Genomic DNA, 72,089 nt, shown 5'->3' with positions numbered 1-72,089 from the left:
AAATACCTCAGGGTTGAATTGCTGAGTCACAGGATAAATGTGGGTTTGGTTTATAAGAAACTGCCAAAGTGGCTGTGACATTTTACACTCCCACCAACACTGCATGAGAGTTTCCATTGCACCGCCTCCTTGCCAACATTTGGTGTTGTCAGTGGTTTTATTTTAGCCATTCTGTTGAGTGTACAGTGGTAGGTTAACGTAGTTTTAATTTTCATTTTCTTGATGATTAAAGTTGTTGAACATTTTTTCATATGCTTGTAGGGTTTTCTTAGTTTTACTGAATAGTTTTATATTTTATATCTAACTATATATCTGAAGTTATCTTGATTATAATTTGAGGTAAATCTCTAAATTAATTTTTTCTAAATAATCAATTCATCAAGCCCAATTTATTAAATAAAATTTTTATTTAAATCAAAAATTTATCACATAAGTTGTCATATGTAATATGGTCTCAAAATATCTATTCTGCGCCTTTGATTTGCATATTTGTGTTCTTGTTCTTTTATCAGTTCCACAGTTTTATTGACAGTGAATTTTAAAATGGTTTAATTGTTCATCATTATTTTTTTCTAAGGTCAATATACTCTTTTCTATTCATACCTGATTATTCTTTCATTGAACATTAAAGTGACTCTGTCAAATTCTGAAAAGAATCCTATTGGGATTTTTTATTAAAATCATGTTGATCATTCAAATTATTATGAAAAACACTGATATCACTGCCAAGAATTTATTATTCAAATCTTCATTTTCTAATAATGTTTTGCAGTTTTTATTATTTGGTTCCTTCACATTCTCATTAATGCAATTTCCAAGCATTTTATAGAGGTTTATTATGTCATTATTGTTGATTTTTTTACCGTAATTTGATCTTTTAAAATTTTTGTATTCTAGCTAGATAACATTTCTATATAAAAAAGTATAGAAAAAATTTTTTTGTAGAAAAGCTACTGCCTTTTATATCTTTTTATATTTAACAGTTTTCTTGAACTGTCATATCAATTCTAATAATTTTTAGTTGAATTGTTCTTTGAGTTTCCAGGAATATAATTAAATACCTCAAATAATTGCAAAATGTTTTCTCTTTTACAATATTTCTGCATCTTTTTTTTTTGTAGAAATATTGTAAAATTTTGATCAGAAGCTCCAGGTTGATAAATAAAAATGACAGTAAACTACATAACTTTTTTTTGTCCTTGATTTTAATAGTGTTGCCCTACTATTTCATTTTTAAGGATGTTTTTGATGCTTTCAAGTAAATACTTTTGCTGAGAAGTCTTAAATTTTAATTATTTTAAATAAATAATAGCAATTAAATGTTAATGTATTTTGCATCTATTGAGAATTTCATTGGGACTTTCTTTTTTAAGATATGATATGGATGTGATATACTGTTGAGTTTTTCAGATGTTAAAACATAATTTTTCTTTCCAAGTTAAACCCTACTTGGATCACGTTTTTGATACTCTGTTATCTGTGTTTGGATTTCCTTCTCTCTACTCATAATTTAGATAATAATTTCTCTTTTGAGTTGTCTTGTTCAGGGTGTGACATCAGGATTATCTCTTAAATCGAATTAGATAAGTGGCCATATCTTTCAATGTTTTGGAATAATTATTGAAATATGATAATTACCTATTCCTTAAAAGTTCAAATATTTTTCCCTAGACTCTATAAAGTTTTCTAGGCCTAAACACTTATTTTTTTTTTCCCCTGTAGGAAAATCTTTCCCTTTTTCTTTAAGTTTCTTTGGTTCTAATTGGAACATTTAGGTTTTATACTTCTAATTTTGAAAAGGCATATATTTCCAAAAGACTCTCCATTTCATCTGGGTTTTCAAATCTGTAACTCAGAACTTTCCAAAGTGTCATCTTACATTTACGATGTCTCCGTATCTTGTGCTGAATCTTTTATTTCTAATTTTATTATCCACGGGTTTTTTTTTTTTCTTATTTAGTTTCTCTAGTTTTTATTACTTATTTTAAAAGTAGCTCTTGAATTGATTTGGTACATTTTCTATATTCTAATTCATTTAGGTTTGGTTTTTGCCTCTTTTTCATTCTTTCTCCTGGTTTCTTAGGGATGTTGTTGTTGTTTTTGTAAACTTTGGGGTTGATTTCTTTCCTTTAAAATCATGAAAACATAGAATATAATTTCACTTTTCAGTACAGCTCTGAAAACTTTTTATGTGATGTCTTATTTTAATTACCTTTTAATGACTATGCCCTTGAATTTTAATTTTTGTTTTGTTTAACTTCATTATAACTTTATGCTTTGTTTTTGCTTTAATTTCTATTATTAAAAGCTACTTGCATTGCCATGTGACCCAAGAATTAAATTTATATAATTTCTGCATCTTAAAATATCTCCCTTTTTTTGGTTATATCCCCTCTTCCATAAATTCTCTCAATTTTTTTATAGTATCCTTTTTGTGCACAAGTTTTTTTTTATCTTAATGTAATCAAATATATGCTTCATATTTTATTGTTTGTATATTTGTGTCTCATGCAAGAAATGTTTCCCCATTTGACAATAACAAATGCATTTTCTTCTAAAAGTTGCAAAGTTTTGCTTTTTACATTTAGATCTTTAATCTTTATGGTTGATATATGAGTAGGAATCTTCTCCCACATGAATAACCATTGGTCGCAGACCCATAATTTTCCCTGTTGCTTTGTAGTGCTACTTCAGTTGTGTAGAGTTTCCTCCTGAGTATAAGGTATTTCTGGGCTTCTGATCTGTTCCATTCATCTGTGTGTTATCTCTGGTGCCAATGCCACGTCTTTTTTAATAAGTCTAAATATCTAACAAGACAAATACTGTCACCCTCTTTTTTTTTTTTCTTCAACATTGTCTTGGCTTTTCTTGACCCTATCATATGAATTTTACAATTAATTATCTTGTTATGAATCTCTCTCTCTCTCTGTGGCTGGTGTTGTGGCTCAGTAGTAGAGTGATTGCCAAGCATGTGCAAGGCTCTGGGTTTAATCCTCAGCACCACATAAAAATAAATAAATAGAGGTATTGTGTCCAACTACAATTAAAAAATAAAATATAAAATAAATAAATAAATAAATAAATAAGAATCTCTCTCTCTCTCTCTCTCTCTCTCTCTCTCTCTCTCTCTGGGGGCTAGGGTTGTGGCTCAGTGGTAGAGTGCTCACCTAGCACGTGTAAGGCCCTGGGTTTAATCCTTAGCACCACATAAAAATAAAAATAAAATAAAAGTATTGTGTTCAACTACAACTAAAAAGTGAACATTAAAAAAAAAAAAGAAGAAGAAGAATCTCTCTCTGAGGGCTGGGGCCATAGCTCAGTTGGTAGAGTGCTTGCCTTGCATGCACAAGGCCCTGGATTCAATCCCCAGCACCACCACCCCCCATCCCCCAGCAAAAAAAAAAAAAAGAATCTCTCTTTCTGTCTCTCTGTCTCTGTCTCTCTCATCATTTAGCAACTTTTAAAAACTAAAATTTCATCAAGTCTATAGATGAATATGGAGATAATTGACAGCTTTACTTTATTGGTTTCTCTAATCTATTTATTTATTCTTCCTTTATATTGTTCAATAATACTTTCATAGTTGAGAGGCCTTGAATATTTTTTAACCAATTTATTCCTAGGTATCACATAACTTGTTTCTGCTGTGAACAAGATTTTTTCCTACTGTGTTTTCTAGTTACGATGTTATGATATTTTGGTGTGATTTCAGTATGAAGCACCCTTGTTGAACACTTTCTAGTTCTCTCTGAATTTTCTTAAGTTCTTTATGTAGAAAATCACATTTTCAGGGCTGGGGTTGGAGCTCAAGTGGTAGCGTGCTTGCCTGGATGCTTGAGGCACTGGGTTCGATCCTCGGTACCACATAAAAATAAAATAAAGATATTGTGTCCACCTAAAACTAAAAAATAAATATAAAAAGAAAAGAAAGAAAATCACATTTTCTGCAAACAAGAATAGTTTACTTTCTCTTCTCTCTCTCCATTCTGGCATCAGTTAAGACCTTCAGTTTCGTGGTGAATAAATGCTTTTAACTGGTTTCTTAGGTAATATCTTTAAAATATCAGTTTGTCTAATATTGGCTTTCAGAGTTTTGATATATGGCTTTTCTAAGGTAATGAAATTGCCTTCTACATTTTTTTTTTTAAAGTCGTGAATGAATGTTGAATTCTGTCCAATGTCTTCTCTGAGTTTTGTGAGATGATAACTACAAAGATAAAAGGAAAAGGCTTTTCTTTTTTTGTTTTTAATTTGTTAATTTAAACAGGTTTTAGTATGTGTGTGTGTGTGTGTGTGTGTGTGTGTGTTTGTGTGTGTGTGTGTGTGTGTTGTGTTGGGGACTGAACCCAAGGTCTTGTGCATGCAAGACAAGCACTCTACAGACTGAGCTATATATATCCACAGCCTGTTTATAAATTTTTGAGTTATATATTCACTCGAGATTAAATCCTACTTGATCATGATACTTTCTCTAAGATTTTGTATCAACATGAAAAGTGGGATTAAATTATTTTCCTGAGGCTGGGGTTGTGGCTCAGCAGTATAGCCCTCACCTCGCTTGTGCAAGGCATTGGGTTCAATCTTCAGGACCACATAAAAATAAATTTATTTATAACATAAATAAATAAATAAATTTATAACATAAATAAATACATAAATAACATTGTTTCCAACTACAACTGAAAACAACAAAAAAAATTTTTTAAATTATTTTCCTTACTACCATTCCTTGTACCATCCTTGTCTGGCTTTAGTATCTCAAAAAATAAATTAGGCATTGTCCTTCCCCCTCCATTCTCTGAAACAGTTTTTTTTTTTTTTTTTTTAAGCACCTTTTATCTATATTTTAAAGAACTAGTAAAACCATTTAGGCCTACTATCTTTGAAGGTGGGAGAACTTTTGATTAAGAATTTAATTTCTTTAGTGGTACAGGCTTTATTCTGATTTCATCTAAATGAATCATCAAATATTTTTTATTGAAAATTATCCATTTCTTCTCTTTCCATAATTTTTTGGAATAAAGTTGTAATAGACTTTATTTATATATTTTAAAATCTCCATTCAATTTCTATCCCTTTTTATTCCTATTTTTGTGTTCATCTTTTTTCGGGGGGTGTTATTTATGCTCAGAGTTTATTTCTGTAAGTCATTTTAGAAAAACCAGTGTTTCATTTTATTCATCTTCCCTAAACATAACTTCTTTCCTATTCGATTGTATTATTATCTTCGTCTAATTTAGGCTTCTATGTTGTGCTTTGCCTACTTTCATAAATTGAACACTTTACTTATTAATCATCATCCTTTTGTTTGGTTTTTCATTTTATTTGTACTCAATATATTTTTTATTTTTAAAAATTTTTTTTTAGATATTGATGGACCTTTATTTTATTCATTTATTTATATGTGGTGCTGAGAATCGAACCCGGTGCCTTGCACATGCTAGGCAAGTGCTCTGCCACTGAGCCACAACTCCAGCCCCTCAATATATATTTTTAAAGCAGAACTTTCATTTTCCTGTAAACTACAACAGGACCCCAGCATTTTTGAGGTATAAGTTGAACCCTGTTCCCCATCTTATTTCTGTTCTGGAGTTGTAGTTTTACCCTTTCATTTTTAAAGATCTTTTAAAAAATCAATAGTTAATTATTTTTATCAAAGTATAATATATATTTATAAAGTATATGTGTATACATTTTGTGTTAAATATTTATATATTTAAATTTATTATAATTTTATGTATTTAATTTTATATTTTAAATGTATAAATTTGCATAATTTATATTTTATTATAATTTGATAAAAATAACTTGATTTTAAAAAACTTTAAAAATGTAATAACTATTTTTATCAAAATATAATAGTTTTTACTAGTTCATAAGTGACAGTTTGTGGTTGGCAGACTCTCCTGATTTTTGTATGTCTGAAACATCAGGTTATAGAAGTCTAGATTTACGAATAGTTTCCCTCTGTTCTTCAAACATGTTACTCTGTCTATCTTCTTGAATCTTCTATGAGAAGGCTAATGTAGACTAATTTTCATCTCTTTGTAGGTAATCCATCTTTTATTTCTGTTAACTTTATTAAAAAAATCTCTTTACCTTTGGCATTCTGCAATTTTGCTACAGTATGTCAGCTTTGAATTTATTCTTATTTCTATACCCAGCACTCAAATGTATATTTGACTTGAAGTCTTCATTCTGGAAAATTCTCAGCAATTATCTCTTTAAATATTGTTTTACTGTCATCCCCTCCTTTCTCCCTCTTTTTTTTTTTTTCAGAATTCCTATTAGAAGGTAGTAGAAATCTACCAATTGATCTTTTGGGTCTCTTAATACTTTCTCTTCTTTGCTTATATTTTGATTGTGTTCTAACCACCTTTTCTATATCAATCCTGTGAGCTTCAACTTCACCGAGGTCAGGAATTTTCCCATCTAATGTATTTTTCTTCTTCTTTTTAAATTTACATATACTTTTAAAAATATTTTATTTTGTTTATTCATTTTTATGTGGTGCTGAGGATCGAACCCAGTGTCTCATATGTGAGAGGCAAGCACTCTGCCACTGAGCCACAACCCAGCCCTTAAATTTACATATATTTTTTCTTTTCTCTTTTAATGCTGGAAAATGAACACAGGGCCTCATGCATTCTAAGAATACACTTCATTCACCACTGAGTTAGGACCCCAGCTAATGTATCTTTCATTTCAATGTTTATGTTATTAATTTCTGAGATATTTAGTTGACTCCTTTTTATACCACCTGGTATATTTTCCTACCTGTTTTGTAATTTAGATAATTTATTTTATCCATCCCTTTTGATACTCCAAATGTACTTATTCTAAATTCTTTGTTAGATTGTTCTATAAAATTAGTTCGAATCTGCAGTGTAACTCTGTCCTGATAACTGACTTTTTTGTCTACCTCTCTGAGCATTCCATTTCTGTGTGCATTTTGGAATTTGGTTTTCCGGCTCTTTTCAGATGGCGATCATGTTGGTTTTGGTTTTCTCTCCTTGCTCTGTGCTCACCCCTCTTTGTCCTTCCACCATTGCCGTCCACAGCAGCAATTTCTGGTGGCATTTCAGAATCAGTGCGGCAAAGCAACAATAAGGGCGCAGCAGACTTCTTTGGTCACCAGGGTATGTCTGTGTCCTCTGACACCCTGAGGCCTGCAACTTCTAGGAACTGGAACCTCAGGCAACTCTCTGGAGCAGTTTTTTCAGCCTCTATTCCCAAGCTTGAGGAACTCCATTCCATACACCTCCCCCATCATAAAACCATAAGCTCCACAAGGAGAGGAACTGTATATATTTTGATTGCCCCATATGGTATCCACAGTGCTTAAAATAGTGCCAACCAGCAAACTGAATGAATGAATGAATGTTTGCTAGCATGTCCTTGGACTGACTTTGGATTCTTAGTGGGCTTTACTCTTTTTTTTCAGGGTGGGGGAGTACTGGGGATTGAATTTAGGAACACTCGACCAGCAAACCACGTCCCCAGCCCAATTTTGTATTTTATTTAGAGACAGAGTCTCACTGAGTTGCTTAGCACTTCGCTTATTGCTGAGGCTACCTTTGAACTCATGATCCTCCTGCCTCAGCCTCCTAAACTGCTGGGATTACAGGCGTACCTCTCTGTGCCCAATTGGGCTTCAGTCTTATTCACACTATTTACTTTTCTTGGTGCATGTGGCTCTGGTGGATATCCTACCACCTTCCTACATAGAGTCCCCTCACTGCTTCCAAGAACACAGATTGACTGGCCAAAAAAAATTAATTTCAGTAGATATCTTTTTTTTTTTTTTTTTTTTTAGTGAATATCTAAGAAAAGTTCAGTAGTGCCCTGAATAAACTGCATGAGCCCCATAGCATCTATCATGGGTGTCAGGAATTGGGTTTTGTTATCATTACTGGTTTTGCCAATGAAAGCATGCTTTGTTGAATTTAAAAATGCAAAACTGCCAGCACACACCTGTAACCCAGCAACTCAAGAGGCTGAGGCAGGACAATCACAAGTTCGACACCAACCTCAGCAACTCAGCGAACCCTAAGCAATTTAGCAAGACCCTGTTTCAAAAAATAAAAACAGTCTGTGCAGTGGCCCATGCCTGTAATGCCAGAAGCTCCGGAAGCTGAGAAAAGAGGACTGGTTCAAAGCCAGCCTCAGCAAAGGCAAGGCAGTAAGCAACCTGTGAGACCCTGTCTCTTAATAAAATACAAAATATGACTGGGGATGTGGCTCAGCAGTTGAGTGCCCCTGAGTTCAATCCCTGGTAAACTCTCCCTACCCCCAAAATAAATAAATAAGTAAATAGGGCTGGGAATCTGGCTCAGGGTTTGAGCCTCCCTGGGTTAAATACCCAGTGCCCCCACCAAAAAAAATGCCGAAAATATTTGTGATCCCTTAGACACTGGCATGGCTACAAAAATTATATTTTATGATATAATTATTATTAATGGTTAGAAGAGAAGTAAACAGCATTGACAAAATACTGCCTATACTATAAAAATGTAAAAATTGAAAGTATGAAACTATTACTTAGAGGCATACTTAATTTTTGCACATATGAAATAGCTTATGTACACACTATAAAAGCTTGGCAGTGATTTGGTATCCGAAGTGGTTCAGATATATGGCTTCTAGGTAAAAGAATAATCACATATCCTTAATACAGTTTTATTATTTTCTGAAACATAGACATAAGAACTCAACTAATAGAATATTATTTAGATCCTTCTTTCAATTAACATAATAGAGCAATTTAGAAAAAGCACATTGGTTTCTGAGAAAAATTCAGCTTCTGAAATATATAAGATGTATTGCAAACAATATTCTCACAAACCAACGAAACATCCTCCCTTCCTCCCACCTGTAGGGCTATAAGCTTTAACAAATTCAAATAAACAATATCCAAGTAAATATGAATAAAAGAAAGAATTTGTTTTAAAAACAAACAATATTTTTGGATAAGTATATTCCAAATATTGCATGGGACAAACTTAAATTAAAACAATTATTTGTGGTTAATTAGAAATTCACATCTACCTGGGCTTCCTATAATTTTTTTTGGGGGGGGCGCAGGTACCAGGGATTGAATCCATCAGTGCTTAAGCACTGAGTCACATCCCCAGCCCTTTTTTATATTTTATTTAGAGACAGGGTCTTGCTGAGTTGGTTAGGGTCTCACTAATTACTGAGGCTGGCTTTGAATTTATAATTCCTCCTGCTCAGCTTCTGGAACCCTTAGGATTACAGGTGTGAGTCACCCATCCTGGGCTTTCTATATTTTGTCCAGGAATTCTACCATCTACTATATAAACCTAAAACTTGCATTATCCTTTAGAAATATGGCCAGCTTGTGCATAAAACACTATGAATTCTGTATTAGTAAGCTCATCTTAATGCATTTTTTTTGCTTATACTGATAAGAAACTGATAAAGAAACCAGAGGACTGGGGACACAGTTCAGTGATTGAGTACTTGCCTAGCACACGAGAGAGGCCCCAAGTTTGATCCCCAACACCAAGGAAACAAAAAAAGACTAGGTTCACCAGCTCTCAACCACTATATCCATGCAAAGCAATGCCATCTTTAGAACTTCTCCAAAGGGAGGGCTCTGTGGTTTCTCCCCACAAAGCCCTATTTTAGTCACAGTCATTAGCTCTGGTGCTGGAAACAAAGTATACTGGTCATGAGTTTCTCCTTTTACTATGTCACACCAGATTCCATAAAATTGAATGTCCAAAAGAAGGCTTAGGAGAAAAGATCCATTCCTTGAGCTGAGAACTTGGGAAGCTTCCTCTGAAAGGAGGCTTTTTTGTTTCTTTTTTTTCTTTTTTAAGCAGTCAAAACCCCTGACAACATATAGAGATTGAGCTGTGTTTTTAATCTGAGACTGAGTCGTTTCAGGAGGGATTCAGGCATTGCTATAAGACCTGAACCTGAGAAAGGGGAGTGAATGAATTAATAAATACAAGACTGTATAAATGTGAATTTGCCAGCTTGGCTGGTATTCCTGCCCAGAACTGCTTTGGAGAATGTGATGGGCCAAAGAACTTAATTGGGTGAGAGTTTAAAATTTCCACCACAAAGTCCTCTGCGGGTTACACATTAATTGACCCACAAGGAAATAAACAGGTGAAGTGCCCAGCTGGCAACATGCTCCCCTCACCTTTGAAATTTATGGGAAAGCAAAACATAACCATTAGTTACCTGTGTTGAGCCTTAAAAGATGTTAGTGCTGCAGGCTTAGGAATCCAAAAGTTAGTTGATGAAGACCTTATTTCCAGTTTCATTCTACTCATTGTGTGTCCCAAGGAAAGTACAAGGAGCAACTTCTCATAGTGAGCCTGAGAGGAGCCCTCAGGGTGCAACGCAGCCTATTCAAGGACTTTCTGCCTCTGACAAATGAATATTTCCTCTGATTAAGACGCAAACTTGGGCTAGGGCTGCAGCTCAGTGGCAAAGTGCTCACCTAGCATGTGCAGGGCCCTGGGTTCAATCCTCAGCACCACATAAAAATAAATAAATAAATAAAGTTATTGTGTACGACGACAACTAAAAAATAAATATTAAAACAATTTTTAAAAAAAGACACAAACTTTGGTTTTTTCTTTCAAGGTGGAGTGAGAGAGTTAGAGAGAAAGGAATTATGTTCGAAAAAGAAATGACTACTTGGAAATCAAAAAAAAAGAGAGAGAGAGAAGGAGAAACCAGGCGCCATGGTGCAAGCCTATAATCCCAGTGGCTCCAGAGACTGAGGCAGGAGGATTGCAAGTTCAAAGCCAGCCTCAGTAATTTAGCGAGGCCCTAAGCAACTCAGTGAGACCCTGTCTCTAAATAAAATACAAAAAAGGGCTGGGGATGTGGCTTAGTGGTTAAGCACCCTGGGTTCGATCCCTGGTACTAAAACCAAAACCAAACCCCAAAAAACAAACAAACAACAACAACAACAAAAACAGAAGCTAAAAATTGAGAAAAGTAATGTATTTAAAAGTTCATGTTTGATAGGATCTCATCATAATGTCATACCAAATTACACATAGTTGGTATTCAGCAAATGTTTGGGGATGAACATATTCATAAAGAAAGAATATTTGTACCCATGAGCTGTATCTTCACTAAATAGACTTTAAAAAACTGACCTGTGCAGGCAAGGGATATATCTCAGTTGGTAGAGTGCTTGCAGCTTACTTCACATGCACAAGGCCCTGGGTTCAATCCCCAGCACCAAAACAAACAAACAAACAAACAAAAATAAAAAATAAAAAATAAAACCTCTGAAGTAAAATATTCCTTTATTATAGTGTTTCTATGGGAAAATATCCAAACAAACAATTTGCAAGTGAATGTTTGCAGAAGTTGGGGTTGCTGTCGTGGGGATGGGTTGTATGACATAAACCACGGTCTCAAGCCTGAACCTCTTGTGACCAACCCACATGTTTAGAAGCCCACAGACTGGACTCAGGAATACAGCTACCAGCCAAGGGACAAAATATTGCTAATAGGGAAATGCTACAGAAGGTAAACTCACAACACAGGGTAGGAAATGGTAAATAAAATCCAGACTTTCCTGTAAACTCAGTTGCAATTTCAATTAAAATGAAGAATTAACCAATCATCCAGCCATTCATACACACATCTCTACTCCTCTCTTTCTTCCCTAGGTCCCTTGAAAACAACAGGGAAGGGATAAAAAATAGTACTAACAAATAAAGACAAAGCACCACGGGAAGATAGATAGCAGCAGATCAGAACTGTAAAAGCTGGAAAGTGTGAGATGGACACATATACTTAATTTAGCAAAGCAGAGAAGTGCAGGCAAGGAGCCTGCCAGGGGATGCAATCCCTCTGCAGACTGTGCTAGGCTCAGCATATGGGGTGCCAGTTGCTGCAGGAAGTGAATGAATGTGAGGGTGAGACTGAATCCCAGGAGACTCCTTATAAGTCCAAATCAAGAGGGGCGACTGCCTTAGTTTCCTCTCCCCACAGTAACCAGGTGGCTACTCCTCCCACCTGGAAAAGCTTCTTGTAAAAAGTGAAATTTGAGAGGCTTGGGTCTGGAAGATTCCAGGCAGGGTGTGGACTTGGATGAAAACGAATGGATGTGGTGAAACCACTCAGTTCTGAACTTGGGGACACTGAGATCCCTTCTCACAGACATGTTACTGCCAGTTCCTACCAGAAGGAGGTTAAAAAATTGGTCAGCCCAAGAGCAAAGATTTAAAGTTGCTAGCATTGAGATCCACCAAGGAAGAATCACATTTGCATTTAGTCTACACTGCCTCAAATTTTGTAGGATGAAAGTTTTATTTAGTTTACAGTTTTGGAGGTTCAAAGTCCAAGATCAGATTGTTAGGACAAGTGACGCACATATGACGAAGGTGGGGGACAGGAAGCAAACCTCAGATTAGCAAGCTTTTCTTTATTCAGTACTTAACGGCAGAGTCCATTGGTTTGGACCCTGGTGGGGCTCATTTTGGAGGCAGTAAATGGCTGAAGCGAGAGTCTGGGTTATACAGGCTTTGTTTAGAGTGGGGTCAGGAAGGCAATTCCAGGGGTTCGTTGTAATGTGGTCCCTCTGGTCCATTGGAGTGGGACAAGACTGTGAATAGTGAATTTCCTGGGGCTTATTGTATCGGGGTCAGGTGACCCATTAGGGTGGGGGGTCAGGTGTCAGTCAGGTGCGAGTTCCTTTTGTGTTCCTTCACTCTGGCTGAGGCCTGGGATTTTAAGTGACAAAAACTTCAAGAAAACAGTCCTTGGACTTATTTTTCATATCCTTCACCCAGAAAGCAATCACATCTTGAACCAGAACAGAAAGAAGAGAAAGAGGGGATGCTCTCTAATAACCTAAGGAGCACTCAGTAGACCCCATCTTTGAAGGTCCCCTGCACCTTCTAGGGGGGAACTCTGAGGATCAAGCCTTTACTTATGAACCTTGGGGGACATCCAATATAGAAACTATAGCAATAGGTCATCACCCTAAGACATTACCATCAGATGAGAAGACTCTTGTCCTACACAAAGAGCCCAGGTCAGTTGCTGGAATTTTGGTACTTGTCCCAATGCCAATCCAATAATAAAGACATGGGTTTGAAAAAAAGGAAAAAGAAGGTTTATTGCTTTGCTAGCAAAGGAGAAACACCAGGACTCCTGACCCAGAGGCTGTGATTCAACAGGAACAGGGAGCTTTTAAAGAGGCAATTAAAAGGCTTCATTTCACATGTTCTCTGTAGTAGTTGTAATTCACTAGTTAATTTGGGAGACAGTCATTTCTGAGACCTTCTGGTACCATCTTCAAAGTCTGGATGACTTCGTTCCAACGGTGGGTATGTGCTCAAGGGCAGATAACTCTGCCCAAAAAGGGGGGAAAAGGTGATCGAGGTTCCCCAGAGATTAGGGAGGGAGAGAGAGAGAAAGAAACCTGTGGGTTTTAAATAAGTTACAGTGGCAGAGCAGGAAGGGCTATATTTAAACCCTAAAATGGACCATTTACAATATTATTTAGAGTTAGGGAGCTCACTTGCTAAATAATAAGAGAGGCAGCTGAAGGTTGTGGCCTGTGGATGGTGGCAGGAGTGTGTGGTGGGCACTGTTAATTTTCTATATAAACACTTTATATCTGATTTATTTTCCTTTGTATATATATCACTTCACTTTTTAACATATTACAGAGGAAATGCATTTTAAAAGCACAACTTTAAAAGTTGAATTAATAGAGGAAAGGGACCAAGGGGGAGAGAGGAGGGATGGGAAAGGGAAGGAACTGCTATTGACCACACATGCTACCTGCATGTATGAATATATGACAACAAATTCCACTTTTATATATAACTATAAGACACTAATTAAAAATAAATAGAAGGAAGACCAATAAAGTAAAAAAGATCAGCAGGAAAGAGGAGGGGAGGAAAAAGGGAACTACTGGAACCTAAAATGGAGCAAATGATGTCACATGCATCTATGGGTATGTCAACAACAACCCCCATATTATGTATAACTATAATGCACTAATAAACATATTAAAAATAATACAAAATAAAAGTTGAATTTAATGCAAACAAGGGAGCCATAACTGCAGATGTTGATCTCACAATGGCAAATTGCACATTTCTCAGGCACTCCTTGAAGTGGTAATATAAGCTTAATGGGTCCCTTGGTGAAAGACTTACGAAGTTAGCATTGGATACAGGCAACATTAGAGGAGCAGGGGTAATGTATTTCATTGCTTTTACTGTTGGATATAAGGCAAGTGTGCCAACCACTTAGATAATGAGGAGACACTGCACAGAAGTGAGAAATATTCCCTTATGACGGACCTGGTTTCCTGTACTAAGGCCTGCTTTCAGTCTGGAATTTTATTTTGCTAGCTAAGTGGGTCTCTCTTGCTTTCCCTGGTCTTATCCACATCTGTAAAGCTGTTTAAAAGGGAAAATTGGAGGTGTAAGGTGAAACACGTGGTTTTGGACCCCATACCCAGATGTCCCAGGCTGTGCAGTGGATACGCATTTCCCTAGGAGCAGTGCACCTCCTTGCAAAGAATGTGGCCCTTGGGGGGCTCTGAATTTATTGAACAAATTAAATTCAGAGCAAGACATACAAGATCATTGACAATCTAACCCCGGCCAACATTCCCAGCTTCCTTTTCCTTCTGTGTCCCTGGGGTTACTCTCTCTTCTTGCTTCCATATTTTTGCATATTTGGATTCTTCTCCCTGGAGCTCTTTCTTTTTTTCTCCCTGGCCCCCTCCGTTTTCTTGGGGGTTGTCTTCAAGTCTCATTTTCTCCTTCTCCTCCTTCTCCCCCACTTTTTTTTTTTTTTTTTTTGGAACAGGGGATTGGACTCAGGGGCACTCTACCACTGAGCCACATCCCCCCAGCCCTACTTTGTGTTTTATTTAGAGACAGGGTCTCACTGAGTTGCTAGTGCCTTGGGATCTCCTGCTTCATCCTCCCAAGCTTCAGAGAAAGTCTCATCTTCTTTAAAGAAGTATTCTACTCTAAAGTCTCCCTAGGCTCCTTAGTAGGGGATAGGATCCCATCCACCTCCCAACCCCAAGTTCCAGCAGCCTACACCTCAGTATGGGTGCCTCAAATATATTAAACAATTGCTACCAGACACCCACTGCAAATAAAACAATCTACAATGATATCACGGCTTATACCTGTGGGAAAAATATAATCCATAAGTTCTTCAAACTGGTTGACAAGAGCATTGGGTGTTCCAGCAAAGGCGGGGGTCAGGATGTGGTTTTTAAAAAGTAAGCACACTTTGGAAACTAGTGACTTGTGGATGGGTCATGGAAGTGTTCTCTGTTGCCTTGCTCCCAAGTCCATTGTGCATGCTCTTCCATTGAGCTGGGCTCAGGTGTTGATGGACATATTTGTACCGTAGCCATTTATTCCCTCCTCCATAGTTAGCCATTTTGCGGTTAAAAACCTATTAATTATGGAGCTGGGCAAGATGGGCTTCCTTGTAATCCCAGAGGCTCTGGAGGCTGAGACAGGAGGATCATGAGTTCAAAGCAACTTAGCAAGACTCTAAGCAACTTAGTAAGACCCTGTCTCTAAATAAAATATATAAAAGGGCTGGGGATGTGGTTAAGGACCCCTGGGTTCAATCACCAGTACCAAAACGAACAAACTTATTAATTATGTTTGAAATATACACATAAAAATCTTCATGTATCCATAACCCAACTTTAAAAATTATTAGTATTTTATCAATTTTATTCATCTATTCCATAATCCATTTTTATGGGAGGAGTTAGATGGGAATATTTTACTGTGTGTGTGTATATGTGCACTGGGGATTGAACCTAGGGCCTTGTACATGCAAGGCAAATATTTACCAACTGAGCTACATCCCCAGCCCAGATGAGAATATTTTAAGCAAATCACAGTTATCTCAGGGTTTGCCTCTAACAGATAAGGACTTCTCTTAAAATTGTGGTTTATAGTACATAATATGAAATTTATCATTTAACCATTTTTAAGTGTATTATTTAGTGGCATTAGTACCTTCACATCTCCAGAACATTTGCATCATCTTACCTAATCTGAAACTCTGAACCCATTAAACTACCCATTTCTCCTTTAACCCAGCCACCAGTAACCACTATCTTAATTTTGTTTTTGAGTGTGACTAATCTAAATACCACATATGGGGGTGGGGCGGGGGGCAGACAATATCTGTTCTTTTGTATCCGAGTTGTTTCAATTAGTATAATGTTCTCAAGGATCATCCATATTGTAGCATGCGTTAGAATTTTATTCCTTTTTAAGACTGATCAGGGCTTCTCTCTCTCTCTCTCTCTCTCTCTCTCTCTCTCTTTTGGTACTCTCTCTCTTTTGGGGTTGAACTCAAGGGCACTCGACCACTGAGACACATCCCCAGCCCTATTTTGTATTTTATTTAGAGACAGGGTCTTGCTAAGTTAATTAGGGCTTTGATAAATTGCTGAGGCTGGCTTTGACCTCTCAGTCCTCCTGTCTCAGCCTCCTAAACCACTGGGATTACACGAGTGTGCCACCGTGCCCAGTTCTGATCAGGGCTTTTAAAATAATAATTAAAATATAACTAATACAATTAACAATAATTTCCTGATATCAAGTAATTAGCCAAGCCATGTTCAGGTTTCTGAAATTATCCCTTTAAATATCAACTTAGGGCTGGGGCTGTGGCTCAGTGGTAGAGTGCTTACCTCACACTTGTGAGGCACTGGGTTCAACTCTCAGCACCACATAAAAAAAAATAAAGGTATTGTGTCCAACTACAACTAAAAAAGTATTTTTAAAAATGCCAACTTTGGGGCTGGGGATGTGGCTCAAGCAGTAACGCGCTCGCCTGGCCTGCGCGGGGAGCTGGGTTCGATCCTCAGCACCACATAAAAATAAAATAAAGATGTTGTGTCCACTGAAAACTAAATAATAAATATTAAAAATAATTCTCTCTCTCTCTTTAAAAAAAATGCCAATTTAGTTAAGTTGATGGAATCAGGATCCAAACAAGGTATGCACAAAATATTTGGATGCTGTGTCTCTTATGCCTCATTTATTTGAGAATTCCTTCTTTTTTAAATGCTATGTTTTTGTTACAGAAATGGGGCAATTTGTCCTTTGGGATTTCCTTAATTTTATGTTTGGCTGATTGCATCTTCACAGGGTTGTTTAACCATTTTCTCTATCCCCTAAATTTCCTCAAAACCAATAGTTAGATATAGGGGTTTTATTAGGGTGAGGTTCAATTTCCTTGGGGGAGGGGCTATGCTCTTCCTGTTACATCTCAGAAAGAGGTCCAAGGTGTCTTGGTGGCCCCAGCTCTGTAGACATTAAGATGGATCAGTGGGATCAGGTACTGTCATCCACTGATTATATAAGCATTTAAAAATAAGTGTTTCCTTAAATCCTTAGTGAGTGTAAGCATGCTTGTTTGTGTCTCTCTGTATATGTATTTATATCAGTCACTGTTCTTACTCCTGGGGCTGTCCTGTGTTTTTCTGTGGGTCTTCATATCTCCAAAAGCCCTTGCTTAATCTATGATACTGAGTAGCCACTCCAAAAATGGTTGGGCCCTCAGATTTCACCCTAGAAGCTCCCTGTTTTTATTTTATTTTTTTTCTTTTTTGGTACTGAGGATTGAACTTAGGGCACCAGACTACTGAACCACATAAGTGCATTTTATTTAGAGACAGGGTCTCACTGAGATGCTTAGCACCTCGCTTTTGCTGACACTGGCTTTGAACTCACAACCCTCCTGCCTCAGCCTCCCCAGATGCCGTGATTACAGGTGTGTGCCACTGTGCCCAGCAAGGTTCATCATTTTAAAAAATTAAATATAGATGACTTGTTTTTAAACATAAATATTCAGAGAATATGAAAGAAAAAGAGAAGGAGAAGGAGAAGGGGAAGGAGGACAAAGAAAAACACCTGATAAATTTTAAAAGTTCAGAGCTGGTGTTGTGTTTATTTGTGCTATAAATTAGCAGATTCTAAAAGTAAGAGATATTTAAAAATCAATCTAACTCTTATACATTTTGCATTCCTAATCTGAAGGGTCAAAGAGAAAGAAGAGAGTGGATATAACAGACAGTAGGGCAGAAAAGTCTCCAATGAGCAAGCAGGAAAGAAGAGGGAGAACTTGAGTTTGTAGAATGGAAACAGAACCATAAGCCTGTATGTTTGTGCTCTAGGTCAGCCATTCAAAAGGAATAAAATATGAGCTATGAATGGGAGTTGTATGTATGATGTTTAATATCTCAATAGCCATATCATAAAGTCAAAATAAACAAGTAAAATTTAATAATACATTAAATTTTCAAAATGTCATTTCAACATGTAGTTCATGGAGAATTATTACTGTGATATTTTACATTATTATTTTTCATACTAAGTCTTTTAAATCCAGTGTGCATTTTACACTGACAGTGCATCTCAACTCGGATTAGCCACATTTTGAGAGTGCTTAATGGCTACATGTTTTTAGTGACTATGGAATTAGGAAACATCTCTCTAGCTAAATCTTGCTGAAACTGCTCCAACATGATCTCAATTTCCAGTCTATGAAATGGAAATTAACTTCCCTGACCTGATTTCTTTTTAGGACTGTGGGAGATGTATAGGAGCACCATGATGGGTGTAGATATGCATTTTTGGTGAAGCCATGAGCCCCTTACAGACCCCCATATCTCAAGGAGGAGGGTATTGGGGGTGTTGCTGGCACCTGTGAGCAGAATTGACCTATCAGTTGCTCACCAAGCCTGTGGATTTAACATGTATTGATCCTAATGAGGGTGGTAGGAGTTCACAGCCATCTCAATTTTACTGAGTAGTTAAATTTCACAAGCAGAATCAGAGTAATGGAGATGAGGTTGTCAACTCTTGTTTTTATCACCTACTCTCCCGATGAGTTCTATTTTTAAAGATGAAAGTATATTTCCCCTCCCAAGCAGGGAGCACAGTAAGATGGATAAAAATATGCTTGCCCCCAAGGAGCTAAAAGAATAGTGGGAAAACATATAAACACCAAACAGATGTGTATTATTACCTCAGATTCTTGCAAGCAAGAGTCAGAAAAACTGGTTCAAAATGGCTTAAACAAAAAGGATGGGCCGACCACAGTAGTGCAGGCCTGTAATCCCTGTGGCTCTGATGGCTGAGGCAGGAGGCTGGAGAGTTCAAAGCCAGCCTCAGCAAAAGCAGGGGCTAAGCAACTCAGTGAGCCCCTGTCTCTAAATCAAATACAAAACAGGTCTGGGGATGTGGCTCAGTGGTCGAGGGCTCCTGAGTTTAATCCCCCCCCACCCCATCCCCCCGCGCATGCGCGCGCGCGCGCGCGCGCGCGCGCGCGCACACACACACACACACACACACACACACACAAAGATTGAAGAGTAGCTTTACTGAAATATGTTATAGTAAATGAGGCTGCCAACCCAGGTTCATGCAGAGCCTCTCACCTCTAGTCTCTGCCCCTCTTCTCTGGCGACAATAGTGGCAACCCCACAGCTCAAAGCTCAGGGCTCCCTGCATTTCAGTTCAGCAGAAAAGAGGGTGAACAGCAGCCCCAACCCATGATCCCACAGCTTGTTGGCTCTGATTGGGCCCCAAGCCTCTTCTCAGACCCCTGGCATGGTTTGCTTTGACTGGTCACCCGATGAGCAAGGACCAGGCATGTGAGGGGCGTGGCTTTCCCATAGTTAAAATGGGAAACCCACCATTATCTAAATTTGAGCAAATAAATGCTGGACTGTTAGAAAACCATAATAGTCCCTAAGAATGATGGGAACACAGAAGAGAAGTGACCTCTGCAGTTTGGTCTTTAAAAGGTTCCACTCTTGGTTTAATCCTCTGCTGTCACCAGCTTGAAATTCTTATTCGTTTCTGACCAAGGGACTCTTCATTTTCATTTTGTAATGGGCTCCACAAAGGACATAGCTAATCCTGGATGTGGTTTGTTACATTACCTACAGGAGAAAATGACTTTGAAATTAGATTTTGAACCCGGACAAGGTAGGCATCTGTAATTCCAGCAGTTTGAGAGGCTGAGGCAGGAGGATCGCCAGTTTCAAAGTCAGCCTCAGCAACTTAGCAAGGCCCTGAGCAATAAGCAATTTAGTGAGACCCTGTCTTAAAATAAAACAGTAAAAAGACTGGGGGTGTGGCCTGGCGAGGTGGCACATGCGTGTAATCCCAGCGGCTTGGGAGGCTGAGACAGGAGGTTCCTTTGTTCAAAGCCAGCCCCAGCAAAACCGAGGCACTAAGCAAATCAGCGAGACCCTGTCTTTAAATAAAATACAAAATAGGGCTGGGGATGTGGCTCAGAAGTTAAGCGCCCCCGGGTTCAATTCCCAGCACACACACACACACACACACACACACACACAGATAGATTTTGGAAGAATAAATAAAAGTAGCTGATTTCCAGTTGGTAAGGATTGGGCAGTTAGAAGAAGGAAGAAATTCCAGGCAGAAGGAACAGCATAGGTAAAAAGGCCAGATGTGAAAGCCTGATGAGAAACAGGAGCCACTAGCGCCTCAAGTGGTTGGAGCTTGAAGAACCTGTGGGTGTGGCCTCGGCTGGGCAGGAAGGACAGGGGCAAATAAGCACTCAATAAATATTTCTTGAGTAAGTTAATCAAGTGAATTACGACATTAGGAAAAAGGGTTTATTTTTAAATCTAGATGACTCCAAACGACCACTATAAGGTAACCGCTCCATCTTCCCCCACACTTCCACTGTAGACAAAGGCTAATCTTCACTGTACTATTAGCTTCTCCTGATTCTTATCACCAGGCTGTTAGCCAAGTTAGCATTCCTCCTCAGTGAGTTCACCATCCAAATATTTATGAATCAGAGAGATGTTTCTAAGAATGTGTTTTGTGATTGTTTACTTTAGAGCAATAATAGTGTTCTTTAATTACAAAGATGACGTTTTAAAACTTAAATAGAGCAAGCCACAATTGTGTGGGAGTTCATTGCTTTGGTGATAAGGGAGAAACAAAGTGACTCAGGTGGAACATTTGTTTCATTTTCATTTTGTGTTCTACATGTCAGGACATGTTATGGAGCCAATGGAGAAGTGTGCTTTGTGGAATGTAAAAGTTACAGTTAAGGCTTTATGTGTCAGAAGGAAAGTACAGAGTCCTCTTTGACCCCACCCCTTCCTTTTCAAGGTAAACATGAAGCATGATAGAAAGATGCAGGCTTCCCTCCAGCACAGGAACTAGTCAATATTTTGTCCTTCAATTCTTGGAAGCAATGCTGATGAGATGACACTGTTCTTCTGAATTGAGAGTTTTTTTTTTTTTTTTTTTTTTTTTTTTTTTTTTTAGTTTCCTCTACAGATTTATTTCAATTCAAACATAAGAGGAGAAGTTAATGTGGGGATATCTGCTAAGTGCTAGGTATGGGTCTGTCTTGTTCATTCTTTAATTCCCTGCACCCTGAACAATGCCTGGCATGCAGGAGGCATGCCGTTAAAATTTGATGAATACGTGGATGAACTTATTCCTCACAGAAATCTTATGTAACTGTGGCAACTTTCCCAAGATAACAAAGTGTTGAAAATTTGAGGGAAAGAGTATGTCCACCAGGTCTGTCCAACATAGGCAGAGATAACCTGGGGCCACCTCAGTGACTAAGGGATTCTAGTTCAACGGAAAAGGATAACAAAAGAAAGGCTTCTTGAAGTCTAATGCCACCATTGTGATCACCTTCATCATCAACAACTGTAGACACAGCTTTAAAATGGTAGAATTTCAGAATTTATAATAACAGAAGCCCCATTTACTAATAATTCGCTATATATTCCAGGTACTGAATATGTGTGTGTGTGTGTGTGTGTGTGTGTGTGTGTGTGTGTATTCTGCAAAAGTCAGTCTTACTAGCTCTATTTTCGTTTTTTTTTAAGAATTTTTTTTTTTTAGTTGTAGTTGGACATAATACCTTTATTTTATTTATTTATTTTATGTGGTGCTGAGGATCGAACCCAGGGCCTCGCACACGCTAGGCAAGAGCTCTACCGCTGAGCCACAATCCCAGCCCACTAGCTCTATTTTCAATGTCTCAGGCCAACAGGTGGCAGAGGCTGGGACCCCTATTGCCCTTGGAGCCATCCCTTAGCACAGCCTCCTTGATAAATATAGGTGGAATCAGATCCTCAGAGAGGTCTCCAGGGTTATTCAGTTAGTGCAGAACCAGGATTTGAACCACAGTCACCCTGTGGTATTTCCAGTTACCACATTGTTCTCACTATAGATGGAACACTGGATTTCTTTTTCTATCATTGATGTCAGTCACTGCTAGGTTTGCAAGACATTTATCTAAGATTAACTCATTCCTCCCACCTTTGAAACTATTTTCTTCTTTCCCATATTCTATCTCAGCCCCAGGCACAATGCTGGACATTCAATAAGTACTTGGTACATTTAACCAAGTCAGGATTTGCTTTGGATGGGCTTAGTGTGGCTTCCCTTCCTTCCTTTCCCCCTCCCTCTTCTGAATCTTTCTATTGTTTTGATGTCCCCAACATGCTGATGTCCAGGGCCCATATACTTCTTGACATCCCACTGCTAAGCTCTCTGTCCTATAATGAAACTATTAGCATCCTCCCACCCCCAGTCAATACAACCCTCAATGAGCTTCCTTCTTACACCCGACTCTATGCTCCGGGACCCCTGAGGCAGGCACCTGTCTTAACACCAAGCTGGTGGCCAAATCCAAAGGTGTTTGCCTGGAAGGTTCCCCCAAGTCATTCCCGGCACAGGGACCACGAGCTAGTCCAGCCCGACCTAAGTTTAGGCAACACTGCTTCACTCTCAAGGCCAAAAAGTCACCTGCTTAAGACACTGGTAAAGTACAGGACCCCCCCAAAAGTGAGAGAGAAGCTCAATTTTAATGAAGGAATGCTGACTTTTGTAATGAAAAGACCCAGAAGGGGGGAAATTCATTTTGATTTCTATACACATAAAACATTGTGTTTTGTGGATAATTTATAATTTTTTTTTATTTTTGTAGTTTGGGTGATTAACCCCAGGGCTGTTCTATCACTAAGCTATATCCTCAGTCTTTTTTTTTTTTTTAAGAAGTTTATTGCTAATAGATGAGAAGGAAAACAGAACCAAGATGACACTGATTAGAGCAAAATACATTTCATAGCACACCTTTTTATTTTTTGAGATAGGATCTCATTAAGTTGCCCCAGCTAGCCTCAGATTTGCCATCTAGGATCACAGGTATGTGTCACCACTGTCGGCAGTGATTTTTATTCTGAATGAACATGTGAGACTGAAGATGTCACCACCTTCTCAGTTCTCCTAGCCTTGCTCGCCTCACCTGCCCATTGGGCAGCTTCTGTCCATTCTACCTTCTGCCCTGTGCCAACAATTGTCCCTAAGAACATCGGCTTGTTTGCATTTGCCACTGACAGATGCTGGGACACCCCCCACCTTTGTCCCTGGGGGTACAGTCCAAAAAGACTATCAAAGCTTTCAAGGCTTGTCACAGCTATTCCTCCCCCACTGGCCTCCCAACTCTACCTCCTTTGTGGGTACATTCCTGCTCAGCTGCTACAGATACGCTCCGGGTTTCCACAACTCTATTCTTTCTTTCTTTCTTTCGAGAGACAGAGTTTTTTTTTGTTGTTGTTGTTGTTTGTTTGTTTGTTTGTTTTAGTTTTCGGTGGACACAACATCTTTATTTTATTTGTATATGGTGCTGAGGATCGAACCCAGCGCCCCATACATGCCAGGCGAGCGCGCTGCCGCCTGAGTCACATCCCCAGTCTCAATTCTATGCTTTCATTCATTGAATGTATATTTACTGTGGGACTTGCATGTGCCTAGAACTGTGCAAGGAGTTGGGAATAAGGACAGAGACGAGCAGGACACAGCCCCTGTGTTCTGGCATGCACAGTCTCTACATACCCCTCTCTCTATGCCTGCAATGCCTTCCCTCCTATCCTGCCTAGAAAATGCTCAGCTTAATATCCAGCTCAAAGGTCACTTTGTCCATCAGCAGGCTGTCCTGGGCAGAGCCTTCCTGGACCACTTGAGCTCACATTACATCAAGGTGTCACTATCTGTTGTCTGTCTCCCCATGAGCTGTGAGCACCTAGATAGCTAGGACACATCACTGTGTAGCTGCAGCTTCTGGCACAGTGCCCAGCACACAGTAGGTGCTCATTAAAATATCTCCTGACTGAACGTATGTACATACATTTATTGAATACCTACTGTATGTTGGACAATGTTTCACATATATTAACTTGCTGCCTAAAGATTTTAAACTCCTCAAGGGCAAAGAATGTTCTTCTGTTGCCCTTGTAACCCTAAGGTGTCTAAGTATACTGCTGATTTCAGTGTCTGGCAGTAGGACATAATTTGATGAATTGACTGATAGGTATAAACTCACTGGAGTGACTCACTCTACCTTCAGCCACTCCAATTTCAAGTACAAGTTCATCATCAGATGATTTCAGTTCATCATATTTTGGGAAACAGAATAAAAGTCTAAAAAGCCCTACTCAGTTTACTCAGTCAATAGCAGGGCTTATGTTTGTGGTTAAAACAAATTATGGAATAATAGCAAATTTGGCAGAGAAGACAGTATCACAGAAGGCACAGAGATCTGGAATTTGTCAAGTGTGAATCTTCTGGGACTTCAGGAGTAAGAATTTTCTGGTAAAGTCAATTCTAGAAGCATCGATGCATTCAGCACGACTTTGGGTAAGGGAGGTGTACCTGTTTTCAACAAGGGCAGTGGGTCTAAAGAAAAATAAACACAGGGGAAGTTCTTTAAGATTTAGAGGACAATATAGCCCAAGTTTTGGAAGAAGTCAGACCTGCGTTTGAATCAATTACCTGTGAGCAATTTTCTTTTTCTTTTGGTGCTGAGGATTGAAACCAGGGGTGCTTGAACCACATTCCCAGCGCCCTCCTTTTTTTTTTTTTTTTTTTTTACATTTTACTTTAAGACAAGGTCTTGTTGAGTTGCTAATTGCTTCACTAAATTGCTGAACCTGGCTCTGAACTCACAATCCTCCTGCTTCAGCCTCCCAAGCTGCTGGGATTATAGGCATGCACCACCCCACCAGCCTGTGAGCAGTTTTCTTAGTCTTTCTGAGCTTTGGTTTCCTCATCTGTAATATTGTGAAGATGATACGCACCCCACAGGGTTAATATAAGGATGAAATAAGATACTGAATATTTTTAAAAGTACTTACCAATGTAAGTGCCTGGCATGTAGTATATGCTCAGTAAATAATAATTGTTAAATAAGACCTGACCACACATGTATTTTTTTTTTTTTAACATTTGTTTTCAAATCGGTAAATCAGCCTGGGAGATGGAACATCTCTGATATTTCAAGGGTCTACATGACTGTTAGTAGGGTAAGACATTTTCTTATCCTTGAAAAGGGGAAAATAGCATTTATTGAATGTCTCCTATTTAGAAATCTTTTTTTTTTTTTTTTTTTTTGTCGGGGGAATACCCGGGATTGAACTCAGGGGCACTCAGCCACTGAGCCACATCCCCAGCCCTATTTTGTATTTTATTGAGAGACAGGGTCTCACTGAGTTGCTTAGCACCTGGCTTTTGCTGAGGTTGGCTTTGAACTTGTGATCCTCCTATTTCAGCTTCCTGAGCCCTTGGGATTACAAGCATGTGCCACCATGCCTGGCCTATTTATAAAACTTAAGGGTTCATTGCTCTTTAATTCTTTTTTTAAATTTTTTTTTAGGTGTAATTGGACACAAATGCCTTTATTTTATTTATTTACTTTTATGTGGTGCTGAGGATTGAACCCAGGGCCTCACACGTGCCAGACGAGCACTCTATCACTGAGTTACAACCCCAGCCCTGCTCTTTAATTCTTAATATTTCCTTTTTAAGATTGATATTATTATCCTCATTTTACAGGAAACACTGAGGTTTTGGACCCCATCTGAAGCCAAATAGAAGGTAGCCAAACGGGGATTTGAACTCAGTGCTGAGTGTAGGTTCTTCTTGCCATCTCTGGTACCTACCCCTCGGTGAGACCTAAGGGTGGTATGTATACCTGGCTAGTTTCTGGTCAAGAATGCCCTGGAGGGGCTGGGATTGTGGCTCAGTGGTAGAGCACTCGCCTAGCATGGGCGGGACCTGGGATTCATCCTCAGCACCACATAAAAAAAAAATAAAGGCATTGTGTTGTGTCCATCTACACCTAAAAAAAAAAAAAAAAAAAAAAAAAAAAGAATGCAGAATGCCCTGGAAAAAATAGGGCCCTCATTTTACAGAGAACTTTTCTTCATCTTGGCCCTGGTCTTAGAAAATTGAGCATGTCCCTGAGCAGAGGGCAAAAGGGGCTAAAAAGGCTAAGAACTGCTAATTCTGAGACCATGGAGAGCCACTTCCTTCTCTGAATTCAGTTTCTTCATCCGTCAAATGAGGTCACTGAATGACATCAGAGCGTTCCACGTTTTCCCATGAGCACTTGCCAAGAGCCAGTACGTTGTGGGTAAACACCCAGATTCAGGAGCCAGGCTGCCTGGGTTTGCTTTCTCCTCTGCTGCTCACTAACTATATAATTTCTGACAAGTTATTTATCTTCCTCTGTTTCCTCGTCTATAAAATGGAAATGTTTGCAGTATTTACTTCCAAGGGTTGTAATGAGGATTAAAGGCATTCACTATATGTCTTAGTACGTAGCCTGGAACACAGAGGGTACTACATAATAGCATTTGTACTTAAATAATAATAGCATCTTACACTTAAAGGGTGAAGGAAAAGGCCAAATCCCGTAGGGTCCTAAAAGTATAACTTTCAGTAGTCTATTCCAAATCCAGAGTGTATTTGATATATTTTTTCTCCTTGAAAGTCTTTCTGTGATTTACACTCAAATTTAACATATCCATATTTGTTTAATGTAAAACAATATTTTATGCAGTTATTATTTAAGACCTCCTCCAGCAAGATCCCCCCTGCTGCACAACGGTGTATCCATTTGTGCCAACTTTGGGGAAAGATGGATGTGGATGACTTCTAGGGCCCTTTTGGCTCTAATGTCTTGTAGTTCTGAAAATCAGCACCACCAGACTCTTGTACCTGCCAGAGTGCAGACTGAGGTAGCTGCCTATCTGTTAGCTACCCTGCCACCAAACTGGCACAGAGATGGCAGGACCAAGACACTGCCTAAGCCACTCTGAGAATGTTTCCTGAAGACCTAGGCAGAAGCATCGTTATACTACTCCCCCATGCCGCAGACTGGATTTTTTTTTTCAAGGTTGACAAACAGAATATCGAGGGAGATGTGAAAGTGGAGGGAAGAAGGATTAAAGGAAGGAAAAGTGCCTGCAGGAGTTTTTTGTTTGGATGCTAGTAAACCAGGAAGATGCACAGGTATCACTGTCTTTGGGGGTCCTTCCATCTTCCACCATACCCTCCTCAGCACTTGAAGATGAAAATCAAGATCGCTCATTTCCATTTAAGCAACCGGAGCCATGGCCATATTTGATGCCTTTCCCCTAAAAAGAGTTAAATTTATATAATTCTCTAATGAAATATTGGACACACCCTACATTCTAAAAGTAGAAAGAGACTGAGTAAATTATGTAACACCCATGGGCTATTACAAACTATGGTAATAAGAGTCAGGAAAATGGGAGTTAACATTAAAATTGCTCTGAGAATTAAATGAGAAAATGAATGTGGAAGTGATTTGAAAACAATTAAAACATGTTTCTATAAATAGAAATATATTCTGAAGGAGGTAGAGGGAGGCAGATATGATCAGGAATGAGTGTATATGAACTTCTAAGTACTGAAAGTGATAATCTACTTCTTAATATGGGTGGTGGACTCTCAGTGTGTTTTATTATTAAAAAATATATTTACATGTTTATATTTCTATGTAATCATCTATATGTATGCTACATTTTACAATAAAGTGAAGATATTTTTAAGAAGAAAAATTATGGTAAAATGAAGATCAGATACGATTCAGAATAATAAGCAAAAGAATAAATTTCAAAGTTGCATTGCAATCTAAGATTCTAACTATATGTTTAGATCATATGCATGGGAAAAAACTGGAGAGAAATATAAAAATACTATAGTGTTGAGATTATGGGTTACTTTTTCTCTTGTCTGTTTCCCCAGTATTTGTAATGGCAAATATTTGTCATAAAAAAGTTCCCACAAAGGAATCTTTAAAAGTATGATTCTTTTAATTATTTTCAGATCATTGTCACATCTCTTATCTCATTTGATTCTTACAGCAATTCTTTGGGGAGTTAATGTTAAGTAATTCCATTTTGTAAAATGGAAAACTGATACAATATGTTTTTGATTTTCACTAAGTCACTGAGTTGGTGGAAGGTCAACCTGTGGGTGGCTCTCAGGTCTGAGTACTGCTAACCCTTTGGCTTCCAGGACTTCATCTCAGATTCTTGGGGCTGCAGAATCTATTCTCTTAAATGGATTTGACCCTATGGTCCAAGGTGGGTGTCTATGGTTCTCGATGATAGACACGTGAGATATCCCCAAAGATGTAATTCCTGCCTGGGGTGCTTTTCCACTCTCCTCTCTGGCAAAGCCCCAAGTCCATGTGGGTAAAGTTCTTGAAAATGTTGAAAGAAGGAGGGAGAAAGAAGGAAGGTTGTATTGGAGAATTAAACCTGCCATGGATCTTGTGCCATTCAATACCTTCTTCCTACAACTTCTCTCTCTCCCTCTCCAGCTCTCTTAGAAACAGGTTATGAGGGTCTTGCAGCATGATTTTGGCCAAAGTTCTCCATTCAGGACCCTCAGAGCTTAGCCCAGAGTTCCCCACTTTAGAAAATGTGGGAGGTTTAAAAGAGGGCAAACCTTGCTCAAGAATATCAAAGACAGAAGCAGAGAATTCAAATCCCCTGTTTCCAGCCCAAGGTGCTTTGCAGAGTAATCCACCTATCCCTGAGGAAGCCCCAGTGTGTCGTGGGTTTGCTGTGACTGGAGAATACCACCACTCTCATTGTTTTCTGCCAGAGGTCTCTTTGTTGTTCTGTACATTTCTTGACTTGACCTATGATATTTACTGGTGATGGTGGGGTGAGGGGACAGAGTAAGTTCTGGGAGAGACTCAGGGATCTCCCAGAAAACCCTCCCTGGTTCAGAATTAATGATACCATTACTGAGGACAGACTGTGTGCCGTGTCTTCAATGCACCTTATGTGTCAAGTGCCATGATTAGTGCCACTTTTCCTTTGAGGAAACAAACCTGGGGAATGAAATGACTTTCCTAAGGGGGACACAGCTGTTAAATGCTGAATCTAGAACTAGAGTACCTCCCACACTTTCGAGTCTACTGTGTGATGGTGCCTCACATCCTGAGGGTGCCAATTTTGGAGACTCTAAATTAGTAACCCCCACATTCAAGCTGACTTTGTAGGAAGTGTGGTCTTGGGAAAGCAGACCAAAGAAGAAAATACACCCACTCCCTTTCCTCAGTGGAGAAGTGGGTTGAACCAGGTAGACCAGGCTACTACTAGTGCCCTGATGCTTCCCTGGCTGGTTTTAATTTGTGTTGCTAGAGTTCCTTGAGCAAATATAATTTTGGGGTTTGGAGCACAGAGTAATGCAAGGAGAGGAATGTGGGAAGGGACTGTATGCTGAACTGCAAAAAAAAAAAAAATCTTTAAATATCTCTTGAACTTTTTCTTTTCTTTCTTTTTTTTTTTTTTTTTTTTTTTTTTTTTTGGCTCACAGCAATGTTTTTGTGTTTAGATTTGGTTGCCACGAGTAAACTGTTTTTAGCTGCCTAGTTCCTTCCCCTCTCCTTTTAATTTTTTCCCCTTCCTTTTGCACATGCCACAGCATGAAGTCTTCAATTCTTATCTCACTCAGCAAAACATACCAAGGCTGATTTGAATGTGGATTCCCCAGGCGGCACTCCACCATAAAACCTCAACCACATTCAAGTTTCTGCTTCACCCTCTTTTATTGAGGATTAACCCCAGTCAGGGCTTCCTTCTAAGGCAGGGCAATCATTCTTTGCATACAGGAGTGACTTTGGTGTGGGGAGATTTTCTTATCCCTCTCTGCATGGTACTGCCTGTGCATGTGGTGACAAGTGTGCACGCTGGACATTGGTCGCATTAACTTAAGCCAGGGTAAAATGAGAACCCACAGGACTCAGATAAGGATACTTTTCCTGTCTCGCAGACTTTGGGGGAATCTTCCTTTCCATTGCTCTTTCCTAGTCTCTCTTTAATTCAGTAGGCATTTTACAAATTCTTCTGGGGGCTGAGGAAGGAGACAGACAGAAATAATTTTTGTTTTCCTTGGATAAGAGTTTCATTCAAGTGGGGGTGGATCCATTTCTCCACCAAGATTCTTATCGCTTTTACGGCTTCAGGGGGAGAGAGGCAGAGAATACCAGACTCAGAGTTCTGTAAACAGCTGACAGCGTTTCTATCCAGGTGCGACTTGGAGATTCAAACTTCTAAGAATGATTAGAATGAAACAAGGTTAGGAAGAACTCGAAGCACAACTGTAATAAAAAACGAGCCGATAATGTGTTGGGGACATCTCCCGTTTTTATTATCCTTCTCTTACATTGTTTTGTGGATACGGGTCTGGCAGTGTTTACTCCACGCCCTAAATTGAATTTCCCCTTAAGGACTAAGTCAAACCTCTATAAATCTAACTTGGTTGGATTAATAGAATCATAATTTAATAGTAAGCTGGTTAAAGATTTCTGCAGGTGGTTCACAGCAGTGGGGGGGGGGGGAGCGAGAACCTTTGCATGTTCTCCCCCATCTCCTTGCTTCACTTTATAATGCTATTTTTATTTCGGTACGGTCTATAAGTAGATTCAAAACATAAACAGAAATCCCAAACGACTTTCACTTAAATGCACACTCTGCCATTTAAAGTCGTTTGGCATTCTCGGGGTTGTGCTTACACGCCCAGGATTTACCTGCCCGCAGGTCGGCTGGAGGGCGGGGTGTGAAGGTGTGGAGCCGGGTGTGGGCGTGGGAGACACAGGGTGGGGCGGGAAGAGCCGTTACCAAGGAGAAAAGTAAAGCAAAACACCCGCCCGTTTCCCGCGCAACCGCTGGAAATCCGGTCAGACTCAGGGCAGGATCTCCGGGGATCCCGCGGTGGAACCACCCCAGGCTTCCCTGGCCGATAGGGCGGGAGACTTCCGAGGACGCCCTACGCGTGGTTCTGGCCCAAGGCTGGAGCGGAGGGGGTTTGTTCTAGTGAGGCGCCAGTTTGGAGCCGAGAACCCAGTGCTGTGAACTCGGTTTTCCCTGAAGCTCTGAAAATGTTTGTCAGCCCCCAGGGGGTCGCCGATTCCCCAGTGTGTGTGTGTGTGTGTGTGTGTGTGTGTGTGAGAGAGAGAGAGAGAGAGAGAGAGAGAGAGAGAGAGACTGACCAACTGGCTGACAACCTGCGCGCGCTGGGACACACACTTAGCCGAACCCTATTTTACCACCTTAACCGCGAAGCTGCAGGTGCTGTGGGAGTGGCGACAGCGGGTGAGACCCGAGCTCAGAGACTTCTCTACTCTAGTTCTCACCCCAAATTACAACTATGACCTTCGATCGCCTTTGTCTCTCTTGTCAAGAGGCAGGTGGAAGGAGACGTCTCTGTCCTTGGCTGCGTCACCACACTACTCGGGCGCCCGCAGTTCCATTTCCCGGGCAGATGCGAAAGTCCCGGGTTACAATTCTGTTCATATCCAATCATCCAGGGGCAGTGGAGAAGGAAGTAGAGTTCAGGTCTGGCGGCTCTGAACTCAAACAGCTGGAGTCAGGGAAATTGTTTTTAAGAGTCAAAGTCAGTTCTGTTGAGGCCTCGGTTGGAAACGAGGGCCACAGGACCTGCTTTTCCCCCATCCAGGTTTGAGGGCAGAAGGAATTTCTGCAAGGGCCTCATGCAGCCTGTTATCAGTGCGTCCTCAGTCCGATCCGTGTGTCCCAGACCAATCCCATCTGGGTTCCACGAGAAAGCCGAAGATGGTTTCTCCTAAATAGTGCCTGAGACCCTGGGGACCCCCGCCTGGTCCCACGGGTATATTCTCTTTCTGGGTCTCCCGGGTCCCTCGGCTTCAGCCCCTTCTTAACCCTGCTCAGGGTTGCTTCTGATTTCTCTAGGTCTCTCTCCTCTTTCCACGCTCTAGGGGCTTTCAGTGAGGATAGCCTATTTTAAAAGCTGTGTGTGTGTGTGTGTGTGTGTGTGTGTGTGTGTTTTAACGGAACTGACAGGTCCGACCACTCGCCCTCACCGGCATCTGGGGTTCCTTCCCAGCGGGTTGGAGGCTCCTGCGTGTGCGTTCTGTGGAGTGCCAGCGCTGAGGGCTCAGGAGCAGGATGCCTGCCGCGTCTGAGTTAACCTTCTAGCTTCTCGAGGTCCCCATTGCGGAGGTCACACCAGCGTGGTAACCGAGGGAACTCACCCTAGGGCGACTTCGGGCGACTCTCCTACACCCTAAATCAGCGCTCTGCCCCTCCCCCTCCCCCTGCCTAAGAAAGAGGTGACTGCTGGTGGTGGTGGTGGAGTGGGTGGGGGCGTCTTCCTTGAAACTCCAGAAAATGACCATGCATTTTAGAGAAAGGTCGTGCCCGCTTCCCAGACTCACCTAGTCTGGGTTGCGGCCAGGATCCGCCTCCCCACCATTCCCCCAAAACTAGCGGAGGGAGAGATGCCAAAGCGGTGGAGTCATGCCGCTGGCTTGGGCACCATTGGCTCATGCCTGGAACACGCAGCCGCGAGTAGGCACATCTGGCGGCCCGCCCAGGCGGCTCCGGACCTGATATGGAGAAAGAGGGCGGGCGGGTGTGTGTCCCAGGCGTGAGAGGACCGGTGAACGCACAGCGGCAGGCTCCTCCCAGAGCTTGCATCACCAGTTTCACCCCCCCCCACCCCCGCCCTCCAGCCGTACTTCGCCCCGCCTTGGTCCCTCCTCTAGCCCTCCTCCTTTGCTCGGTTCTGCTGGTTCTCCCGGGAAGCTATTAATAGCATTACGTCAGCCTAGACTGGTAACCCTGAGTAGACCAACAAGCTGCCAGCGGGAGGGCTATAAAAGGGGTGATGCAACGCGCTCCAAGCCACAGTCGCACTCCGCGAAGCGCGCACTACACAACTCTCTCCCTGCGCCGCAGCCGGAGCCGACCCGCCAGCCCGCGCGCCGGCTGTGAGTCCTCGGTGCTCGACCGACCGCCGGACAGAAAAACAGCCGGACCCTGGCCGTCACGAGCGGAGACTGGAGGTGAGCGCTGGAAGCTGAGTGAATGAACGCGGCGAGGGTGGCTAGATTTCATTCCTTTCGCGCCCCTCTCGTAATCAATTGCCAGAAATCTGCGCCAATCCCTGACCCGCGTCCCTAGTTTTCGACTGCAAAAGTAACTGTGTTTGAATTTCACGGCTACTCCTCAGTGTTTCAGAAAGTTTCTCGAAAAGCGAAAGAACTTTCTCTTTTTGACTTGGGGCGCGAAAGATTTCGGGTGGAGGAGGAGATCAGGCGCCGGCTCCGCAACCGTCTTGGGAGCGCCTCTCCGCTCTCAGCTGTGAGAGGGCGAGGGGCGGGTGGGTTAGGGTTAGGGTTAGCGTTAGGGTTAGGTGGTGGTGTGCGGGGGTGACCCAGGCGATCTGGCTCGCCGTCCCGCTCCTTTCCTCGCTTCTTGTCGGAGCTCGGCTACTTGGAACTGATCTTTCCCAAGTCTACAGGGAAGTGCGATCGCTGAGGGCTCTCGGAAGCGCTGCCGCAGGCACAGAGAGGAATGAATGGGGTAGGGGTGGGTGAGCCAGGATAGTGGAAACGGCCGCTGGGGGTCATCCTGTGCATACCCAAGCCTTTGGAGGTAGGATCGCATAGGGAGCCCAGAGCGAAAGTTGGAATAAGTTTGGAGCTGGTGGGAGCCTCGGTGCTGCGCTGTCTTAGGGCGGAAGGCGGAGAGAACTCGGAACACCGATTGGTGTCGGGCTCCTGGGCCTGGGACTTCCTTTTCCAGTCTCATGGTCTTTTCTCTAGTACCTGTGATTCTCGCTCAAACTTTTCCTTTGAGTTTTCTGTTTTGCGCTCATGGAAATCCACCACTGGGGGAAGCGATAGTGTGGAGTCAGTTGTACAGACATTTAAGAGAATGCTTGTGATCTAGTGCCAGGACTGTTAGAGCTTATACTGCACTTTCTGTCCTTGAGCTTCCGTGTCCCGGGTCGGGAAATAATGAGCACATAGACACTACCGACCCTTCCTGCTGTTTAAGAACACGATGTGGTGATTGGATCAGATTATCTTCAAGGTCCTTCCTGGCTGAAGATTTTCAGATTTTAGAGTGGTGTAACTGAAAAAAAGGGGCCAGCGAAGGAACTTGAATGAGGAGGTCTATAACATCACTGGCTCGTCTCTGAGACCTTGAGAGAAAGGGGAGATTCTCTATGTGGCATCTCTGTCAGTCCCCAGCTTTATTCCCATTGGGTCTCCTTTGCCTCCACCCCCCATTTTCTTACCGGGATTGAACTCGGGGGCACTCAACCATTAAGCCACATCCTCAGTCCTACTTTGTATTTTATTTAGAGATAGGGTCTCACTGAGTTGCTTAGCACCTCACATTTGCTGAGTCTGCCTTTGAATTCATGATCCTCCCACCTCAGCCTCCCAATCGCTCCCGGCTCCTTATTTTCATCTCTCATTTACTTACTTCCTTTCCTCCTAACCATTTTTTCCCCCTTAGTTTCATTAAGTACAAAGATCACATCTACTTTTTTTTTTTTTTTTTTTTTGGACCAGGGGCATTCTACCGTTGAGCTATATCCTCAGTGCTTTTTTTTTTTTTTTTTTACATTTTTATTTTTATTTTTGAGACAGGGTCTTGCTAAATTGCAAAGGCTGACCTCCAACTTGTGACCCTCTTACCTCAGACTCCAGAGTGGCTGGAATCACAGGAGTGCACCACCATACCTGCCTCTATCACATATGCTTTCTTACAAATAAAGGAGTTGCCAAATCGTTGGGAGAGCCAGGAAAAGAATTGGCTAAATAATCTGAGTGTTCTCCAATATATCTATTTCAATGTGGATAATAATCACATCTTCTGTTTGGGAATCTTGTCTCCTCAACTTAAGATGAAGAGGAAATTGGTACTACTGCCCATTTAGTTTTGCATCTAACATTTGTTGTAGGATAGTGCTACAACATAGAAGCTCTTGCTTTGAGGGTATCCTCAGTGAGGTGGGAGTTGTAGTCAGTGCCTGGGTGGTTTCAGAGTCAGTAAAGGAAACAGGTGCCTAGGCCCCCAGTGTGGATGAAATACAGCACCCAGCACAGGTGGCAGCTACATCCTTCCTGTCATAGCCCCACCTCTCTCTTCCTCTCCCTCTTCATCCTTATCACTGCATAATTCCTCTCTTCTTTATGGTCTTTTCTTCTGTAATCCCTCCCTGTTTTAGTCCTGTCAAAGTCTCCTCTCTGGTACATGTTGATCCCTCATCTACCTAGCTACTGATTTTATTCTCTGGTTATCTCCCTGGTTTATCTAAGTGATGGATCCCTTTTCTGATGGAGCAAAATGAGTAGTGGGTGGGTGTCAGCAACTTGACATTGACTGGGCCAATCTCCAGCTTTATGACCTTCCTGAGTCTCAATTTACTTTAAATTACAAAATGAGGATCTCACCTACATGACTCTAATATTGGGTATTTTATGATTCCTGCTAGATACAGCCCTTGATTTCTAACTTTTAAAAATTGACTGGGCATGGAACAGGGTCAGTGTCTCCAAGTTTTGCCCAGCCAAGGGAGGAAGAAGGGTATAGCCAGGACACCACGGAAACTTTTCTAGGAACAAATGGTTTTGTGTGTGAAAATTGGTAATCTCTCAAGTATGTAACACCAGTGGAGAATGTTTGTGTCAGCAAATGGGGGTGGTGGTGGTGGAATTTACCTGGTGTCTTAGGAACCTGGGGGTTAATCAAAGTACACAAGAGGTTGTGGCTGACCTGCAGTTCTCAAGGGTTCCAGTTAATTCCTGACTGATAAATAGGGCTAACCTGAAATGGGACAATAGAGTCACAGTAATAATGTGTGTGCATGCAAGACAAGTACTCTACCAACTGAGCTATATCCCCAGCCCCTCGTGTGCTCTTCTTGACAGCCCTTTGAGAGAACTGGTGCAGGCAGACTTGATCTCATTTTATAGATGAGGAGACTGAGACCCAGAAAGCCTCAGTGGCTTGTTGGTATATAGGTACTCATCTTGTGAGTGGTAGAGAGAGTTTTGGAAACGTTGTCTCTGACCCTGAAGCTCAGCCTTACACCTTAAGCCTTCAAATAGGCTGGGAGAAAGACCAATATTGAAAGGTCAATATTGGCTTCTTACTACGGTAAGTTGGTTAGCAAGGAGTGCTTGGTGGAAAGAAATGAAAATTAAAAGTGAAAATTCACTGTGTAGCTACCAGGAAATAAAAATCTGGGAGCTGAATTTCCAGTTAAAGAAATACACGAGTGAAGTTTCACTTTCTTGAAAATGATGAAACTCGCAATGATATGACATGCTTTCTGATTGGAAACAAGTTCTTTTGTATCGGATCTAAGCAATTTTATCATCAATGTAGAAAGTTAACTCAGATCATCTAAAGTCCCCCAAACATAGTTTTTCTCTTCAATGAAGGGGAGGGATGTTAAAGGGCTTCAATTTTCTAAAAATCGTCTGAAGATTTAATTTCATTTTCTTTGTTGGGAATACAACCAGAGTCTAAGCTAAATCATACCACAAGAAACTGAGTGAAGGACAATCTAGAAAGTACCCCAAGAGGCTCAGCTTTAGTCTAGTGCAGAGAAAGCCTAAATCTTTACAAATTCTTTATGTTTAGAAAAGCTCAACATTTTTGCAACTCATTTCTGTTCCCAAGTCAGCCTGCCCAATGCTTTTCATAAAAACATTCCACACCACTGACCTTCAGTTTATTTCATTAGGACTGCTAAGAAAGAGAGAAAGTTTCAAACAGCAGACCCCCAAGCCCTGAGGGCTCATTAATAAACTTAGCTGGGTGGCAAGATAACACACACTCAACTGCAGTGGAATTCAAGCCTCCGTGGAGAAGGGATCCATCCGGTCCTCCAAACAAAGCCAGCCCAGTGGTAGCTCCAAATTCCATCCCTGAACTATTGGATTTTTAATGAAGTTGGAAAGGGAGAAGGAATGCATGGGAGAATCCTAAGCCTCTGGCTTCAGAAGCTTAGAGTCTGTCATCTGTCCAAGAAGTATCCTCCCAGCATTTTAAGATTATAGGATTAAGTAAGAGAAGAACTTCTGTTTTGAAGCTCTGGAGAAGAATTATATTCCCTGGGTTTCCTTGACTAGTCCATGGTAACATTCATTGGTCTGGAATTCTTGCCTTGTATCTCAGATCTCCAGTAGGAATTAGAGGTTGGGGTGTTTTAATCAGAAACCTTTCAGATAAAGATGGTGACCAGCCACCCTTCCACGTGTACCTCACAGAGTGCCAGTCTAAGAGCTGGCCTTGGGATAGAAAAACTCCTGGAAACCTGGTGAAAATGACTCGGATAATTGTTATTAGCTCCCTCTTACAGAGGAGAAAGCCATTAAGAGGTACAGTGGAGACATACTATGTGGTCTCACATCTTGATTTCCTGATCCCAGTCTGGAAATTTTGTGAACAGAAAAGCCCATTTAAATGTATGTAAGTTCTATAATTTAGGCAGCTGTTAAGTATGTACCCTGATAAATAAAGATCAGCAATGTATTCCTCCCTTCTCTTGTTTCAGTTCCAGGCCTGTCACCTGCCCTTTCCCACCCCAAATTTCTTTGGTTTTTGTTTGTTTGGGGGTACTGGGGATTGAACCCAGGGGTGCTTAACCACTGAGCCACATCCCCACCCCTTTTTATTTTGTATTCTGAGACGAGATCTCACTAAGTTGCTTAGGGCCTCACTAAGTTGCTGAGGCTGGCCTTGAACTTGGTGATCCTCCTGCCTCAGCCTTTCAAATTGCTGGGATTACAGGCATGTGCCACCACATCCAGTTTGTTTTTGCAATGTAAAATAATATGCATGTTTTTGCAACATAGAGCAATATTCGGTTTTGCAGTATATACATTGTGGGAATGGGTTCTAGGGCCAAACAAACCTAATTCCAAATTCTGACACTGCTCTATAATACCTCCACGACTTCAGGCAAATTAGTTGGTCTAAAACTCAGTTTATTCATGTATAATTTGGGGCTGAAACTAAACCCACTGGGTTCTCATAAGGACTAAATGACATAAGGCACATGAGGTCTGGAATGAAGGAGATACTCCTTCAGAGTTAGAGATTTGCCAAGGGGCTTCCTGTCTGGCTGGGCTGGATTGAGAGGGTTGCTCCATGGGACTGCCTGCCCAGATAGTCCTCATACTACTCATTGCTCTTGAGAACCAACTGCAGGGGAGTCCACAACAGGCAGGGACTTACAGGGGATTGGGATCATGGAACCATTGCTATTTCTACCCTTTATTTTCCTTTTGTCATCCCTTTGGGTTCCCTGACACAATATAGTATGACACAGGAGGATGGGACCATTTGATTTGACTACTCCATCCCCCTCTCATTTATTCAGTTGGACAGTGTCCATCCCATCAGGCACAACTGGACTAGACTAGGCTGTGGGATGGAGTAAACAGCAGACTCCTCCCAGCTCTGGAGGAGCTCTTGACCATTCACCAGATGAAGAGTTGAAGTGACTGACCCAAGTTACCTGTTCCTTAATGCTGGAGCCAATTCTAGGACCCCCTCCGCCCCCAGCCCAGGTCTTTCCCTATACCTCGGGGTTCAACGACACCTCCATACAAGTGTCCAGATCTCAGCTCCTGACTTTTCCTCACTCTGAGGTCTTTTGCTGACCTTAATATTAAGAAGGAGCTACTTGTTCCCTCGTGACTTGAATCCTGGCCATCGCCACCTGCTGCCAAGGACTGGAGCGAAGAAACACACCCAGCTATAGTTACCTTCCTCATTCCCATTACTTGGATCCAACTTCCTGGGGAAAAGTTTTAACCATAGATTTGCTAAATCTAGTGTCCCCCACTTCTTGCTTTTACTTCCACTCACTGGTAGATTCATATTGACTTCAGGTGCCTTCCAAGTTTCTTTTTGAAAAGAGACTGAACATGGGATTACAAAAATGGTCTGATTAAAAAAAAAAATGTTCTTCCTCTTTCAGGACTAAGGCTACGTTTGCATATGTGCACACCAGCCAAAACTAATAACTCTTGTAAGAATTCAGAATAGCTTGAAATGTCAACCCTTATAAACTTCAATTAGGCATTTTATCCATGTCACTGAGCTGTGTATTTTAAGAACCTGTTTTACTCAAAATGAGAATGGCATGAAATGAAAACAAAACAGAAGTCTGACGGCTAATGGGACTTTCCTCAGGGAGTGGGCCGGGCTCTGGTGTTGGGGGTCATAGGTGGGGAGAACTTGATCCCATGCCCCAGAACCCCTGAAGCAGTTTGGGTTTCAATGTGTCTTTCAGCAAAATGATGCTTCAACACCCAGGCCAGGTCTCTGCCTCGGAAGTCAGTGCCTCCGCCATCGTCCCCTGCCTGTCCCCTCCTGGGTCACTGGTATTTGAGGATTTTGCTAACCTGACACCCTTTGTCAAGGAAGAGCTGAGGTTTGCCATCCAGAACAAGCACCTCTGTCATCGGATGTCCTCTGCACTGGAGTCAGTCACCGTCAGCGACAGACCCCTGGAGATGTCAGTCACAAAAGCTGAGGTGGGTTCTACCACACGTGTTCATTCTTGCATATGTTTTGGGCACATTCACCACATGCTGCGCATTCTCTAGACAGGGGGCTAGAGTTGGGAATAAAGCAAAACTGCTGCTCCCAGGGAGCTTATCTTCTACTGTAGACCAATAATGTGAAATAGATCAATCAAATGCAGAGCATGAGACAGGTGCAAAGGGAAAAGCAGAAAAGGGATCGGGGGAGTGGGGAAGGATGGGGTTGTTGTTTTAAATTCTAAATTAGAAGGGCAGAGATGGAGGCACTAAGGTGGCCTTTGTGCAGGGACTTGAAGGGAAGATACTGTGACAATCTGGCAAAAGAGAGAAAGCACCAGTGAGGAGCATGGTCAGTGCCAGGTGGGCTGTGTGGCAGGGTGGAGTGGTGGGGGAGGGGAAATAGGGGCAGATCCTGTTGGGCCTTATAGACTGCTGTGTAGACATAGCCTTGTGCCCAGAGTGAAATGGGAAGCCATTGCACAGGTTTCTGGGCAGAGGAGTCACATATTCTGACATATTTTAAAAGATTTCCCTGGTTATTCTGTTGAGTGGGTGGTAAGGGCAAGGCGGGGTATGGAGCGGCAGCCTCCCAGGTCAGTGAAGGAGGGCCTGGGTCAGGAGGGAATGGTGCAGCTGCTGAGAAGTATTTGGATTCTGGGTCTGACTTGGGGATAAATTTGCTTTACTGATAGATTGGTTAGGGAGTGTGGGAGAAGGACGACTCAAGGGGGACTCTGAATGTTCTGGCCTGAACAGCTATAAAAATGGAATTTCCATTTGCTGCTGAAATTGGGGCTGCAGGAAGTCAGGGAAGGCAGGTGGTGCAAAAGCAGGAGTTGCCTTCTGTTTTGTTCGAACTGCAGTGAAGATATGGAGCAGACAGTTGCATACGTGGGCCTGGAGTCCTGAGGAGTATGGGGGTAGAGATATAGAGCTGGAAGGTGTCAGCATATGGGCATTGAAGTCCTGGGTTGGGAAGATGTCACCTTCTGTATCAAGTCTTTCTGAAGAAGTATGTAGCATGGTGATTTATTTTTTATCACTAACAGGACCTAAGGTTTCAGACAATGAATCAAGGACCAGGTAGCCAGCCCCACCCTTCCCTATAGCAATGCCTACAGCCTTGATACCAAGTGTATGCTTAAGTTCATGTCTGTTTCAGACCCTTGCATTGTTCTGTACTTGGCCACCTTTCATAAGATACCTGGAATAACAGACATAAGGAGACATGATTGCTGGGGATGCTGTGCTAGCTCAATGATGTCAGAACTGGGATCTTGCAATTTTGTTGGCCTTCCCATGATGATTGCAAGATGGGACTGTTGCAAGCTTACTTAACTGGCATGATTGCAAAGGGCAAGGGGCAGTGGAATCTGCCCCGACGAACTGAGTTTAAAAAAGGTTGGGACGAGGGTTGTAACTCAGTAGTAAAGTGCTTGCCCAGCAGAGAGCTTAGCTGATAGCATTCAATGAATGGTAGCTAGGACTATTTAAAATGCTGTGGCCATATAGCATCATTAGGGGCATTAGTTGTGTCCCCAGTTCGCCTCAGAGGGACCCAAACAACGTTTATCAGTGCTCGCTCAGTCTGATGACACTATCGTTGGGTTTTTCTTTCTTTTTTAAAAATTTTTAAAAAATTTTTAAATTTGTTTTAATTAGTTACACATGACAGTACAATGATCTTGACATATCATACGTTTGAATCAGATGGGATATAATTTCTCACTTTTCTGAGTGTACAGGTTGCAGAATTATATTGGTCATGCAGTGGGTTTTTCTTTCTTTCTTTTAACAATTTGAGATAACTGGATAAAATCGAACTAGTAGGAGAGAAAGGAAGAAAACTTGGAAGGAAATTTTGGGAGTTCTCTGATTCTGTATTTGCTTGACTTTGTGATCTTAGGTCAGTGTGACAAGTAGATTAACATATTGGAAAGAGAATGCACCAGCAGACATGGTTGAGTAGTAATTCCCATCTTCAAATAAGACACACACCCATCAAAACCATAGGCATCCTGTGTTTCTGTGCATCATGAGTCTGCTTCCCAGATCCCAGTCCTCTCTGGAAAGGTGACATGGTGAACAAGGCAGCTGTGACAGGAGGGAAGGGAATGGAATGCCTGGGTTTATGTTGTGTGTAGCTTACTGGTCTGGGGGTTGAGAGCCTCAAATGATTCCTGGGGCCTCCTGGGCACATTTCAACTGGCCACTCCGTGCCTCAGTTTCCTCATTAGTAAAACGAGGGAGCTGGACTGAATGGGCCATAGAGAGCCCTTCCATCCTGGACAGTTTGTGACTCTGTTTTCAAGAGCTTCCTCCTGAGCAAATGTGAATCCTCTTCCACCTGTCCAAAATGTCTACAGTGTTGCAAAATAAATATCTGTAGGGTTGCAATATCTTGAGGAAGATATTGACGGTGAAATTAATAACAGTAACTAAAGCTTATATAGCCCTTAGTATAAGCTAAGCCCCATGCAAAGCATTTCATATATATTAACTCATTTGATCCTCATCATGGTCATAGTAAGTACTATTATTGATCCATTTTACAAATGAGAAAACTGAGGCTCAGAAGAGTAACTTGCTCATGGTTACTAAGTGGTGACACTGGAGTTCAAAGCCAGTCTAGTCTACAGCCTAAGTATGTGCCTGTGTGGTTCTGGGACTCAGATGTCTACGGTAGACTTTCCTCTCCCCATAATTCTCCCTTGGGCTTTGCAAGGCCTTCTGCCCAAGCAGTCAGTGTTATTTAGATCTAAGGAATAGTTACAAGCCAGTCATGAGGTGAATATGGCATCCCAGACCTGCTAGGTCTGAGGTATAGCTCCTATAGCCTTTTCCTTTGTCCAAAGCAGGGACAAGTGACATGACAGGGTCTGGCATTGACAGCCTAAAGTGTCACCCATTTAGCTCACCATCTCAGCTGGACTTTGGTCTCTAAGCCAATTCAGTGACTGAATGATGCTGATTCCTCATCAGTCCATGGACAAATTCAGGGTCTGAGTGAACTTCCACAGAGGACCACATCCTAAAGCAGAATAGGGTGTTTTTCCTCCCAGGATACTGAGGGCTGGCTCAGGATGAGGCATAGGGGAGGAGGTGATGAGTGTTTGTTGGCTAAACCAATGGATGGGTCTAGCACCTAAGCTATGGGCTGATTCATGGCACTTTGGTTGAGAATGGGCTCTTTGTCTAGGAGCTCCACCAGCTGCTGATTTCAGAAAGGCAGTGCCTGCTACTCCAGCTGAGGATGGAGATGAATGAAACTGCCCTTGGGGACTGGGGATGTGGCTCAAGCGGTAGCTCGCCTGGCATGCCTGCAGCCCGGGTTCAATCCTCAGCACCACATACAAGCATAGATGTTGTGTCCGCCGAAAACTAAAAAATAAATATTAAAAAAAAAAAAAGAAAAAGAAAAAGAAACTGCCCTTGGGTCTTGAATCAAAGAACAGGCAACAGAAGAGGGTGGCTAGGGGATGATCCTGAGGTTGTTTCTGGTTCTAAGGGAAAGGATGTATTTCCCAAATAGACTGTCCTCCTTTAAATGATTAGTTAGTCTCATAGTTATGAATTTAAATATCAACATCTTCTTTCAAAACCCATAGATATTTTTAGAGTAGGTTAGATTTTAATTTCCTAATATTGCCAGTTTAATTCTATTTTACTACTTTGGTTTTCATTATTCATTCTCAAATGTGTGTGTGTGTGTGTGTGTGTGTGTGTGTGTGTGTGTAGTAGAAGGGTTTCAGGCTGAAGTCTAAGGCTTTATTTATGTATTTATTTATTTTTTCCTGAGTCCCATTGCATTAGGGCTGTTCCATTTTTCCAGATTTTTTTTTTTTTTTTTTTTTTTTGGTACCAGGGATTGAACCCAGAGATGCTTAACCACTGAGCCATACCCATTTTTTAATATTTTATTTAGAGGCAGGGTCTTGCTGAGTTGCTTAGGGCCTCAGCTAAGTTGCTGAGGCTGGCTTTGAACTCACAATCCTCCTGCCTCAGCCTCCAGGGGCACTGAGATCACAGGTGGGCGTCACTGCACCCGGAAGTTTGTCAGACTTTGCTGGCAGTAAAAGGCAGTGTATTTGAGGTGGGTGGCATTTCATGATGAGATTAAACATGTGTCTGTCTGTTGGATCTTATAGGTAGCTCCTGAGGAAGATGAAAGGAAAAAGAGGCGACGGGAAAGGAATAAGATTGCAGCCGCCAAGTGCCGAAACAAGAAAAAGGAGAAGACGGAGTGCCTGCAGAAAGTGAGTCCCTCCAGCTTTCCCCGCTCATTCACTCCGTCCCCCACCAGCCTCAGGTCACTGTCAGAAGAAGGGGCCTTCCTGGTAGCAGAAAGACCAGTTGCTGAATGAGTAGCAGAGCTGTTAAAACAATTGATAAGAGTTTGGATGCACAAAAAGCAGGTGTGTGAATTAAAAACTCCAGACTCCAGAGTCCTGGCTGGTCCATACATGCCCAGCAGCTCCCAGGCTGTGGGATATGCCAGCCCAGTTAAGGAGTCTTCACCTGCCCATTGTCTCAGAAAGGAAACTTGCCGCTCTCCTTTGGCTCACAATGAAAAGCCTTTAATTAATCTCTTCAAACAAGTTATTTCCTGAATCTGCAAGCATTGCTGCACTGGTTCTGAATTCTGCTGTCTTCCAGCCCATCCAGTGGTCTGAGCCAATTCTGCATGGGGCTGGCAACCTGGGGAAACACCAGGGGAGCAGCCTGTGTGGGCAGGTGGAACAGACCGTGGTGCCTACAGTCCTTTCATTGGCTATGTCTGCTCCCCCAAGTGTGGACTGGCCATGGAAGAGTCTTAACCCACAGGTCCCTAAGGGCTTTGCGGATGGCTCCAGGGTATTGGTGGAAATTAGGAAATTTTGTGTTGTCATTTTTTTTTTTTTCTGGGGAGATGAACTTGTCCATGAGATCAGTGACTTAACCAAAGACCAAGAACCATGAGTCTTGAATTTCTCCCTGCTTTTCAGGTCCAGATGCCCTTACATATGGGGCCAAGGACTCATGCATAGTTCGTCTCTGGATCATTGGTCCTATTGCAGTTTCAGCACTATAGCATTCAGCCTACCTTGGAGGCATCTCCAGGGCTTTTCTAAAGGGGTCCCTCAAGGTCAAAGGCTTCTCCAGGGTCTGTATTCTCCCATTCCTAGTGCCGCTCTTCCATTTTTGTCGGGGGATGTTTCCCTCTGCAGATTTCTTGCAGCTTCAGGAGCCTTGAGGTGCCCCAGCGGTCCCCCGCACTGCCACCCTGTTCTGGCTGGCCCTTCCTGGTCTCCCTTCCTAATGCCTCTTTTGTTTGTCCCCTAGGAGTCAGAGAAGCTGGAGAGTGTGAATGCCGAACTGAAGGCCCAAATTGAGGAGCTGAAGAATGAGAAGCAGCATTTGATATACATGCTCAACCTGCATCGGCCCACGTGTATTGTCCGGGCTCAGAATGGGCGGACTCCAGAAGATGAGAGAAACCTCTTTATCCAACAGATAAAAGAAGGAACACTGCAGAGCTAAGCAGCAACTGGGAGTCCTCATCGAATACTCCTTTTCCACCTAAAACCCTGAAGCCATTGGAAAGCCGACTTCCTGTGCACCTCTAGAATCCCAGCAGCCGAGAACCACTGAGGCAGGAGGGCCCATGGTGACTCAAGTGGGCCTTCCCACTCTGCTGCAGAGTGAACTTTGGACCAGGGCAAGAGCATCCTTTGCCTCAACTCCAGGATTTAGGCCTTGACGTACTGGCTGTTCTTAGATGTTCCAGATGGCCCCTGATTAGGGTCCTGCCTGCTTTCATGTGAGTTCTACAAGAACCAGGATGCCCATCATTAGGATTCAAGCAAAAGGGTCTGTACCTTGGATGGGTGGAGTGGCGCCATCTCCTCCACTACAGCTGCCGCTGTTGCTCATAGGGGACATGGAGTGAGAACAACATTTATTGAAGTTGTGCAATGGCCAGGGTTGTGCTTTCTAGAGAATATGCTGTTATGTCCTGGAATTACTGTGTGCAAGGCATTCGTTTCAAAACTAGGCATTATGCTCTTTTGATGTTTGTTTCGTACAACACTGGTGTGTGACTTTTCCGTGGTTTTCCTCAGATCTGGTTTCTGAGAGTCTGGAGGGTCCCTCGCCATGGGCAGTGTCTTACAAAAATGTTCGGGTGGCCAGAAGCGCTTGCCAGCCCCGGGAGAGCAGAATCGTCTTTTGGCCAGCAGAGCAGGTCTGGGTCAAAGAGGAGGCCTCCTTTTTCCCTTGGCACCCAGGTGTTAAGGGAAAATCCATGGGTGTGACAGTGGGTCCTCTGTTGCAGGCTCAGTTACAATGTCACAGGAAGAATGCAGAAAGAAAGTCTAATTTCCAGAGGGTTAGGACTATCCACTCAGTGACTTTGTCAGGAGTTATTTCTAGTGGAAGAGCCAAAGAATATTCCATTTTCCTTTCCTTGTGGTTAAAATCTGATCAGTGGAGACGCAGGTTTGAAGCCAGGGGATACCCAGGCTTTAGCATTATTGGATGTTAATGGCACTGTTTTGGTCATGTATCTGTTTTAAGAAATCTGGCCCAGAGCATTTGCAGCTGCGAGAGGTCACTCACACTGCCCACAAGGACTCTGGCTACTGTCTGATAAAATTCTGATGTTTCTGTGAAATCCTCAGAGTGTTTAACCCTTCTTAACAGTATCATTACAATTTTTTTCTGTAAGAGAAAATATTATTTATCCTAGTATCCTTAACCTGTCAATATAATAAATCTTGGAACCAAGATGTGGTCAACGTTAAGTGTTATACTTGTTTCTGTGGTTTTTTTTTTTTTTTAGATTCTTTGTTGTTGAAAAGGTTACCCCCACCCCAGCCACACATACCTCTCTTCTCCTCATTGTGGGAGATGATGAGTTTTGAATATTATCCAAGTGTCCTCTGTCTTTGGGCTCCAATAGGTAGGTTAGTTGACTTTCAGTCCTCTTCCTCAGATCTCTTATTGATAATCCTGGAACACAGCATCTAGTTTATCCTAGTTAACTGGTGCTAACATAGAAGTTAGATAGATTTAAAATCTTGAGTTATAAGTACCTCAACCATCAGTTTCTCTGAATGTACAAATGCATAAAACACATTTCTTATTCAACTTGAGCCTTTGAAAACTGACCTGCCACAGCATTCTTCTTAAAGTTAAGTATCCACTTGAATTATATCCGGTATAACATCCAAATGTGTGTCACATTGTGGCAACTATGTATTTTAAAGATCAGAAAAGAATGGGAAGGGGGATAGAGAGGAAGAAAGAATAAATTTGGACAAGATGGGTATGATAATTCAGAGAAAGGTATTCTACACCTCATTTTCTGGAACTGCCTGGACACATATAATACAGGCTAGAAATAAAAATCAGCCACTCTGCTACCTTCACTAGGCTCTTTTCCAAAGAGATGCTGACGTCATTAACTGTGACATTGGTCTACATGAATGGTAGCTCTGCTTCTTTGAACTATGTGTGGTCCCTTTAGACTATCACTTATGACAAAGGCATCTTAGTTTGGCTGCTTTAATGGCACATCAGGGGTGGTTCCTCATCTGTGGAGAACCATCTGAGGTTAGTACATTCGCCACTTCTTTCACTAGATAATTTATGCTTGCCTTGGTGGAGGGGAAAACTCCCCTGTGTTTACTCTCTGGTTATGGGTAAAGGTGCCACCACCAGCTGTTAGGAAACTCAAGATAATCTGCAAACTGCCATGAATAGCAATAGATTAGAAAGAAAGGGAGAGAGGGTAGCCATGGCAGGAGAAATTGATCTGAGAACCATACTGTGTGTGGTTAGTGAGATTGAAAATTCTTAACTAACGCATTAATAATAGTTTTGTTTTCTGTAGCCAAGTTTATGTTTTGATACTTTAATAAAGTCAAGGATATATATTATTTACCATCAGGTCATTTGGTTCATTTTATTTTGGGTACTGGGAATTGAGCCCAGAGGTGCTTTACCACTGAGCCACATCCCTGGCCTTTTTTTTTTTTTAAAGACAGGATATCTCATTAAGTTGCTTAGAGCCTTATTTATCAGACGCATAGTCTCTGATTTGATATCAAGGTCCTTGATCCTTATTAAACTGCAGAAGCAATTGTGGGTGGTGCTTCTGGCAGGGCCTAGAAATCCACCCTCCCCCTCCTGTTGTCTTCTTCCTGCCCCTTTACCTTGCCCTGAGGTCTGTCCTGCCATCTGTTTCAGGAGTAAAGGGTTTGAATGTGTTCTGATTCAGGACAGGAATGCTTTCACTTTCTGTCCAGAGGTAAAATGCTATTTCCCAACTCCAAATAAATCCTTGACATCCAAACCCACACCAGGCGTTCTCCTCTCTTCTGTCTCATGGTAACAGTCCAGATCTTCCCAAAATGAGGCCATATTTATCCTTTGAGCATCCTTCTGTGTCTTCATGGTAGAACTAACTCCAAGCTCTTCCAAGTCTCTTATAAAAAAAATGGCTCCCAGGAAGGAATTCACAGAGTTGCCAAGCACTGCTGAGGACTAATGCTAATTAATATTAGCTCAGTTATTGAATAGGGCACTATGCTAAATACTTCACAAGCATTATCCCATGCATTAGTCAGCTTTCTGTCACTATAACAAAATAATTGAGATAATCAATTTATAGAGAGAAGAGGTTTATTTTGGCTCAAATTTTGGAGATATTAGACTGATTAATTGGCCCTGTTGCTTTGGGCTTGTGGTAAGATAACACATCATGGAATGGAGCATGTGATGACCAGGAAGCAAAAAAATAGAAGAAGGGGGAAGGGTCCCACAATCTCCCTCAAAGGCTCACTTCCCAATGACCTAAGGACCTCCCACCAGGGCCCACCACCACCTGATAGTACCACATCAGAACCAAGCCACACACAAGGGCCTTGGTGGGTCATTTAAGATCCAAACCCTAGCATCCCATTTAATCCTCACAACAACTGTTAACCCCATTTCATGGAAGAAGTAACTACACATGGGTTGCTACTGAGCTCAGTAGGTTGCTTAAGGTCACAGCTGATTTTTTTTTTTTTTTTAATCACAATGGCTTCAAGCAAGAGTTCTGAGAGGGAAGGGAGATACGGGTATGTGTGTAAAGAAAATATACAACATACAATTTACCGTTTTAACTATTTTAAAGTGTGCAATTCAATAACACTCAGTACATTCACAATGCTATGTAATTACCACTATCCTGTACCCACCGAGCCGTCACTTTCTATCCTCACTCTAGCACTTGGCAACTACTACTAATCTGTTCTCTGTCTCTATGGACTTGCCTGTCCTGGGCATTTTATATAAATGGAACCATACAGTTTGTGTGACTGGCTTCTTTCACTTAGTCTGATATTGAGGTTCATCCATGTTGAAGCATACATCAGTATTCCATTCTGAATTATGGCTGAATAATATTATGTTTGCATGGTTACTCTGATTTTGTTTGTCCATCTATTTATTGATGGAGAGGTAAATGTATTTTAATGGAGAAATAGCTTTGTTGTTGTTGTTGTTGTTGTTGTTGCCTTGCTGGGGATCGAATCCATGCTAGGCTAGTGCTGTATCTAAACTATATTCCCATCCAGAGAGAAAGTATTAGTCTGCAAAGAAAGAATGAATGTCTAAGGTGGGATTTTCAAACATAACATCAAACTGGGAAAAGAGAGTCAGGAGGAGGAGGTCCTTCTGAGAGCTTTCATAAAACAATTTTGAAATCGTTGTTCTGTGACTAGCTATGTGGAATGGGGAGACATGGTGATCTCCATGGGAATATTCAGGGAATCACTGGGCTCCCACATACAGGGTGTTTCTACAAGCAAAATAGAGAAGAACTGAGACGACCCACTGGGTACTTCAATCCCTAACTCAATTCATTCCTTCTAAAATTGTTGTCTGGGGTTCTCCATCTCTCTCTCTCTCTCTCTCTCTCTCTCTCTCTCTCTCACACACACACACACACACACACACACACACATAGTTATGCAACTTCCTACAATGCACCAAACTGTTCTTCTTGAAGGCAATTAAATCATTCCAGTTTAAAACCATTTGACTGGCTGGTCATGGCAGAGCTCTGTAATGGTTTATTTTATTGCATTTTTTTGGAGGTTATAGCTTTTATTTGTTTACTTTAAGCCGGGCACAGTGGCACATGCCTATAATCTCAGCAACTCGGGAGGCTCAGGCAGGAGAATTTTGAGTTCAAACCCAGCCTCAGCAATTTAGTGAGGCCCTGAGGAACTCAGTGAGACCCTGTCTCTAATAAAATATTAAAAAGGGCTGGAGATGTGGCTCAGTGTTAGGCATCCCTGGGTTCAATCCCTGGTATTAAAAAAAAAGATATATGACATCTTCAGGGTTTTTAAGTGGATAAGGTTATTTTGCCGCCATTTTTTCTTACATTAATTACAGTGAAATGAACACATTCAAATTAATTCAATTCTATAATAATACTTGTTAAAAATATAGAGGAAAATTGCAATTTTTCTTAGCCACAGGGTCTTACATGCTTATTAACTAAATGTATTTTTAAATTGTATATAAAAACAACAACTTCACATTAACAGGTTACCATGCTCTGTTTCAGTATTGTATAAATTTTATAATGTACAGTTCACTTAAAACATATCTATCTAATCAAGGATTTATTTCCCTATGGTGAAAACATAAAAAATCGTTTATTCTAGCTCTTTGAAATATTCAGTGCACTTTTTCTGTCTAGTAGTAGTCACCTATCATTCACACCAGAACTTCTTGCTCCTTTTTTCCCCACACTTTTTATTGGTACAAGTTTTAGTCAGGTTTTTTTTTTTTTTCCACTGTAACTCAAGGCCCTACCAGAACAATTGTAGAGGAGGAAAAGTTTATTTGGGGGCTCATGGTTTCAGAGGTTGCAATCCACAGACAGCAGGTTCCATTCCTCAGGGCTTAAGGTGAGGCAGAACATCATGGTGGAAGAGTTGCATAGGTAAGCAGTTCCCATGATGATTAGGAGGCAGAGAGATTCCACTTCCACATTCAAATATATATTCCAAACCACACCCCCAATGTCCTACTCTTCCAGCCACAGCACGCCTGCCTTCAGTTACCACTCAGTTAATCCCATCAGGTGATTATTTCACTGATTGGGTTAAGGCTCTCATAACCCAATCAGTTCTTCTCTGAACCTTCTTGCATTGTCTCAAACGTGAGCTTTTGGGGGATTACCTCACATCCAAATCATAACAGTACCTTATAAGAGAACATAATGGTGGGATTTGTTGTTCTATACTCATATATGCACACAAAACAGCAATATAGTTTGGCCAATATCAGTCTCCTTTGTTCCCATCTTGACTGGAACTCAGTACCATTGTACCCATGGATTAAACTCCTCCCCTCCCCCACCTTCCCTCTACTCTCCCTCTCTCTGGTAACCACTGTTCTACTCCCAACTTTTATGAGGTCAACTTTTTAAGGTTCCACATATAAATAAGATCATGTGGTACTTGTCTTCCTGTGCCTGGCTTATTTCACTTAACATAATGATTTTTAGTTCCACTCATGTTCTCACAAGGAACAAAATTTCATTATTTTAATGGTTGAATAGTACTCTGTTGTGAAGATATAACACAGTATCTTTACTTTTTCATTGGCTGATCAGCACCTAAGTTGTTTAAACTTCTTGGCTATGGTAAATAGTGCTGCAATGATCACAAGACCACAGCTATCTCTTCGATACACTGATAATTTAACTTTGGAGAAATACCCAGTAGTACCAGAGTCTTTTAAATTCATACTATTCACGCTGTGTGAATGTTAAGTAAATTATTAACAAATACTTGTAGTTAATCTGTACATACTATTTGTTTTTGCTATTAGAATTTTAGAGATGTTTTCAGCAGGAAAAAAGTAATTTCTTCCTAATTTTTTTTAAAGAGCAAGAATTCACAAGAGTCCTATCTTGATATATTGTAATTAGTTTTAAAAAAAAAACTCATCCTTCAAACTGTGGAAAAGGAGCTGCCACATTGGGCCAGAAAAAGATGATTTTTGCCAGAATTGTTCCACTCCCATCTATTCCATCCATTGAGTTCCATATAAAATTATTGTATATGACACAAAAATGGATTCAGATGACTTAAAACAAAAGCTTGAAGAACAGTGTATAAGAGACCACTCAATTGTCACTGAGGATTGGCCAAGGGTAGGGCTTATCAGAGTTCCTGAAGAGAATGCTCATGCAGGTAGTAAATTGCTGTAGAATGAATTCTGGTCTCCCTCCAAAGTCCCCAATTCCCACATTTATATATTGAAGTCCTAATCCACTCTGATGGTATTACCATTGGAGTATTACAGATGGCGATAGAGTATTTTGTGAGTGTTTTAGTCAGCTTTTTTGTTACTACACAAGAGACCCGACAAGAACAATGTAGAGGAGGACAAGCTTATTTGGGACCCATGGTTTCAGAGGTATCAGCCCATAGATGTCTGACTTCATTGCTTTGGGTCTGAGATGAGGCAGAACATCATGGTGGGAGGACATGGTGGAGGAAAGCTGCTCAGGACATGGAAACAAAGTGGAGAGAGAGCTCTGCTCACCAAGGGCAAATATAAACCCCAAAGGAACCCCCCCAGTGACCCACCTCCCCCCAGCCACACCCTACTTGCCTACAGTTATCACCCAGATAATCCATATCAGTCACAACCGATCACATGTCAATCACAACTCCTATCAGTCACAACTCTTAATCTAATCACTTACCTCTGAAAATTATTTTTAAATATCTTTAATTAATTAATTATTAATTACCTTTAATTAATTAATTAATTATTTTTTATGTGGTGCTGATGATCGAACCCAGTGTGCTAGGCAAGTACTCTATCACTGAGTTATAATCCAAGCCCTGAAAATTCTTGCATTCTCTCTCACATGAACTTTTGGGGGACCCCTGCATATCCAAACTACAATATTCTGCCCCTGGTCCCCCAAAGCTCATGCTCATCTCCCAATTCAAAATATATTCAGTCCATTTTCAAGAGTCACCATAGTCTTAACAATTTCAGCATTACCCAAGTTTAAGTCCAAAGTCTCCTGAGACTCAAGGCAAATTCTCAGCATGAATCCCATAAAATTCAAAAGCAGGTTACATATATCCAATATATAATGGCACAGAGTAAACTTTTCCATACCACAAGGGAGAAATAAATGGCACAGAAAGGCGGAATGGGGCCAAAGCAAGACTGAAATCCAGGTGGGCAAACAAGTCTTGTAGCCCCATGTTCAGTGTCGTGGGTATATGACATCATGATGTTCTCTCTAACGAGCTTGTGTAGTTCCACCCCTATGACCTTGCTGGTTGCAACCCATATGGCCTCTATCTTGGTTTGTTTCTGCTTGAAAAATACAGCTTTCCTCAGCAGACATCCCATGGTACTGGCCTCTTCTTTTTCCTTTTCTTGCAGTGCTGGGGATTGAACCCAGGGCCTTGGGCATATGAGGCAAACACTCTACCAACTGAGCTATATCCCCAGCCACCTGGCCTCTCTTAATCTTGGGGTCTCCGTGGCAGCTTTGGCTCCCTTTTTACATCTCCACATATCACACTTTCAGGGGCTGCCCTCAGGGGATCCAACTACTACACCTTGTCTGGCCTCCCAGGCCTTCTTTTGAAATTTCAGTGGAAGCCTCCATGACCACCTAATTCCAAAATCCCGCAATCATGCAGAAACAGCACCATGTGGTTGCTGCCAGGGCCTGCCACCATCTTGAGCAGTAGAAAAGCCTCCTTGACCACAGCTGCAGCAGTCTCTTAGTGCTTGGGCAGCTGAGCATGGTGAGAAAACTTCCTAAGCCCCTCTGTATAAACAGGGTGTCCCCATAGTTTTGTTTTGTTTCGTTTTTTAAGAAAAAGGAAAAAGAAATTTTATTGCTTTTCTGGCAAAGGAGAAACACAGGGAACTCCTGTCCCAGAGGCAGTGATTCTGCCTGATCTGAGAGAACAGGAGTTTTTAAAGAAGTGATTCAAAAGCTATATTCCATGTGTTCTCTTTTGGAGTTGTAATACACTTGTTAATTTGGGAGAGAGTCATTTCTGAGATCTTCTGGTGCCATCCTCAGTCTGTATTAATTTATTTCTATGGTGGGTGTGCTCAAGGATAGATAACTCTCCCTAGGACAGGGAAGAAAGGTAAGTGTGTTTTCCCTGAGATTAGAGAGGGGGAAAGGTTAAGGAGGAGGGAGAGAGGAAGATAAAGAAGCATCTGTTTTAAGGTAAGTTGCAGTGGCAGAGCAACAAGGGCTATCTTCAAAGCATGAAGTGGACCACTGTAACATTTCCCCACTGTTAATTTTCTACATTTCATTTCTATGGAAAAGTAGGTGACAAAAAAAGTGGGTGACAATACCTCCAAGCTACTTCCTGTTGAGAAAGGGCAAAGTTGTCTGGGGAAGTGACCTGAAGTCCTTGTTTTCTATCAGGTGGGGCATGGACAGTTAAGGGTATTCATCATCAGGACAGTTCAGAGATCCATGGTGGCAGCTGGTGGGTAACTGGACAGCGCAGACATAGGGCAAGGATCTTGCTAAGATAATAAACAAGACAGCAAAGCATTACCTTTTTTGGCAAATGATTAGCCCAAAAGCAATTAGCATTTCAGCCAGTGTCTCAACATGAAGACAGTAACTCATAATTGTATTAGTAAAAAAAAAAATTGAATTTATCTATGTAGGAGGTTAGGAAGATTTGTAGGTCTATAAGACCAAGCTCAAGCTCAAGTTCACCCAAGACAAACATGTGATTCTAGAGTCCTTTATGATAGTTAATATTAGGCACTTCCACATAAGAACTCTTCCTTTTTTTTTTTTTTTTTTTTTTTGATGCTGGGGAATGAAGCCAGGGCAAGCACTCTACCAAGTGAGCTACAGCCCCAGCCCAAGCACCCTTCCTAAACAGCCTCTATTTTTATTTACTTTTGGTTAGACTGACACAAGTGTACATCTCAAGTTATCCTGAAAGAGCCATTTTCTCTCCTAAATATCTCTGTAGGTCTATGCTTTAGTTATACTCTCCTGCCAAGTGTCTAAGACCAAGATGATCAAACTTGACCTTGTTCCTATCTCCTACTTACTAAGAGTCAGCTGAGATTCCTCAATGATCTCTCTTGGGAACATGTAAGAGGCCTCTTGTTTCCTTTAACTTTTATCTACCAGTAGTGCCATCTGCCAGGCAAGTATTTTGCCAATCATACATTTTTGCTCTTGGAAGCATCAGGGACATTTTTCTCTCCAATGGTCCTCTTTTTTGCAGAATGTGCACTGGTTGGCTTTCTGTTCTCTAGGGTCCCCTTGATCCCCCTGATCAGCAGATCAGGTGATTCACCAGCTATAGGACCCAAAGAAGCGTCTTGTCATTCTCTGGTTCCTGGCTGAGCTTAGAGGGCAAGGGCCAAATAGTTGGCTGCTTATTTTTTGGCCCTTTTACTTCCTTGACTTTGGTCTCCAAGTTTTTGGTTTTAAACATCCAGCAGGCCAGTTTTACTAGTCTCAAAGTGGGAGCAATGGGTTATAACTTCACTATCTATAATTTTATTGTTTCCTTTATTTTAATTAAAGTCAGTATTAATGCAACAAGTCAGCATTATATTCTGTCTCTCCTATAGGTGATGGCTTATTGTCTCAAACTAATTCAGGTTGTTCTGTTAGAAGCAGCATTTCTGCAAAACATTAATAGGCAATGGTTATAAAGTTTTACAAGGAAAATTAAAAATGAACACTAATGAATCTTTTTTCATTTTCCTTTTTTTTTTTTTTTTTTTGTAGTGGTGCTGGAGATTGAACCCAGGGCCTTGTACATGCAAGGGCAAGCACTCTATCAACTGAACTATATCCCCAGCCAAATCTATCTTTGGGTCTATTTAGCTTCTATAAAGACCCCCATTATTTATCATCTCAATTACATACAATTTTTACTTTTTAAAAACTCTTTTACAAGCCCTAATACCTTTTACAATTTACCCAAACCTTTTCTCAAGTTTTGTATTATATCCACTGTTTACCTGGATATCACAATAACTATTAAAACAACATACAAAAAAAATCTATCTTTTTGAATACAGCTTTATCTCTCTCTCTCTCTCTCTCTTTTGGTACCAGGGATTGAACTCAGGGGTGCTTTACCACTGAGCTACATCCTCAACACTTTTTATGTTTAGTTTTTGAAACAGGGTCTTAAGTTGCTTAGGGCCTCACTAAGTTGCTGAGGTTGGCTTTAAACTTTCAATCCTCCAGACTCAGCCCCCTGAGCCTCTGGGATCACAGAAATGTGCCACCATGCCCAGATGAACACAACTTTAAATAAGCTTAGTTCTAGCTTACTTTGGAGCCATCCTAACATGGAGACATGGAGACTAATGAGCCACCAGAGCCTTTACTCAGGTGAGGCTGACCTCGTGACAAATCTTAAAAAGTGTTTTATTTCTGAATCTGATTTTTGCTCCTTTTAAAACTATCATTCTACAAAGTTCTCATGTATTATTTCATGAGTCTATCTGAATATTAGTTAACATAGGATGAATTACATCTGAAACATATCAGAGATGGCAAGAGAGCTCTTTTTTTTCTTTCTTTTCTTTTTTTTTTTTTGGTACTGGGGATTGAACTCAGGGCACTCAACCACTGAGCACTGAGCCACATCCCCAGCCCTATTTTGTATTTTATTTAGAGACAGGGTCTCACTGAGTTGCTTAGTGCCTCACTTTTGCTGGGGCTGACTTTGAACTAATGATCCTCCTGCCTTGCCTCCTGACAACTGGGACTACAGGTGTGTGACAACTGGGACTACAGAGACTATTCCCAGCTGCTAAGAGAGCTCTTACCTTCCTTTTTTGTAAAAAAAAAAAAAAAATGGTGGCAGAATATTTTCATCTTCTACATTGTCAATCTTTGAACAAAACAGGCTTTCCTTATTACCTTCCAAAAATACATTTAAATTTCCATCCCAGTGTAAAGAATAACACAAAATTTTATACATAACTTATTGACAACGGGTTACTTTTATTGAGTTATAAAGCAAATAACATAAATAAATACCAACCAAATTTGTTATTTCTATATAAATCTGAAGGAAACTATTGCTACAGACAGTTTTAGTTTGGAGAACACCAACTTGGTAAAATTCTCTCCTAAGTTTTACATTTAACTAAGTTTAATTTTTAAAGTAAAATTTACAAAACATACTGTGCAGTACAATAATCACAGATCTGAGTGGGTTAGCAGTACTAGCAAAAGTCAAAGGATAGCCTTACAACTTTTATACTTTTAGGAAAGAGATGTTAATGATCAGAAATCAACTTAGTCAAAGCAAACATATAAGACAGGTCTCTTCTTCAAATGGCAGTGTGGCTCTTCTATATCAGATACAATGTATAAAAGAGAACATTTATTGGTTATCTTGCTGGTAAACTTACATAAACTTTTATTTTATGAACTTTTACATAATGCTTAGAGACAAGACTTAGACAAATATAGTTCTCAGATGCATACATATATCTAGTCACATATATTTAGTGTGTCAACTATATTGTTATAACCTAAGTAACAGTTGTTTGTTTAACCAATTACTAAAGTAATCATTTTTTACTTTAAAACAGGTACAAATCCTAGTTCCTCTAACACTTATTTTCCCCAACTAATAAAACCTAACAAATACAAGAAAATTGTCTTGCTAGATAAGACCAGATCAATATTTCAGACTTTGCTTCCTATCGGTACATTAAATTTTGAAAAGCTTTGACTGACTCTGCTAATTATAGCCAATTTAATCACATATGAACTTTTTGAGATTAATGTTCCACAAACTTTCTGCAATTTAGACATTCTATAACTTGTTTACACTTTTAGTTTTGTCCTTTCTTCCATATCTTGAACTTTAGTACAAGAATATTACTTTATCATGCAAAATACTTTTCTCATCCAGAAACATTCCTTTTACCTTCTAATTTTCTAAAGTATATTTCCATCCATATAACTTTCTTATATCTCTTTTCTAGTTTCATGCCCTTTTAAAAATTTATATTCTGAAACAATTCTTATAAATGTTATCTATGAATTTAAATTACACAACAAATTTTATTCCAGGAGAGGGCCAGATTGCCAGGACTGTGTGGAAAGTATTTAAATTTTTTTTAAATCCTTTCTTCTGGTGTCCTATCCTTGCACATCAGAAGAAGTGACTTTTTGCATCCTTAACTCAGTTTCCGACTGTTCAGACTTCTTATCATGCAACTGTATGAGTGCTTATACATACAGAATCTCTTTCATAAACTTTACCTCTGACTTCAAATGCAAGATTGTATAATAATCCAGAAAATAATTTAAAGGCCAGGTTGTTGTATAGTAAAGCATCTTTCTCTTAGGCTTATACCTAAAGGTGACCCATTAAGCCAAGATCTTTCTTCTCAAGAGATTACCAATAGGATTAACACAGCATGACTGATGTTTTAAAGGGTCAGTATCAGATAAAGACAAAACACAGATAACCAGAGAGAATTCCCCCAAATCATAGCCAACACATGGGAACCTTTAAAACAGACAGACCTGCACATACAGAATTTTTCCCATTTATAATACCTCTGACAGACCAGTTCCAGCTGCAAGATTGTACAATAATTCAGAAAGACATTGAAAGGCAGGATCATTACAGTAAAATCATCATTTTTTTCTTGGACAGGCTTATACCTTTAGGTGGCCCTTTCTTCTACTTACTTTACCTCTAATAGACCCAACTCCAACTGCAAGATTGTACAAAAAGGAAACACAGAGACAGACAATCAGAAAGGATCCCCCAAACCGTGGCCAACTGATGGGAACCTTTGAAACTGACTAGCCAAGACCTTTCCCAAGAGATAATCTATAGGATCAGCACAATATTGCCCATGTCTTTAAAAAGGAAGAAATAGATGCAAACAAAAACACAGACAACCAGAGGGAATTTCCAAACCTAAGGCCAACAAACAGATGAGAACTTAGAATAGACCAGAAAGGAGTAAATATCCCTAGGTTCTCTAATCCTGCTTCACCATGGCTCCTACATCAGTGGTGCCAGAGCTGTCTCCACAAAGAGGGTTCAGATGTTCCCATGAAGAGAAACCAGATGTGTGGAAGCAAAGGTCTCAGCATGCACAGGGGGAGACTTGCTAGGTTGCCAAGGGTGTCACAACTTTACTGAGTTGTTTCCTTTTTCTCAAAGTGGACCAAGTTGGAGTGATCTGGTTCAGGGAGAGAAGGCAGGAGTTCCCTGCAGCAAAAGAAGCTTTAGAATCTGCTGGGATGGTCCCTAATTCCCTCCCTCATAGAAACAGCTCCTCCAGTTCCATCGAAGCAAATTCATCTATTTCCTAACTCCCCACCAGTGGTTTTCAACAAGTTCACCTTATATCTTCAGCATGGAGTAGGGTTGCTTGGAAAGCCAGGCCTGCCCAAGAAAAGTTAGAGCAGGGTCTGCTCTCAGGTCCCATCTGGATTGCCAAATTTGATACCAAAATCTTGGTCCTTGTCCCTGATGTCAATCTAGTAATGAGGACATGGATTTGAGAAAAAGAAGTTTTATTGCTTTGCTAGCAAAGGAGAAACACAGGCAACTACTGTCTCACAGGCTGTGATTCTTCCATGGTCTCTTCTCAAAGGAAATTTTTCCTTTTACACCCTTGAGCCTGAGATGGGTGTGGTGCTGCCAATCCCTAAGATGCCCCCAAGCCATCTTTCCCATTATCACTGTGCAAAGTACTTAGCATTTCTTCAGTGGTTGAAATGTCTTTAACTACCACAACTTTCTTGGCAGTTTTCTGGCCAAACAGCAAAGTGTTTGTTGATGTTTGTTTTTGTAGCAGGGATTGAACCAAGGGGTGTTTAACCACTGAGCCACTTCACCAGCCCTCTGTCGGTCTGCATACACACACACACACACACACACACACAGGTGGAGGTGCATGTAATCCATGATTGAACTCGGGGGAACTGGGCCCCTAAGCCACATCCCCAGCCCTATTTTGTATTTTATTTAGAGACAAGGTCTCACTGAGTTGCTTAGCACCTCACCTTTGCTGAGGCTGGCTTTCAACTTGCAATTCTCCTGTCCTAGCCTACTGAGCTGCTGGGATTACAGGCATGCACCACCATGCCTGACCTAAATATCAAGTTTTTCAAATATTTCTGTTTCCTGTTCCTGTTTATCATGGTTAACTTGGCTTAAAGTGCCAGCAATATCCATGCCACCCCAATGCTGTACTTTCTCGACATTTCCTCCACCAGATTAATTCACCTTAAATTCAGCTTTACAGAAAGTTTCAGAATATGGACAAAAAGTAGACAACTTCTTTGCCTCAGTGTAATGCAAGTGGCCTCTAGTTCAATTTCCGATAGAGTCCTCCTTCTCTGAAACCTCATAAGCCCAATCTTTACACTCCATAGTCCTATCAGTTCTCTTCCCAATCACCCATTAAGCTCCATTTACAACAAATTAAGACTTCTCCAGCTTGCATATTTAAACTTTTCAAAATTCCTTCCACAAATTCCAAAAAGCTCCAAAAGTTTCTAAACCACATGGTCAGGTTAGTCACATCAACAACCCCACTTCCTGGTACCAATTTCTGTTTTATTCAGCCTTCTTTTTTTGGGGGGAGGGTCACTGTGACCAAAAGACATGGCAAGAACAATGTAGAGAAGGATAAGTTTATTTGGGGGCTCACAGTTTCAGAGACCTTTTTGGTCCATAGATGGCCTACTCCATTGCTCTGGGCCCGAAGTGAGGCAGAACATCACAGTGGAAGGCATGATGGAGGAGTGTCTCTCAGGATATGGCAACAGGAAGCAGAGTCTCTGTAGTGTTTAGAATGAAGATTTTAGAGTCAGTCAGACCTGGATTTAAATAATATTAGTTTATGAAAATGTGGGTACGTGATACAACCTTTTTTAATTGTTTTAAAAATCTGTAAAATGAGTATAGTAACAATAATATCAAACTCGATGGGTTCTTAAAATAGCATGCAAAACATGTACTATAGTTCTTAGGAGAAGAAACCTTTCATTATTAAGTTATGTTAATTATTAAAGGTCATAGTGTTTACAATTATCATTGTCAACATCTACTGCAATTTTATGGAAGGACAGGCTAAGGACCAAGGCTACCAAAATTCTAAATTACTCAATAAAATTAAACCATGAACTCAGATGGTTCACATTTCTCCCATCCTCTTGCAGCCTCATAGACCCTTTCCTGTCTTTTGAATTTGGGGTTGGGAAGGAAGCACCCATACGAAATTGTTCCATTTGAAAAATCTTTATTTTTTGCACATACCTGAGTCCCTGGCAGGGTGGACCTGTCCTCTGTAGGGGCAACTGGGGTATGAAAACAAAGGGGTATGTGACAGTGACAGGTCACAAAGGGCAGCAGAGGATAAATATGGCTGTGCAGGGGGTTGAGGCCAAGAGGGTGGTCACTTCTCCCACTAGGACTGCAGTTTGTTGACTCTCAGCGAAGTAAAAAATCACAGGTGGAGGTGAGGGGGTTAGACCCAGAAGACAATCTCTTGGAACCCACCCTGCATCTCTTCAATCTTTAAAGAGATTCAGTTTGGGATCCAGGCACACTGCAGTGCCCCCTTGTCTATCATTTGTGCTCCCACCCCAAGCCTGGCCTCTGGGAGGCTCTGAGGCAAAGGTGGAGGGGTTTGTGGGGTGGGGTGGTTTGGTGTTGAGAGACCTGCTGTGGCACCACTTCTGTGACCCAGGAGCACCGCTTCTGCTCCCTCATCTGCCCAGGAGGCTAAGAAAGATTCGGACCAGCCTTGCCAGCGCTCTTATGATAAAAGATGACCGCGAACAGTGAGTGTCTGTTACCATACTACACTGCCCAAAGTGGCTCTGGGGTGGGCATGTTCAATACCACCATGGGGAAGCTGCAGCGGCAGCTGTACAAGGGAGAATATGACATATTCAAATATGCACCGATATTTGAAAGCGACTTCATCCAGATCACCAAAAGAGGAGAAGTGATTGATGTGCACAACCGAGTCCGGATGGTGACCGTCGGCATCGCTTGCACTAGCCCCATTCTCCCACTCCCTGATGTCATGCTGCTGGCCCGGCCAGCTGCTGGACATGAGGGGCTCGCTGGACGCACCAAGGGAAAAGGTCGTAAGTCTGCAAAGACCCTGGAGCTCACCAGACTCCTTCCCTTGAAGTTTGTAAGGATCTCTGTTCATGACCGTGACAAACAACAGCTGCGCCTGAAATTTGCCACTGGCCGGTCGTGCTACCTGCAGCTGTGCCCTCCTCTGGATGCCCGGGAAGACCTCTTTGCCTATTGGGAAAAACTAATTTACCTCTTGCGACCACCAGTGGACAGTAACAGCAGTACGTACGCCATCCCGGCCGAGGAGATGATCTGCATGCCTGCGTTTGAGGAAGAGGACAAGACAAGTTTGGGGGCTGGGGATTTACATGCTAAAGGGGATCAAGACCAGGTTAGCATCAGGAGCCTCCACATGGTTTCTGAGGTGTGTGGGGCCACCTCTGCTGCTTACGTTGGGGGGGAGGGAATCCAGCACGGCTCCCACAAATCCACATCCAAGACTAATATAGCCATCCCAAGAACAAAATCTAAAGAGCATGTCAAAGAGTCAGCAACAGAGGGAGCAGCAGGCTCTGGACAGGCAGGCGGAGACAAAGCTGATGCGACCCTCACTGGTGCAAGAGGAAGCAAAACCCACGTGGCCACTACAGGCTCTGCCAAGGGGTCCCCTAAGAGCCTTAAGGTAGGCTTGGCTGCAAACAAGCCCTTGGAAGGTATTTCCAGCACATCCTCCAGCTTCTCCCCAGAGGGCGCCGGGAATATTGGGGTAGAACCTGCTGCTGGGAAAACTGCTGGAGAACCAGATAAGAATTCAGCAGCAGGATCTTTCACCCCAACCCACCTGAGTGACAAGGGTGGCCAGGCAAAACGGCAGCAAAGCTCCCACATCAAAACAGAAGTCCACAAGGAGAGGAGGGAAAGAAGGGAGAGGAGAGAAAAGGACAGAACTGTGAGTAGGAGTACCCATCACCGCAGGGGTGAAGGTCGCCACAAGACAGGGGACAAGATCTCCCGGAAGTCAGCTGGCCGCCGAACTGTTAGAGAGGATAAAAAGGGGAAAAGTCGCAGCAGCCCCGGAGGCAGCAAGCACAGCAGTACCCACAAAGGCATCAGTCGCTCCCCCATCACCAAGGAGTCCAGGAGCTCCCACAAGTCTGGGAGGAGCTTCTCAACAACCAGCTCCGGTTCAGCCAACAAGAGACTGGGCAGGATCAGCTCTTTCTTGAAGACGGTCAAAGCCAACCTTACCACTAAAGGGGTGGCCTCAGTGCGCGGCAGAGATATGGATGTCACGGCTAAGAGAGAAGAGAGGACCACCATGGAGGCCATCATGGAGACAGCCGAGAGTGGCCAGGGTCTGGACCTCACTGGTTCTGTGACATCCGAGGTCATGGAGACGATGACCTTTGAAGCCCATGAAATACAACCCAGAGCCAGAAGTTAAGAGGGGCCCAGGGATCAGGGGACTATCCCAAAAGAGCCTATTCCAGCTTCCTTTACTGCAGATTAAATAAAGAACCATTCAACCTGAGAAGGGTCTGCTGAGTTGTGTCTGAATTTCCATGTTCCACAGCTCAGCAGTGACATCACAGTGGATTCTGGGACGTCAGCTGTGCTGCAGCTTGAGACCCCTCCCTGCCCCATCTCACACTCATGCTCAGTTGTATCAATAGGAATGCTCCCTCTTTGGGTGACCCAGGGTGATGGCTGACAGTCACAGACCGTGGGCTGGGAACTCTACCATCTCCCTACTCTTGATAGTTTTTCTTCCCCATGAAGATCCATAGATTGAGAACATGGAGGTCCTCCTCTTGAGGTGGGGGAAGGGGAGCAGCAACATTTGCTGGCAATCAGAACAGGGAGGACCACTGTCTAGATTTAGCAATTCCCTGCCTAGGCATACACCCCAGAGAAACAATCACACATTTTCTAGGAGATGGCCATGAGAATGTTGATAGCAAAATAATATTAAGCACTGGAAGTAGACCAAATTTCCATCAACACAATTGATATGACAATGGGATATGGATTGAAATATTTGAAAGTGACAATCAGTGTAGATAAATTTTGCTCAGTTATATTTTTAAAAATGCAAAACACAGAATAGAATATGATTTACTTATAAAAGAGTTAAAAGGGCTTGGATTGTGGCTCAGCGGTAGAGCACTCGCCTAGCACGGGTGGGAACCGGGTTCAATCCTCAGCACCACATAAAAATAAAGGCATTGTGTTGTGTCCATCTACACCTAAAAAAAGAGTTAAAAAGCAAGATCAAATAATGTATTTCATACATGTTTGGTAAAAATGTAGAATGAACCTGGATGATAGTTTTCTCTATGGTGGCAAAGCAAGAGAAGTGAACAAGGAGGCAGGCATAAGACTTACCAGGAATTGAACCTGGAATGCTTAACCACTGAGCCACATCCCCAGCCCTTTTGGTTTTTTATTTTGAGACAGGGTTTCATTAAGTTGCTAGGGCCTTGCTATGTTGCTGAGGCTGCCCTCAAACTTGCGATCCTCCTGTCTTAGCCTCCAGAGCTGCTGGAATTAAAGACATGAGCCACCACAACCCACTGAGAATTGTATATCTTTAGCGAGGGGGTATAGTTGAGCGTTTATTGTTTATTGCTATTTATCAGCCCTAAAATCACGGTGGCAGATGTAATACAGTTGTTATTGCCCCAGATATGTCTTAATTCCTTTCCTTGGTGCTTTCACTTTTCTGTGATATGTCCCAAAGTGGCATGGGAGCCTCTTTTGTTAAGATTCATATTTTAAATGATATGTATAAGGACTGTTGGCCATTAGGAAAAGGAATGATGTCCCTATTTTACAAATGAGAACACTGTTGCCTCAAGAAGGTAGCTTGCTTTGTCACTCAGTAGGACATTTGCAGAACAGTGTTTCCCTAACCCACTTTTTTATGCAGCGAGTCATGGGGTGCAGGCAAAATGAATAAGTCCCTTGGGGCTGGGGATGTGTCAAGTGGCATGCGTGTGGCCCAGGTTCGATCTTCAGCACCACGTACAAAGAAAGATGTTGTGTCCGCTGATAACTAAAAAATAAATATTAAAAAATTCTCTCTCTTTAAAAAAAAAATGAATAAGTCCCAAGAGACAGGGGCACCACAAGAATCTGAGACTTGCCAAAACTCTACAGAGGTGAGCATGGAATTTACTGGATTAAGAGGAGGAAGGGCTGGGGGCTGGGGAGACTCCTGGTTGTGAGCAACTGTGAGTTGGTGTTTGAACTTTAGTGAGCTCACAGCCCCTAGATGGCCTTATCTAAAGAGTGTCCAGACCACCCTTAAGCTGTGTCTGGCTCACAGACCTCTATCCCCAGCCTTGGCTGCCCTGACTACAGCTGTAAACAGACCTCCCGCCTGGAATTCCAGGCCTTGCTCTCCACCAGGGACCACTCCTGCCTGGAGCTATGGCTCCATGCAGCCCAGTCCCTGCCCCCATCCCTCCCACCCCACCCCCACCCCCACCCCCGAAAGTAACTCTTGAAAGTCAGGACCAGAATTCTTTCTCCTGGAATTCCAAAAACAAATCCTCAAACTTCACAGGAAGGAAGTTGTGAGTTAGGCCACAATTGCTAGAATTTCCACAGCTAATTCCTAAAGCTACTTCTGAGGGTAGTTGCAGACTTCAACTTTTTGGTGGGGAGAGGTCTTTTTGGTCCTTATAGGGAATAGTGGACATGGAGTGGAGGACCCTGTCAAGAAGGGAAGACAATTCAAGACTATTCACATCCACCATTTCCTCCTTCAAAACAAGGTTCCTGACCCCAGGCTGAGGAATTATTGAAGTGAGTCAAGTTATTCTTAAGAAAGCAGGGAACATGCCAAAGATTAGATACTAATTGGCCCTGTGAAGAAAACAACATTGGAATCATTAACCCAGAGCTCCAGAGAAGACTGGGGGCCTGCAAGGGAGGCGAATTAATGGTTTACTCCTAACCAGCTTTTCCTTTGACTGGAAAGGTGGAGAAATTACAAAAAAGATCACATCTCATTCCTTTAATCTGAGGATTTCCACACAGGCAAGTGTAGGTAAACACTAGTCTGGAAGACAAAAATGCAACAAAAACATTCACATAGCACTTAGTCATTTATAAAGTTATTTAATATACGTGCTGACTTCTGATTCTCATATCACTCCATCTGGCAGAGCAGCCACTGGGGTTCAGAGCATTTAAAGGACTTGGTCAAGGTTAAGAGATGAAGTCACTCCAATGCAACTCCTTTCACGCAGCACCTACCACATACTGGGTCCCACACAACTGTAAAGAACCGGTGAAAGAGACAGGGCAAGGGGTTGGGGATTTAGCTCAGTGGCAGACACTTGTCTAGCATGCGCAAGACCGTCAGTTCAGTCCTCAGTCCTGGAAATAAAAGAGGGGGGAGGCAGGCATGTGAGTCACTATTTTAATGATTGACAGATACAATGAGAGACAGGTATAATGAAAGATCCATTCATCCGAGGGATTCTGGGGATTGAGATGGAGTTATAGGTCAGGAAAGGCTTCACAGAGGAACTGGAAGTGTTGAAGAATGAATGGGGCTCTGCCAGGTAAGAAATAAAGAGCAAGGGTAAGGGTGGAGGAGGTATCAGGGGAGGGGTGGGGCGAGATCATCAGTCCATAGAAAAGAATGTGTGCAAAGTACAAAGGCTTGAAACATCACGATAGTTGTGGCAATTACAAATATTTCAGCCTTTCTGGATGGAGGGCAAGGAGAGAGGAAAGATAAAAGGCTGGAGAATCAGGCAGTGGGTCTTGGGGGCCCTGGGCCATGTAAATGTCCAGAATTTTGGGAACCACTAAAGGCTGCCTGATGGGAGTGAGATCTCTGTGGCTCCAGGGTGGACTGTTGACGGGCAAAGGATTATCTGGAGGCAGAGGATGATTCAGGAATCCTGTCTAGAGACAGGAAGCCCAGAAACCAGGAGACCAGGGGGCAGAGTCAGGAGTGTAGAGAGATGAAACAGTACAACTGTCCTTGCCATGTCTAAAAAAACAGGTTGCTCCTGGTGTAGGCATGTGCTCTTCTAAAGGAGACAGAACTAACACAAGTACAGGTGTCTTCCTCCTAGGATGATTGTTGGTCTTGGGGACAGCAAGAAAAGAGGGGCAGGGGAAAGTGAGGTGAAATGTGCTAGGGTATAAAACAATAGCTTCCAGACAGGTAAGAGGTAAAACATAAAGATTAAGCAGACTCAGCAGGGTGAGGGTCTGTGGAGCTTTAGCATTAGAGATCTCTGAGAGGAGAGACCCAGGGAGTGGGTTTCCTTGTCCATGTGCCAAGAGCTGTCCTGAAGCTCTCCCACCTGGCCCTTCTCTGCTGAGCATGATTTGCTCAGTAGAGCCCCTTGTGGCCATGTTCTGTTCCTGCAGGTTGGTGCTTGAATGAGGGGAGCCAGGACCCAGACTGAGTCACAGTCATCCTTTCCCTTTGTCACACCACAATTTGCCTAATGCTGATTCACTGATTATCAGCCCATCCCTCAGAGACAACCTAGCCTGCATCAGATGGCCAGAGGTGGGAGCTGGTAAAGAGGATATGTCTCATGCAGCTTGCAGCAAGGTCCTACCTCCTGGCAGTGTGGTGGCAGCACATGGAACAGCCATAAGACAGGTAGGACCCCTAAGAAGATAGGATTCCGACTCAAGGGGACAATGAGTAACCACCTAGAACAGAGGTGGGAATGAGGTTAGCCTATAAGTCATTTGAGAAACAGTTATCAAGTGCCTCCCCGCAACACACACACACACAGAGTAATACAAACCAAGGTGGGGTGGTGGCCCTCAGGGAAGTGTGTAGAAGGAGGCTTCATGGGGAAGAGGAGGTCTGAGCAGAGAGATGACAGGCTGATCACTCTTGGCACAGACAATGGCATGACAAAGAAAAGGGTTTGGGAGATTAGGGTATGTTCGTAGATGAGGGGCAAGTGCAGCATGTCCTGGGAATAATGTATAATGTTCTCAGGGTATGAGCAATGGGAAGGGGAATGAATTTTGGTGGAAAACAAGGATAAAAGAAAAGATCATGACATAGAGGAGAGGCCCAGAATGCTGCATGCCTCTCCAGAACCCCCAGTCTTCATTACTATACGTGAGAACTATAATCCAGGCGTGAGGGTTTGCACAGCTGGGTTCTCCAGAGCAAAAGGGCAAAGGAAGCCCAGACTCTTCCTCTTTGCCAATTTAAAGAATTTGAAATGCATTATGGAGGCCATGTCTTCCCCCACACTAAGTAGGAGCTGTCCCACAGGTATGCCGAGGTATTGGCACCCTTCATCCTGGGGACAGCTGAGGGATGAGGTCAGTAGGTGTTGATTGCCAGGAGCCTCATCCGGTGCCCCAATGTCCCATTCCAATGTTGTCATTTTCTACATGTGACATGGTCTCTAAAAGGCTAAGAAGCATCTTTTCAGACAGGCATACACATAAGGATGGTGCTACTCTGCTTTTTTCCCCCACTGACATAATGAAGTGTGCACTGGTTCTAGCAGAAGTCAGAAAAAAAAGAGACAAACTCTTCATGAAACTTCATAAAGCTAAATTTGTTCTTTAATGTTTTATTTTGCAACATAACATACATGCAGGAACGTGCATGAGTGTTGAGTACACCACTCAGTGTCATTTCAAAAAATGAACACAAAATGAGCCTCTGGTTAAAAAAAAAAAAATCAGAACATCCAAACTCCCCCTCACATTCTCCTTCAATCTCTACCCCTAAGGACACCAGTGTCCTAACTTCTAACACCATAGTTTAATTTTGCTTTCTTCTTTTTTTTAATATTTATTTTTTAGTTGTAGTTGGACACAATACCTTTATTTTGTTTACTTATTTTTATGTGGTGCTGAGAATCGAACCCAGGGCCTCACACATGCTAGGCAAGGGCGTTATCCCTGAGTCACAACCCCAGCCCCAATTTCACTTTCTTTTCAACTTTATATAAATGAAATTACAAAGTAAAGTACGCTTTTGACTCTGGTTTCCCTCAACAACATGTTTATGAGATGTGTCCATGATTTTTCTGGAAAGTTCTATTGATTGTGTGAGTGTACTACAGTTCATCTATTCATTCTGTCATTGATGGATATTTTTGTTTGGTTTCCAGTTTGGAGCTATTACTGAAGGCTGGGGTTGTGGCTCAGGGGTATAGTGCTTGCCTCACATGTATGAAGCACTGGGTTCAATCCTCAGCACCACATATAAATAAATGAATAAAATAAAGGTTCATCAACAACTAAAAAAAATTGTACTGCTATGAACATTTTTATAAAATGGAAAAATGTTCATTAATATCTATTGGGTATATACTTAGGAAAGGAATTAATGATAAGTGTACTTTCAGCTTCAGTATATACTGCAAAACTATTTTTCCATATGCCATTTATACTCCTACAAGGAACGAATAAGTGTTCTTTCTGGTTGTTCCACATCCTTTCTGACACTCGATGATGTTTATCTCTTGCATTTTGGTCTTTATGGGGAAAGGTAATGGCTTGCATTTTTCTTTCTTTTCTCCTCCTCCTCCTCCTCCTCTTCCTCCTCTTCCTCCTCTTCCTCCTCTTCCTCCTTCTTTTTGATGCTGAGGACCAAACCTAGGACTGTGCTCTACCACAGAGCTACAAGGTTGAAGATAATGGCTTTTATCTCCTTCTTATAATGAAATGTGCTTTTCAAAATATACGATGCTCAAGACCCTAAGTTCAATTCCCAGCACCAATACCAATGTGTGTGCGCATAATGCATGTACCTATAGAGTATGGCAATTTTGTTATAATACCCCTTATGGACAAAATTAAAAGTTGGCTTCCAAACTAGTTTCAAAATATCACATATATTTAAACAATTTTTATCACTATTTGAAACAATAGGTTTTTTTGTTTGTTTTTTAAACTTCTACTATCCTGTTCTGATACATTTTATTTGATAACAAACCATTTATGGAGGGTTAGGATTGATTGTTAGTGGGGGAATTGGGTATGGGGTTGTACTATATTTTGAAGGGTTTTTTTTAGGTTTCATAGTATTTTTAATTTACTTAGGAGTTATATTAGTGGTGTTTGGTTATACTACAGCTATAGCAACAGAAGAATATCCAGAGACGTGAGGATCAAATGCAGTGATTTGAGGGGTTTTACTATTAGGATTTTTAGTGGAGTTCTTAATTGTTATATTTATAGTACTGTATGATGAGGTAGAGGTTGTAATTGAGTTTAAGGACTCAGAGAACTGAATGATGTTTGAAGGGGATGAGTTAGGGTTAATTCGTGAGGATTCAATGGGAGTGGCAGCTATGTATAGTTATGGAAATTGATTAATGGTTGTAGCTGGTTGATCGTTGATGTTAGTATTTTCATTGTAATTGAAATTATACGTGGAAATAGAGTATGGTTATGATTGCTAGAAGTGTTGAGGTTAGGAATGATAGAAAAAATAGTTTGATGAGGCCTTTTTGGTTTGAGGTTTTAATAGAGGCTGTAGAATGAAGGTTAGCAGTAAGTTTGGGGATAGCTTTTTCTAATCAAACTAAGTCTAGTAGGATTGATGAAAGTTTTTGACTTATGATGAGGTTGAGGTAGGGGTTTGAGCGGTGGATAACAGTAGGGAAATAACCTAGTTGGTTTGAAAATTTTGATGCGTTTGAGTACATTTTAGCTTTAAGGTAGAGAGTTATTGAGTTTAGTTCTATGGCGATTATGAATCCTAAAATGGTTACTAATAGTGCTGTAAATTTTACTCCAAAACTTTGTGACTTACAGCAACAATTGTTTTCTTATATCTCAAGGATTCTTCTACATCAGGAATTTGGGCAGGGCTCAGCGGGATGATTCTTCTTCTCTATGGAGTATAAAGTGAGGTTGCTCAGTAGTACTTGGTTGGATCATGGGCTGGTCTGCATCATTCATTTCTGGACCCTCAAGGGAAAGGCCTAGAAGGGAGACTCAGCCTCTCCAGCACAATGGTCTCAGGTAGTTCCAAGATAATCAAGGGGATGCTGCTTCTGACCAAGCCTCAAATTCACCTGGAATAATTTCCGTCACATTTCCTGAGTTCTTTACGTCGTAAGAGTCATAAGGTTGGACTGCATTCCTCTTGTTAGGGAAATAGAAAGATCACATTAAAAAAAAAAAGAACACGTAAAAGATAATATGATCATGACTCTCTTTGGAAAATACAGTTTGCCACATACCCACCACCCATCCCCTACCTAACAAAGTAATCCTCCCCATGGTGGACCCAAAGAGCACTGAGCCAGGACAGCCACCTCTATGATTTACACTTTCCCTGTCCTTATCTCTCTCTGTCTTACATGCTTCACTTCATTCAATTCACTCTTCACTTTATTTTCTCTTTCCTTTCTTTGCCCCATGCTATCAGGCAACTAAATTCACAAGGACTCCCACTGGATGTTTCTTAGTCCCTTCCTCCCCACCTCTTCCCATCTGTCTTCAAATTCTTTGATCCCTGGGAGATAGATTCTTAGGACACCTAGACTCTAGCATGTCAAGCCTGGTTGTTGAAGGGTGTTGACTGATCCCATATGTACTTTACATATGAGGAAGTTGAGGCCAAGAGGAGGGACTTTCCCAAAGTCCTACTTCAAGTAAATAGCAGAGTTCTAGTTAGCAGAGCATAAATCATAACCTATAGCATCTTAAAGAATATCCACAGCTTCCTTTCCATTTCTGCCTGCCTGAAACTAAAGCTGCTTGTTTCTCTGTTTTCACATTCATCACCTCACCATCTCAGTGTCCTTAGGACTCTTGGTCAAAGGGCAAAAACCAAGGCTGGCAGGCCTCCATGACAGAGAGGCCTGTCCCATCTCTGGCCCCAGTGCCATTCTTCAGAGATGGATGAGTGGCTTGTGGATGGAGCAAGTAGAGAACAATGCCCCTCTGGCCACACCACAGATCTCAGATGTAGCTACTTTTTTTTTTTTTTTTTTTTTTTTAATGATCCTGAAGTCCAAGGATTTGCTGAATTCTGACATCAACATGCAGCTTATAGACCAGTTTTGAAATATCCAAGCATCCAGAGAGGGTGAATTTAGCTGACAACCACTTAAGTCAGACTGAGGATAAACCTGGGATCATATAAGCCAACAAGACATAATTCTATGACTGATCCCAAGAAACAGAAACTCTATTATACTAAAATTATTTCTTGGGATAACACCTCCAAAC

General features: G+C 41.7%; 2 protein-coding genes across 2 annotated transcripts; both read left to right on the top strand.

The window, feature by feature from the left end:
- Positions 1-33,072: 33,072 nt before the first annotated feature.
- Positions 33,073-46,547, top strand: Atf3 (activating transcription factor 3). The gene is made up of 4 exons (XM_076831583.1): positions 33,073-33,243; positions 39,507-39,750; positions 43,908-44,015; positions 45,082-46,547. Exons 2-4 carry the CDS (start codon positions 39,511-39,513, stop codon positions 45,277-45,279), a joined length of 546 nt encoding a protein of 181 aa, XP_076687698.1. The 5' UTR covers positions 33,073-33,243; positions 39,507-39,510; the 3' UTR covers positions 45,280-46,547.
- A 15,076-nt stretch (positions 46,548-61,623) lies between these two features.
- On the top strand, positions 61,624-63,330 carry Garin4 (golgi associated RAB2 interactor family member 4). The gene has a single exon (XM_076872913.1). The coding sequence runs from the start codon at positions 61,624-61,626 to the stop codon at positions 63,328-63,330; it is 1,707 nt and encodes a 568-aa protein (XP_076729028.1).
- Positions 63,331-72,089: the final 8,759 nt, after the last annotated feature.

This window comes from Callospermophilus lateralis, chromosome 13 (assembly GCF_048772815.1).
Source record: "Callospermophilus lateralis isolate mCalLat2 chromosome 13, mCalLat2.hap1, whole genome shotgun sequence".
NCBI classification, from domain to species: Eukaryota; Metazoa; Chordata; class Mammalia; order Rodentia; family Sciuridae; genus Callospermophilus; species Callospermophilus lateralis.
Note: the sequence above shows the minus strand (reverse complement) of the source record. Positions and strands in the feature narration are given on the sequence as shown.

What these genes read in the sequence shown, in the direction of transcription:
- Atf3 (XM_076831583.1), top strand. Translation starts at nt 39,511, where the DNA reads ATGATGCTTCAACACCCAGGCCAGGTCTCTGCCTCGGAAGTCAGTGCC. An exon ending in TGTCAGTCACAAAAGCTGAG is followed by an intron (nt 39,751 to 43,907) that starts GTGGGTTCTACC and finishes TGGATCTTATAG; the next exon opens with GTAGCTCCTGAGGAAGATGA. An exon ending in AGACGGAGTGCCTGCAGAAA is followed by an intron (nt 44,016 to 45,081) that starts GTGAGTCCCTCC and finishes TTTGTCCCCTAG; the next exon opens with GAGTCAGAGAAGCTGGAGAG.
- Garin4 (XM_076872913.1), top strand. Translation starts at nt 61,624, where the DNA reads ATGACCGCGAACAGTGAGTGTCTGTTACCATACTACACTGCCCAAAGT.